The following is a 72,089-nucleotide window of genomic DNA, read 5'->3' on the forward strand; positions in this document are numbered from 1 at the left end:
CTCACCTGCTCACCCAGTAAGGTGCTTATAAACCCGGTGAAGAAATTCTGGTTGGGGAACTCCTGAATAATCTGAAGAGAGTGAACAAAAAACCAAAATCTAAGAGCAGAAGAGGTCTTATCTGATCAGCGCACCTTCAACACAAGGAAAGTAAGATGCATCACACCTACTGCACACGGGAGGTGTGATGCATCCAGATTCCCAAGAGGAGAAAGTGCGATGGTCCAGGGACGATGTTATAGACATTTTTGTGCCTTACAGCATTGAGCATGAAATGTCCATAATCCAAGGGATCCAAAGTCCCTAAATGAGTTGTTCCTACCCCTAAAGGACCAAGGTCAACCAAAGACAGCTTCTCCCAGAAGTTCTCCACCAAAAACCACTCAGAAACAGTCAATTCAGGATCAATTCAGAGGCTCCACTAGCTGTCTGCGCTGAAATGTAGAGATTACACTAGCTAGGTGCACTGCAATGTAGGTAGAAGCACTACCAGGGTGCGCTGAGCGGGAAATGACAAATGGCAAGTTCATTCAACGAGGTGGAAATACCATGGAAGCTTCCAGAATCTTCCTCAATGACACTTGCCTCAATGAATTCGACTAGTGATGAGTAAGAGGTTCTCAACCTCCAAGTGGAAGCAAGAACTGACAGAGAGAAGCCACAAGTCAAAACATGAGCTGACTCATCCTCTCTGCTCACATCTATATATGGATCTCTCACCCAAAGGTTAGAAGGCGGGAATTTTGTATTTGCAGAGAATTGCTGTTGGTTTGAGATTAAGATTAGTACATTGGGTGATTTATGCTTTGTTGGAGGAGAGGAAGGGATTCCATTGCTGGGAGGTAGATGCTGGATCAAACCTCACTTGGTTGTATCTCCTCTTGGACTTTATTACTCTATCAATAAACTATTTAAGTTTCTCCTACATGTTGTATACCAATGATGTTTTGTTATGCTTACATGTTTAGCTTAATCTGATCTTGAGCTTTTTATGAATGTATATCTGTATCTTCTTGTAGTTTCTCTCTCTTGTGATCTTGCAGGAATTCTGTGAAGCTGGGCCGGTGAGAGAGCTGGGAGCTGGGAGCTACTGAAGAGAGGAGCGATTGGATCAGCAAACTTGCGAAAGACACAGGTTAGTTAGATCCTGCTTCCTCATTTACATTCCATAAAGAAGAATACTCGAATAAGTTTCCTTGTTTGTTGCTAAGGCACTATCACCTCTTAGAGTGGGATAGGGGCATTCCGAATTGGATACTTTTCCCAACAACAAATTGGCGACTCCACTGGGGACCGTATCTTGTTTGTTTATTTGTGTTTCTATTCTTGTTCTTCTCATAAACTCAGGAGTGCCGAATCGAAATGCATTTGCCATTTTCAAATGCAAAGTAGAGATCTGCCACTCTAGTCCACTCACTGGGCCTGTTTTTATGATCTGAACAAATTGATCCACAAGTGCTCTAACAGCCCTTTGTGATAGATCTTAGTCCTCCTATAAATCATCCTCCTAATTGTACCTAATTGATAGCTTTTATCTGGCCAAAAACTGTAGATTTAACTGCAAACCGTAACCCAGAACCCAGAAACAACTCTCGTTTCTGCTTCAGTTCAGACTCTGTGAAGAGGTTCTGCATTTCAACGCAGGTCCCGTGAAGGCTACCTGTGCTGAATGTCAAAACCTCTGTGTTGGGAGTGCGCTGATCAGTCTTTGCCTTGTGCAGCTGTGGTTCCCTGATTCCTTTTGCTCAGTTTCATCTCTGTTTTTTGCAGCCTGTTATCAGTAAGTGTACCTATCTGAAACCCCTTTTCCTTGCCTCAATTCCGCCTCAGTTGTATAAAGAAACTGTAATTGTTCTTTGTGTATTTGTTACATCATTTGCAGTTTCCCATTACAAAAGTAAACTAGTCATACTATCGCCCTTAGATCTAGACCTGTCATAAGTGTCGTTTTGATCTTAGGAGTGAGTTTGTTTGCTGTTCACAGTTGATTGAGATTTTACTTTTGTCGTTTGGTTTGAATTTATGCATTTCTAGTGTCGAAACAAGTAAATAATAAAGTGTCGTAATCGTCTTTTTGATTTTGAAAAAGAAACTTGTTTATGTTTTCACTTGAAATCGAATTCAAATTTGTACAACAGCTTTCTTTTTAGGCATCAATATTAAGAAAGCGAAAAGAAATACATGCATATGTGCATTTGCATTTTGATAGTTTGCATGCTTTGATTTAGGGAAAAGTGCATTACAGTGTGCTCTATGCTCTTTGAGAAAAGTTTGTGTCTTCCTTTTCCCCTTGTAGCTAGGATTTTCATTGTTGAAAAGATATAAAAGCTTGCTTATCATCTTTAGACTGCATTTAGGAATTGTATCATACATCTCGTGGTGATCCAAAAAGGAAAACTTCTAAGAAAGATCAACCTAAAATAAATTGAATGAACTTAACAACGCTTTGTAACTTAACGCACAACATAGAGGTCTAGGCTAGAGACGTGTTCCGGCGTCGTAAAGCCTGGTGACTGTCGATCTCGCTGATGGTGGGTGATTCCTCCTGAGAGACGATAGCGCCAGTACGGATTGTGCTCCCACGTACCGTCAAGTATATATTGGGAGACCCCTATAGGCATAAAACCTTTATCCTTAAGAAGCTGTGTCGGCCGCCCTACTGATCGCAATGCACTGAACACAGCATTCAGGAAGATTGACCGCCCGTACCTTAAAAAGTATTCTGCGGTTTTGCGAAAAGTTTGGCACACCCTCTACCTAGAACTCCAAAGCAATTCCTTTTGGCCTTTTTCAGACTCTATAACGGAAAAAGTCCATCCGAGCATTTGTCACTTCGGGCTCGTTAAAACATCGAAGGAGACTAGAGTCATCTTTTGCTTTTTCTCGACTCTTTAAAATTGAAAAAGCAAGTTGTGTCCAAGCGTCGTTAAAATTTATTTTAAACGGAATAATCATCACCTTTTCCTCGTTGATCTTCGAAGTTAGTCTCCCTTCATCACAAGTTCTTGTAGAATCGCTAAGAAATCTTTTGGATAGACTAGATATGTCTGAACAACCGTCGACATCTAGGACTGTGTCATCCGACACAGCAGTGGCACAGCCTCCTACTGCTACTCCAACGATGTTCAATGGTATACCATCTGTCCCGGCAAGTTATCAACAACAAGCCGGGGTCCCATCAGGGACTGCTTCGACGACATGGTTAGTTCCTATTTCTTCATCCGGATTATCATCTAGTATTTCTTATGTTGAAACTCAACAAATTGATCCAATGTGTCTTCAAAGGCCAATCTACCCTTTAAGTACTGGATTGCCACCATATGGGGGGCAGTATGCCTTTTCATTGTTCCCTCCCAGAGAACAACCATATGAGAGTTTACAACAAAGTTCAGGTCAAACTGGAATTACATCCAGCGGTTGGGTACCAATACTACCTCAGCAACCAAGGGTTGTATATTCAACGCAACCAGTCCACCCTGTGTCGAATATTCCCACTATACCTGCTATGGTGACTGTGTCGCAAGTACAAGTGCTACCTGTTGTATGTCAACCCCAAGTTTCTCAGGTTGCAATACAATAGCCTCTTGTCTCAACGAATCAATCACAACCTCAAGTTAGTGACTCCTTATCTGGAGCGACTCAGGCTCAAACAAGTACTATGACTCCTCATCTTGGTCAATCATCCAGTATTGGACAACAGCAAATGGTCCAACAACCAGGGCTGGTTCAATCTTAACAACCGCCATTCCAGCAATCATATCAAGGACCTGAGCAACAAGTCTTTGTAAGTAATGGGCAACCATATTATAGTGGTTATGCCCATCAACCTTGTCAAAGTTACCAGCATTATGCTGGTATGCAAAGACCCACTGCTCAGGCGATTCCATCTTATCCTGGGTATGCTTCGCCTAACCTGAATCAGCAGTTGCCCTTTGTAGCAACTCTAGAATTACCAGATCTAAACCGGCTGACGAATGATCCAATTGCTTATGCCCCTTGGCGGCCAGCGATTCCGCATAAACTTCCGTCAGATATTCCTAAATTTAATGGAAATCTAGGTGAAGATCCATCGAATCACGTGATGACATTTCATCTATGGTGTTCATCAAACACCCTAAACGATGATTCGATAAGGCTTCGCCTTTTTCAGAGGACGTTAACGGGTCCAGCGGAAAAATGGTATATTGAATTGCCTAGAGCTTCGTTCGACAACTTCAGTACCTTAGCCACGACTTTCTTAACCCATTTTCAATTACCGATAAGGTATGAAACGGGAACGAAACTCCTAACCAACTTCAAACAGACAACGGCCACTCACATATCTGATCATATACATGAGTGGCGACATCGTCGTAGAATGGTAAAAACGTACGTCCCCGATCAGCTATTAGCTGAATGGTTTATCAAGTCGTTACTTCCGGCCATAACGAAAGATGTGGCAAAGGGGGGAGTCGTAACGGAAGAGCAAGTTATCGCTCGTGCGCAATATCTGGACTTGGTCTATACTCAGTCTAGCACGCTCTACGACAAAATACCTGACGCCCCTAGACCGGAATTTTCAATTCCTCCTCCTCCTAAATCAAACAATGACTCTCACGCCGGCGATGGCGTGATTGGCACGACAGACATGAAATCGACAAAGGCTACATCTAAAAAATCCCGTAAGATTTCCAGTCAAAATGCAAATGAGGAACTTCTTGCCTCGGAAGTAAATGCCATGTCAACCGACAAGGGCAAACAACTGAAGCAACCAGGGGGCAAGAAGAAAAAGAAAGGGAGAAAAAGGAAACCCCCTGTGGGGTGTCATATATGCGATGAGGATCATTGGACGAGAGATTGTCCACATATAGCTGAAGTTAAGAAACTCTTTAAGAGTTCAAAAACCTCAGCAGTATTGACTGATCCATTTCCAAGCCCGGGAACCAAACTGGTTGCTAATCAAAATGCTTCCCGATCCCAAGTGCTTATGTTGTCTATCTCAAAGCAGCAAAATGATGCTTTGGCAAGGAATAAAGGTTACGGGAATCCACAGGTGTCGAATAACAAGACTAATGAACAAGCTAGTAGTACGACAACAACTTTGACCAATGTTGTGCCACCCATCATTCCTGAACAAATGATAAAGTCGCCAAAGGGAGTAGTGCACAAATCGACAGTTAATCCTCGTGAAAAAATAGCACAGAATTATAATATAATAGAGGACCTGGCCCAATCGCCGTCCGCTATGTCGACACTTGAGGTACCGCAAAATTGCCTCTCCCAAGAGCAAGCTTTATTATCAGCAATAGGTGGGATTGACCCAATGGATTCCAATCTTGTGTCCTTTGACCACAAAGGGTACGATCCTCAGTTACCAGCTCAATTAGCTTTCCTTGTTCAAGTGAAAGCCCTCAACAAAACTGTTCACCGAACGATTATTGATGAGGGGGCATCTACATGTATTATGTCGATGAATTGCTGGAAAACTTTAGGATCTCCAACCTTGTCACGATCTGCGACAACATTAAAAGCATTCGACGGAAGGACATATACCCCGTACGATATCCTAAATAACTTGAAAGTTGAACTAGGGGGGAAAACAGTAGAAATAGATGCTGAAGTCATCGATGGTAATATTGATTACAATGTCCTACTGGGACGACCATGGATATATGCCATGGCAGCTGTTGTGTCAACCTATTTTAGAAAGTTTGCATTTCCCTTTCAAGGAGGAATTACAATCGTCGACCAACAAACATTTCTCCCCAATGGTTCTCAAGTTACTGGAAGCATTCCAATGATCCATGGAAGCAATCATTCGCTCCAAAATATCGGAGTAGGTCTCCTAAAAGACCCTGCCTTAATGGGTACTTTTGCCCTACCGCCTCCGAGTAATCTGGCGGAAGTGGCCACAGTGGAATATGAAACCTTCTATATCTAATGGATTTGGACTCCAAGGACGGTTCTTATCTCGTGTCAACCTCGTTAAAAAATGAAACAAGGAGTCATGAGGATAGTTCTTTTACTGTGTCAACCTCACTAAAAAATGAAACAAATCCCCTTTCCAAATCTCAAAGGTAAACCTTCATTCCAACCACTGAGTTGAATGCAATGAAGCTTGGGGGGCATGCACCTCGATTTGCGTTATTATGCTGGGGGAATGCAAACTTATCATCGAGCAGTTTTAGCACATAGTTCATGCTCATTAAAAAATAAACATAATACTGAGCAGTGTTTTTCCGCGTTTAAGCTCGTTAAAAAATGAACTACCCTCCGGTAAATAACCACTGTGAATGTAACATTATCAGCCATTAAAGCCTTGGTCGTGTTTGCACCTTCACCTCCACTTTTCCATTGGCCGATCATTCACCTCCATATTGATTGTTTACCCATTTTGAGGAACAACTGCGAAGAGTGATTTCACTAGCCATCCTTGTGACACTGCCGTGATTGGAAAATTCCAACCCTTACCTGGAATCAGCTGCTAACCCGTTTTATCACTCGTTCCTCAAAAGACGAGTCTTCTTTAAGCTCTTTTCATCTGACTCGTAAAATATGAAAAGATTGCCGAGTTTTGGCCTTCCAGCTCGTTAAAGCGACCGGAAGTGCTATCCCTCCTCTAGATTTTAATCTTTTTGGACCTGAGGGATTATTGCACAAAAAGATCGAGCGCTTGTTTTGTTCGGCTCGTTAAAACGATCGAAAACTCATCCCTTCTGTATTGTTTTATACTTTTTCGGACTTAAGGGATTAGATGACGAAAAAGGACTTTCGGAGTTGACTTTACGTACCTTTTCAGACTCTCTAAAAATGAAAAGGACCGAGTTGTCTTTGTCGTTAGACTCGTTAAAAACATAAATAGCGACAAACTTGTCTTTAGACGAGAACGAGTTTCACTATTGCTAGGCTCGTTAAAACATAGCGATGGGTTTGCCCGAAGGGCAAATTATAGAACAAGCATATGTTATCCTCCTCAAGCTTGACAAAAATAAAGAGGTACTGGTCAGCAATGACTGGGGAAAAATTGGGAAGAAACTCAAAGAACTTTATTGGTAGCAAGTTGCTCTTGAACATGACACTTCCACTCCGTGCCTGAGTCGGGTTGGGTTGTTTCATTCACCGGTCACATCGCCATGGTCTCCCCATACAATCCACCTTTGGGGTAAATGCTACCAATCCATCGCACAAGTGTCGCCGATATGTTCAAGAGAAGTCATCCAGAGAAGTCAACCGTGTCCCATCCACTACCATACATTATCCTTCATTCTTTCATGACTGCCACCCTGAACCATATATCATCAGATCGTTTTCACCTCCATCAAAATCATTTTCTCCATTCCGTGTCACTAATGTGGGATACATTAAGGCCCTCCTTTGATGGATCGCTTCTTGTCGACATCAGCTCATTATCCAAGAAGTTGATCTAGGAACAACCCCTTCAGTACTTTGAAGCTTGCATGCCTCAATGGCAAGTTTCTCACTTCCGGCGACAGGTATACATCAATGGCCTTCGACCGAAAGATTTTGCGTGGTGTTCGACGCCAAGTCCTTTATTCACACCACGTGAATTGTACTGCAGTACCTTGAGGGTCATTATCATTATCGGTGATTCCTCTTGCGCTTGTTAACGGTTTACCTCATTGACCGGTAATCAAGCAATGTCTTTCCATGTTCGACTTCAGAACATTTCTCACATGGATCGACTTGTACTTAGAGAGAAGATCGGACGAGATTGAAGACCCCGGATCTAGTTTCATCCATCCAGGCTGCGATATATATTCAGGAAAAATAAATACATTGACATGTACAGCATTACAGCAGATAATCATCCTACCAAAAGGATGATGATTTCATCAAAATCATCAGTCTACCATCAGACGATTGTCTGTTCTATGTACAGAAAAATGAATTTATAAAGCTGAGCATGGGAATGCCCACCTCAGCTAGATCGTGAAAGCAATATGAAAAATAATGTATTGTATTGTATCTTATTACAGGTCTCCTCCCAGCATTGGAAGAACTTCGGATCCTCCTAATAAAGCATTTCACCCGATAAACGGCCTCATACTTTAGGGGGCAGCTGTTATAGACATTGTTGTGCCTTACAGCATTGAGCAGGAAATGTCCATAATCCAAGGGATCCAAAGTCCCTAAATGAGTTGTTCCTACCCCTAAAGGAACAAGTTCAACCAAAGACAGCTTCTCCCAGAAGTTCTCCACCAAAAACCACTCAGAAACAGTCAATTCAGGATCAATTCAGAGGCTCCACTAGCTGTCTGCGCTGAAATGCAGAGATTACACTGGCTAGGTGCACTGCAACGCAGGTAGAAGCACTACCAGGGTGTGCTGAGTGGGAAATGACAAATGGCAAGTTCATTCAACGAGGTGGAAAGACCATGGAAGCTTCCAGAATCTTCCTCAATGACACTTGCCTCAATGAATTCGACTAGTGATGAGTAAGAGGTTCTCAACCTCCAAGTGGAAGCAAGAACTGACAGAGAGAAGCCACAAGTCAAAACATGAGCTGACTCATCCTCTCTGCTCACATCTATATATGGATCTCTCACCCAGAGGCTAGAAGGCGGGAATTTTGTATTTGCAGAGAATTGTTGTTGGTTTGAGATTAAGATTAGTACATTGGGTGATTTATGCTTTGTTGGAGGAGAGGAAGGGATTCCATTGCTGGGAGGTAGATGCTGGATCGGACCTCACTTGGTTGTATCTCCTCTTGGACTTTATTACTCTATCAACAAACTATTTGATTTTCTCCTACATGTTGTATACCAATGATGTTTTGTTATGCTTACATGTTTAGCTTAATCTGATCTTGAGCTTTTTATGAATGTATATCTGTATCTTCTTGTAGTTTCTCTCTCTTGTGATCTTGCAGGAATTCTATGAAGCTGGGCTGGTGAGAGAGCTAGGAGTTGGGAGCTACTGAAGAGAGGAGCGATTGGATCAGCAAACTTGCGAAAGACATAGGTTAGTTAGATCCTGTTTCCTCATTTACATTCCATAAATAAGAATACTCGAATAAGTTTCCTTGTTTGTTGCTAAGGCACTATCACCTCTTAGAGTGGGATAGGGGCATTCCGAATTGGATACTTTTCCCAACAACAGACGAGACTTCAACTTGGTTCTTGGTCACAGTTTACAGCTTAGTTCAGCGATTTAGGCCGAGCTAATGATAGTCAATAAATAGAAATCATAGGGGCTGATCTAATGAGGTTACTAGAGCCACCACTAGGGAAATTAGGATGTTTGCAGATCAATTGTTCGGTTTATAAACAAAACTCGGAGATAGACTGAAGCAGCATTGATCTACTTTGCACTTGCATAGAAAATGTAGTTCGAAGGCTAGCTGGCTTAACTTCAGGCTCCGTCTATAAGTTTATAAAGCAAAAAAATATAGACAAGCAAACAATCTATTCGCTCCCCAACGGAGTTGCCATTTTTTTATCGGGAAATCTAGTGTCTATGCATAGCTGCTAGTCCCACTAAGACGGGTAGCTATATTAGAAACAAACAGATTAAAGTTACTTTCGTTTTCCTTTATGAAAAGTAGATAGGGGAAGATCAAAGAATACCAACCTCAATCCTTCACTCGGTTCTTTGCTTGTTCCTTCTCCTCACCAACCGGTCTTTTCTGCTTCTCCCTTGACCACTCCGCTTCAAAGAGTACCTGTAAAGTTAAAGCAACATAATACCTTCAAAGTGCAGAGATCTACAATCATAAACAATATAGGACCAGATATATATTGACCACACAAATGCATATACTATCAGACATACAAGAATGTGGAGGAAAACTTGAATAGCTTCATTAATATGAAGATTAGAAGTGAGGATTACAACCCATTGTTCTGACCCAGCATCATCCTCCCAGCATGAAAGCCCTTCTTCACCTCATGAAAAGCTTAGATCACCCAACACTATGATATTCCACCAGGAAACCAATAGCACTTCCTTACAAGATACAAAATTCCATCCTCTGGATCTCTAGGATGAGGGATCCATATATAGATGATTGCAAGGAGGTGAGTCAGCTTCTGGGATTTTGATTAGTGTCTTCTCTCTGATAGTTCTTGGTTCCACTTGGAGATTTATGATCTCTTACTCATCCCTGGGTGAATTCAGAGAGGCAAGTGTCACAGGAGAAGTTTCTGGAAGATTTTATGATCATCCACCTCGCAAACTGTCTCTGCCATTTGTCCACTCTTGCCCATCGCACCCTACAGAAGGGCTTTTCAGTATGCATCGCACCTTTTACACTGGGCAGGTGAGATGCCTCGCACCCTTAGCACTGAGCAACTTGTATGGTCCAGTTTTGACCAGTTCTAAGCAGTTTCCTATGGAGAACTTCTGGGAGATGATGTAATCAGCTGACCTTGTTCCTTTAGGGCATGAAACAACACTTTTAGGGACTTAGGAGTCCTTGGTTTATAGACATATATGATTTGGGTTGTAGTGCCCAAAAATGTCTATAACATTATGAGCAGCTGCCCAATGCTTGCATTGCTAGATTTTATGCAGTCTTTTGTTTTGGAGTGTGATGCGTCGGGAGAGGGGATCGGCGCAGTATTGATGCATGGAGGTCACCCTATAGCATTTGAGAGCTGGAAGCTCCTTCCGCACGAGAGGTTGTATTCCATATACGACAAGGAGATGTTGGCCATCATGCATGCATTGGCTAAGTATCGTCAGTATTTGGTAGGCAACAGGTTCAGGGTGAGGACTAATCACAACAGCCTTAAGTTCTTTTTGGAGCAGAAGCAGCTACATGAGAGGCAGCAGAAGTGGATCAGCAAGATCCAAGCATATGATTTTGACATTGAGTATGTCAAGGGTAAGAACAACGTGGTAGTAGATACCCTTTCACATAGACCAGCCATGTTGTCTCTTATGAGCGTGGATACAAACTGGAGAGCTCGACTCTTAGTAGAGTACTCTAAGGACAGGTTTGTATGTGAGATTCTGGATGGAAAGGTGGTAGATGATAGGTACAGGATGATCGATGAGATCATCTATTATAGGGATCGGATCTTCTTGACTGAGGGGTCTTAGCTCAAGAAGAAGATACTCCAGGCATCACATGACTCACCATTGGAAAGCCATCTGGGGTTTACCAAAACCTACAGGGCCATCAGAGAGAGGTTCTCATGGAAGGGCCTCAAGGAGGACGTACTCCAGCATGTCAGGGAGTGCGATGTTTGCCAGAGGAATAAAGGGGAGATGAGCCATCCCGTGGGATTATTGGAGCCTCTTCCCATTCTGGAGGGGAAATGGGAGAGTATTTCGATGGACTTCATCACAGGGTTTCCCATGGTACAGAAGAAGGATTGTATCTTTGTCGTCATTGATTGGCTGATGAAGTACACACATTTCTTTGCCATATCCGCACATTATATAGCAGCACAGGTGGTCGAGCTGTTCTTCAGAGATATCTTCAGGCTACATGGTCTTCCTAAGACCATCGTCAGTGATAGAGACAGCCGTTTCATGGGCGGGTTTTGGCAGGAGCTTTTCCGGTTGGTGGGGATGGAGTTGACACCGAGTACCAGTTATCACCCACAAACGGATGGGCAGACAGAGATAGTAAACAAGTGGCTAGAGGGCTACTTGCATAACTATGTCAGTGGGCAGCAACGAGCATGGTTGAGGTGGCTAAATCGAGGGGAGTACTGCTACAATACTTCACATCACATGTCCATTGGTATGTCACCATTCTATGCCTTATATGGGTATCATCCTTTATCTTTTTCTTACGTGATGTTTGGTGATAGCAAGGCTCCCAGAGCCAAGATTTGGATCCAAGAGAGTCAGGATATTCTCCGAGCTCTCAAGGATAACATGGCTACAACACAGAATCAACAGAAGCTGTATGCCGACGGGGGTCGGGTGGAGAGGCAGTTCGAGGTAGGGGACATAGTCTACCTATGATTACATCCATACTGATAGTCATCACTAAAGCAGAAGGGGGCTGAGAAGCTCAAGCCCCGCTTTTATGGGCCATACAGGGTAATACGCAGGGTTGGACAGGTTGCATATGAGCTGGAGCTACCCCAAGGTAGCAAGATTCATAATGTTTTTCATGTATCATGCCTGAAAAAGGCATGGGGCAGCAGGTGACAGTGACAGATGAGCTACCACCCATGGATGACGAGGGGCATTTGGTATTGCAGCCGGAGGCTATCATTGATACCAGGGAGAGGCAGCTGCGGACCAGGATGGTTCGAGAATTCTTGGTGAGGTGGAAGAATTTGCTGGATGAGGATGCCACTTGGGAGAGTGAGAGGATCTTGCAACATCCATCACTTCATTTGCTTGAGGACAAGCAACATTTTACTAGGGGAGACTGTGATATTCCTAATTAGCTATGGCTAATTGGAATATTTGATTTTGTTCAATTTTTTCCTTCTATAGTTATTTGTAAATAAAAAAGTGAGGAAGGGGGACATAACTCACTTTAGAATAAAAAGTCACTTCCTAGGTAGCACAACATTGTGACTTAAAGGGGAGCCAAGGGGGCCAAAGGGGGACGCAGAAATGGAGCCCACGCAGACACATGGAGAGACTACGCAGGAGGGGAGAACACGTGGCAAGAGGAGAAGCGCACAGGAGGAGGTGAGCCTAGGGATTGTGAGAGGCAGAGGCTATAAAATAGAGAGGATCCCCCTCATTTTGTATCATTCAGTTATGTTCATTTTGAGCTAGTCGATTCGACTTCTGAGCACGCTGGCTATTTAGCTAGTCTGCAGCATTGTTTAGTGCATTGAGTGTTTCCGTTCGGAGATCTCACCCTTAGCCTTAGGGGACTTCGAGTGCCTGCGCGGGCAAGGTATTTCTATCGTCATTTCAGCAGTAGTTTTATCAGCATTTCAGTAGCAGTTTCATCAGCATTTTGGAGGACTGCGCAACACTTGGAGAGGGACGCAGTTCTTTTTGGTTGTAGTGCTAGATTGGGCTTTGCAGGTGGAGTTATGCTGGGAGATTGAGCAGAGGTCTAGCTCTTGTCTCATTGGAGGATTTTAGCAGGGTTTCAGGCAGTGTTTCAGGCAAATTTTAGAGGGGTTTCTTCAGTGGCAACGCAAGGCATTGAGGAACTGCGCAGAACCCCAAGAGGGTGTTTTTTAGGGGTCGACCATTCCACGAAAGCTTCCTGGGTTTTTCTGGGTTTCTTGAGTAGAGCCAGAATCTAGAGTTTCAGCTTTTTCTGAGGAGGGAAGCACCCCCAAATCATCATTTTTTTTATAGCAACGGCAGTAGCAGCATCCATGCAAAGAGGCCATTCTTGTCATTTTGAGAGTATTTCTTCACTTGCCTTGTGCAAGTCGAGGTGCCATCTATCTAAACACCTCTTGTACTCATTTTATTGGTTAGTATAATAAAATGGCTTAGCATTTCTTGCTGCATTTCTTGTATCTGCTTATATTTCCAGTTTACATTATTATATGTTGTTCCACTGTTATTTTATCACTTTTGGGTTATTATATCATTTGCACATATTTGGTTGGAGTTTTTGCTGGGGTTTGAGGAATATTCTGGGTTAGGAATATTACATTGATCTAGAATTATATGTAGGAGATCAACAGAATCTATGGTACATTGACAGCGGTTTCTCAAAGCATATGAAAGGTGACAAAAATAAGTTTGTTTCTTTTAATGAAATTAAGAAATAAAAGAATGTGACTTTTTGTAATAACTCACCCACTACTACTAAAGGAAAATGATTTTTAGTATTAAAAAAAAAAAAGTTCAAGGCTGAGAATGTATTATTTGTTGATGGGCTAAAACATAACTTATTAAGTGTTAGTAAAATGTACGATCAGGGGAATGAAGTTATTTTTAGATCAAATAATTATGTGGTAAGAAATTTGTATACAAGTAAGACCATAATCAAGGGAACCAAAACTCCAGGCAACGTCTATATCCTAGAAGGCAACAAGGAGCACTATTTTTTTAGCAAATCTAAAGAAAGTTGGCTTTCAAACAAAATATTGGGACACCTCATGTTTTCTCAACTATACAAATCAAGCAAGTTGGGAGACGTTCGTGACTTTCCAGACATTTCTCCAACTGAAAATAGTATTTGCAAATCATGTCAATTTGGTTCGAAATCAAGAGTTCAGTTTAAAGCTAAAGAATTCACTTCAGGTAAACCCCTTGAACTTGTTCACATTGATTTATGTGGACCAATGAGAAAGAAGTCTCCTTGTGGTGAACAATAATTCATCTTATTAATTGATGACTTTAAAATAATGTGTTGGGTTGGTTTACTAAAGCATAAAGATGAGGCATTTGGAAAGTTTAAAATATTCAAGGTTGTGGTGGAAAATTAATTAGAACTAAAAATAAAATGTCTTAGATCTTATAGAGGAGGAGATTTTATATCAGATTAATTTTTCAATTTTTTTCAGTAGCATGGCATCAAAATATAGTTTTCCATAGCTAAAACTCCTCAAAAAAATTGAGTGGTAGAAATAATGAACAAAACGGTTCAACAAATAGTGCGTGTCATGCTTGATTAGTCGGGAACACCTCACACCTGCTAGGGAGAAGCAATACATACAACCATGAATATACTCAACGAAGCCCATGTTCGAGTCAATAGTCAAACACTTTATAATATTTGGTAGCAATTTTTTCCTAAAGAAAAATGAAGATAAGCTTGGAAAGTTTGAATCCAAAGTTGATGAAGGAATCCTTCTTGGATATTCTTCCAAAAGTAAAGGATATAAATGTTATAATAAAAGGCTCCAAATATTGTTGAAAGTATAGATGTTGTGATTGATGAAGCATCCACAGGTACCAAAATGGAAGCACAATAAAATTATGAATCTCTCCCTACTAAAATCCAAGAAGTTGTAGGAGAAGAAGAAAGAGAAGTATCAGAAGAAGGAAATGAAAATACAGGTATGTCAAAAAAAACTCCATCAAGGTATGTTCAGAAAAATCATCCTGAATCTCAAATTCTAGGTGATAAAGAAGCAAGAATACAAACTATAAGAACTTTTTTTGGATCATCTAGTCACTTAGCTTTACTATCCACAATTGAACCTCAAAATGTAAATCAAGCAAGAAAAGAGGAATGTTGGCTTAAGGAAATGCATAAAGAACTTGATAAAAAAGATAAGAACCATACATGGGAACTTGTACCAAGGCCTCATAATAAAAATGTAATTGGGACAAAGTGGGTGTTTAAGAACAAACTAAATGAAAATGGAGAAGTAATTTGAAACAAAGCAATACTTGTATGCAAAGGCTATGCTCAACAGGAAGGGATAGACTTTGAAGAGACATTTGCACCTGTAGCTAGACTTGAAGCCATAACAATGCTTCTTTCATTTTATAGCTTTCGTAACTTTAAGGTTAATCAAATGGATGTTAAATATTACTTTTTAATGGGGACCTAGAAGAAGAATTTTATATTGAAGAACCTGAAGGATTCATACTTGGAAATGATAAAAACATTGTTTGCAAACTTAAGAATGCATTATATGGGTCAAAATAGGCTCCTCGTGCATCGTATTATCATCTTGACAAGTATCTTCAGCAACAAGGATTCAAGAAAGGACTTGGAGATAGAAATTTATATATAAAATATAAAAAAGACGAACATTTGGTAGTAGTGGTTTATATTGATGACATCATATTTGGAAGCATTAATGTTGAAGCTATGATTTAAGGATTTGCTTCAGCGATGCAGCAAGAATTTGGAATGTCTTTACTTGGTGAGCTAACATACTTTCTTGGTCTTCAAGTTCATTAAACTAAATATGGTATCTTTCTTTCTCAAACTAAGTATCGCAAGAAGATTATGAAGAAATATGGACTAGAAGACTCTAAAATTGTGTGCACACCAATGGTAACAGGATGAAATCTCAGCCAAAATCATGACTCTCCTGCAGTTAATAACTTGAATACAGATTTATGATTGGCAGCTTGGTTTATCTTACTCATATAAGATGAGACATTATGCATGCAATTGACATAGTTGGATTATTCCAATAAAATCGTAAGGAAACTCATCTCAGTGAAGTCAAGAGAATATTCAAGTATCTGCAAGGAACTCAAGGTTTTGGTCTATGGTATCCAAAAATCACATATTTTTCACTTTATCCTTACACATATGCAAACTAGGCAAGTAATGTTCATGACCTCAAAAGCACTAGTGGAGGATCATTCTATTTTGGACCTCATTTAGTATATTGGTTCAATAGGAAACAAAGTTCTATTGATTTATCAACTTCTAAAGTAGAATATGTTGTTGTTGCCTCTTGTTGTACTCAACTTCTATGGATGATCTAAATATTCTAGGTGATGAGTCTCATCATTGGGTAACTATATGGACCTTCATTCACCTCCTATATTAGTCAAATCAACTCTTCTCACAACTTATTACATGTTTTGATTATAGTTTGCTTAATGAGATGAGTTAAAGTGAGATATTATGCCTAGTGGACTAATGTGCATTGAATGCAGGTTTGTGAGAGAAAATCAGAGAATTTTGGCAAGATTAAGGGCTAAAACTCGAATGGGACAAGGAAGAGAGATTGTATGATGTAAATCCTCCTCATTTACTCCTCCCTCATTCGAATATCCCTCCATCAATCACACCAGCTCAGAGTACAAGCAACCAAGTCATGAAGATCAAAAGGCATCCGAGCAAGTGATAGTCAAAGAGTTAGTTCATCTCGATTTTGGGAGCCAAGACTCCCTAGATTTAAGGAAGACATTGGAGACTTCAGTTGTACAAATAAAGAGGCCTACGACCTCATTATGATTTGAATTTTTGTTGTAAAAACACTAGTTATTTTTTAGCTCCAAACTTGTGGAAGACATTGCTATGTAATTTTCTATTTTGATAATGAGAATGAGCTTTTTCATAATCCAGTACTGATTTAACTCAGAGGGTTGAAGCTCTTGGGTTAGGGTCCAACCCTAGTAGCAAAGTCTCTTCTTCTTGTATCTGTATTCTTAGCTTAATTTCATAGATTCATGGTTAAATTGCCATTGGAAGTATTTCATTGCAAGTAAGTGTAGATTTGATTAGTTTGGTTATTAGTTTGCTTCCATTTGTGCTTTACTTCAGCAGTAGGTTAGAAACGATAAAAGGAGAATCAAAAAGCTATTAGTAGGTGTCTTGGCCTCACTTCTTCCTTCAATGATCATGATTTTAGGAAAGGACCCCCATGCAATCCCAAAAAGATAGAATTCTACCTTCTCATATAATTTAGAGTTTCCTGTGCTTAAGCCAAAATTTCATCAGTTTGCAATTTTAGGAATTAGCCATCATTTCTTCCATATTCAGTCTTACAGCAGATCTCATCAATGAATTCATATTATTCTGCGAATTTTCCTCATGCATGAAGTAGACAGCTAGCTCATTAAACTCTGTTTTTCTAGCTCATTGAAATTCTTCTTGTTTACATGATTTTTGGGCAAATATCATTGTTTGATGCAGTGCAGGTGTTTCATAAGTAGAGAAAGATTTCATAGCAAGCAACCTCCTTCCAACTTCATCCATCCATGATCATTCCTCACTTTCACTAAAACCCTCACCAATTTCATCATTCTTCAAGGAAACTTCTTCAAGCTTGTTGAGCAAATCCAACCATCCCCCAAACTTGGTTTTGAGATCTGAGTGATCCTAGGCATTTTATCACTCCATTCCATCCACCAACCACTTTCCGTAAGCCTTCCATCACCTTCATCACCCATCATTTTTCTCTCAGCTGTATCCTGTAAAAATACAGGGAATCCTATAGGCTTTTAGGACATCCTGTAGGTTTTCCTGTAGTGGCCTGTTTTGAGGCTGAATTGAGGGAAAACCTCCAGGAAGCCACACAAGGTCACCTAAGGGTCTCCCAAACCTTCCAACTATCCACCAACATCCCTAAACCACCTGCCACACCACCAAAAGAGATTATCTTTGACACTTGTTTTTCCATAAAAAGAATAAAATGAAAAAAGCAGATTTATTTCAGTCCTTTATATGCACAATAGTGATGTTTGATGTTTTGAACTTCCATTCTTAGGAAAATAACATTTCATACATGATAGCTTGGAATTCTTGTAAAGCATAGTTTCTCATCAATTAGTTAGGAAATGGTGTGTTTTTAGCATTGGATTTTAGTCCTTTTCCTTATTGCAGTAGACAAGTTTTATAATAGAGTATATTTATCTTTCTTTCATCAGTAATCAAGCTCCTTCTGAATCCATAGAAGTCTGGCTTGAAAACCCTAGTGGTCTCTCGCCAGCTAAACAGTGACAAAAGATAAAACCATCACTTTTAATTGTGTATATAGCACTATCACCTCCAAGTTTTTATGAAACCTGTGGTGATAAAGTAAAGTTGGTAGCCCCAAGAGTTGCAGCATTCTTGCTGCAATACTGGTTCTCATCACTTTTTGGTGTCATTTCCAAGGAGGTGTCTAAGTAAAATGTGATTGCTGCTCTCTTTCTTCCATTTCTTGTTTCTGATATTCTACTATTAGTTTCATTTCTGCAAAAGTAATTTAGTTTTCTTCCTTTTCCATTCTACATTCTTTGCTTTCCTTTCCATTTTGCAAGTAAGCTTTCAATCAAGTATTTAATTTTTCATTCAGTCAGTAGTTTTCATTCAGTTTGCAATTTCAATTCTCCAATTACTTTCAAAGTTTGAAAAAAAAAAATACAAAACAAGACAAAAACATTTTTTTCATGCCTCGTAGGAATAAGGATAACTTAGGGAAATTTTTTCCAAATATCCCCACTACTTCAAACAGCCAACTGGTGAGCGCCAGTATTGCAGCAAGAATGCTACAACTCCTGGGCTGCCAACTTTACTTTTATCAACCCGGTAGTTCATAACAAACTTGGAAGTATCGGTGATGTATGCACAAGTACTAGTTCTCACTACAGGTTGTCACTTGGTCAGCCGGTGCGAGATCACTAGAAGCTCCAGCCAACTTCTATAGATTCTAGAAGAAGCTCTATATGTGATGAAAGGAAAGAAAAATTGCTCTACAGATGCTATTCTAATTGCAGAAAGGAGAAAGATTGAAATGTAAACAACCCTAGTAAACCCTAATTAACCAAGTAATTCTACTTTTGCAAGAAGCACTATGAAAACCATGAAAGGAATGTCATTACCTACTCAAGGAAGTAAACACCATCTAACTATGCTATTTCTGGAAGTAAATAAGCAAAAAACATATTTTTGGATTTTTATGTATTTTTATGTGAATTTGACATGCATGTAGTCTATTATGTGTGAGTGTGGAAACGAATAGGTGGCGTTGAAGGGTGGTTTTGGGACTTGAGAGGATGTAGGATGGTGTGGATGGGTCGTAAGAGGTCTCAGGTGGCCTTCTGGAGGCTTTTCCCACACTCGGCCTTCAAAAGAAAGCCTACAGGAAAATCTACAGGAAGACACAGGAAATCTACAAGAGGAAAACGGGGAAACTACAGGAGGCCTACAGGACAAGGCCGAGAGTAGTTTTCACTGTTTTGAGGGTGTGAGAGTGGGTGAAAAAGGTGGATGAAGGTTTGAATGAGGTGTTAGGGAACCTAAGGTCTACCATGAATTAGCAAGAGAGAGAAAGATGATTGGGTTTGCTCAAGGAGAGAGAGAAGTTCTATGGAAAAATGAAGGAAACTAGGGCAAAATTGAGGTGACATTCAGGAGACCTATAGGGAATGGTTCAGATGGAGGGTGTGATTGTTGATAAGCTAGCCTACTGCTGGAAGATATTTTTTGCATATAAATTGACAGTCAACCAAGGAAATGAAGCAACAAGTGAAATGAATGCATTTAGGAAAAACAAAGTTTTGCGTAAAAATGGTCTAAACTATGATCTATGAATGGAAATGCTGAGAAATGTTGTAGGAAAGGAAAGCATGAAAGAAGACTATTGCAAATCAGGAATTGAGCATGATGAATAATATCTAAAGCAAAGAAAAACTGGACTATCAACCTACTAAAAAATTGCAAACACTAGAAGTCCTATGAAAGAGGAAAATCTGTGTTTTTGGGGCAGCAACAGAGTCTTTGCCTCAAATCATGGTCCCAGAGGGAGGAAGAGAGGCCAAGGCACTGTTGCTAGCCTTTGAATCCTCTCTTTATCACTGCTTAACCTACTATAGAAAGCACAAATGGAATCAAACTACTAAATCATCAAAAGCAACCTATTCTTAACCATAAGAGAAATGCATCTAACAGCAAACTAATCTACAAACTGAAACAAGGCATAAAATACAAGTAAATCAAAGCTTGGATGCTTGGATTGGGCCCTAACCCAAGAGCTTTAGCCCTCTGAGGTAACTCAGTGCTAGCTCAAAAAGGATTCCATCTTTATTTTCAAAACAATAACAAGATTACATGAAACTGTCACAAAATAATAAGCTCGAAATTTGAGCAAAGTTTACATAAGCAAAAATCCGACCCTAGTGAGGCCCTAGGTCTCTCTACTTATACAAATGAAGCTACCAACAGCTTCCTTAAAATCAGGGAGGCTTGGCTCCCAGAACTTGAGATAATCATCAGCCATCCTCCACTTGCTCAGCTGCCTTTTAGTGCATGATTTGGTTGCTTGTACTCCGAGCTGATTGAAGGGGAATTCGAAGTGAGGAGTAATAAATGAGGGGGATTCCCTCCTATAAGTCCTCTCCTCTATCCACTTCAAGTTATTGTTGCCATTTTTCCACTGTATCCTTGACTTTGACCTCGAAATCCATCAATAATCTGCATTAAATACATATTAGACCACATGGCATAATAACTAACTCAAATCACTCTATAAACATAAATATAATTAAATCAACAATAAGCTAAGAGAATGGTTGATTTGACTAGGTTAGGAAGAAAATGAGCCCATATAATTACCCATTTATGAGGCTCATCATCACCCCCCTACTAAAGGTGTTGCTCATCCTCTTAGCAATCTAGTCAAGCTCCTCATCTTTTATGGCCCTGGTGGCCTCCCTAGCGTCCCAGGGTTTTGATGTGGTCTGCTCTTCTTTGCCATAGAATCCTGCCTTCCTGTCTATGTCCTTCGATTGCTCCTCCTCTTCTTCTTCTCTTCTACCTTCTAGTGTGCCTAATAGCAGTGGGGGACTCATTTTGAGGCTAATCCAGTTGACCTTCAGCCTCTTCATGGAGCGCTTTTACATTGGCACTCTTTTCAATGCCTCCTTCAACCTCATGGGGGAATGATATTCCCTGATCTACAAACTGTGTGGTAAGGTGTTCCATCTCCTCATGCATGCATGCACATAGTCATCCCCAAGTATCCTTTGCATATCCTCAAAGTGTGCAATGGCTTGTTCCTGATTGGTCAGATATCTAGGGGCAATCTAAGGGTCATTGGCAAGCAGGTTATGTGTGCTGATGAGTGCCATAGGATCTGATGGCTTAGCTCTTATCATTAATGGCTCATTCTGCTCCTTTGTCATCAAAATTTTTATTTCTGCTGCCCTCAATTCTTCATGGTTCATCCATGAGGCCATGGCCATTAATTTCAGGTCCCCTAACTTGACATTGGGATCCCACACATTCGTGTCTGTGAGTGCCATGTTGTGTAAGTAGAATTCTGCCATCTTTTCTTTATCCTCTAAGGTGCTTTGGTCAAACAAATCCATGAACTGCCTGTAGTCTTGGAAAGGCATTGTGCCTCTTTGTGCCAAAGTCTTTATTTGGAATTGTAACCATTGGTCCTTTAGATAGAGGCCATAGGATTTGGCTGGTGTTCTACATTGCAATGCCTCCATGGATAAGTTGGCCATGTATGCCAGTTGGGTCTCTTTCTCTTGCAGTTGCTTCCTTAGCAATTCATTTTCAGTGTCAAGGTGGCTTCTTGTGATTGCTTCCCTGTCTCTGAGAGCACTCAACTCTCTGCCCATTTCCATGAGTTTGTTTTCCATATGGCCAACATCCTCAACTCCTTTGGATTTGGCTATCTGCATCCACCTATGTGTTCTCACTCTTCCTTTCTCCAATTCAAAAAATAGTGGAATTTCAAATTTCTATGGGATTATCCTTCCTCCCTCAAGTATATTGTAATAAGAGGCAAGACTAGGCTAGGGATCAAGTTCTTGTATCTCTTGTGCTTCCTCCTTCACCTGTGGCTGTCCTTCTATCCTTTTCTCAAGTTTTTAGGTCTCCTGTAGTTTTGACAGTGTCTCCTGTATAACTGTCTGAGCCTCTTGTAGAACTGTTTTTGGGTCTTGTAGTACTGCCTTTTCCTTCCATGTGGAAGATCTAGGAGTCCCCCTTTCATATGTTATAGGTGTCTTGGAAGGAGATTCTTTCCCCTTGGCAAAGGGTGAATCTTCAATGGTAATTGGCACTTTTGAAGAGGGCTGAGGTTTGCCTGTTTTAATTCTTGTGCTCTTCCTAGCCCTGAAATACATGGAGGTCTGTCTTTTCCTCTTTTTCTTTGGCTTGATTGGTGTACTGAGGGCAGTGAGGGCAGCTGCTGCCTCCCTTTCCAAAGTCTCAGGGGACTCTTCTCCTTGTTCTTCCTTCTCTGCCTCTTTTTCTCCTTCTTCTATCTTTTTCTGTCTCTTCTTGCTCTATTTTTTCATCTCTCTCCTCCTCTATTTCAGTTTCTTCCTCCTTCCTTTCTTGTTCTACTATGTCACCCTTGGCTCCACCTTTGCCCCCTTGTTTTTCTTCCTCCTCACTGCCAGTATGGATGATATCATAGGTTAAGGCCTTTATGTCATCCTCAGCTGTCATGTTTCGGAAAACTTCCCATGCTATAGGGAGTGTAAAGGTATGGAGGGCTTCCTCTACTAGGATTTTGATTAATCCATGGTGAGCTAACTGCTCTAAATTTCCTGCTTATACCTTGGTGCTAGAGTCAATGAGGGACTGCATGAGGAAGCAAGGGATACTGAGCTTCTAAGGTGTTGAAGTGTCCACGCCATACCTTAATTCTTGGAGGATTCTAAAGTGATAACCATAAGCAATGTTGTACCTCCCCTCACAGGAAATGTATTTGATTATTTGATAGCTAACCTCATCCCATGGATATGGTATGCTAGCCCTTCTAATGCCATTTTTATCTTCAACAGGGGTTTCATTATTTTGCAAAAAGTTCTTCTTGGCAGCCTGGCCAATTGGTTTCTCATCTTTACTCCAAGGCAGCCCAAGAGGAAGGGTAGTGACCCTGCTGATAAATTCAGGGGTTATCTCCATGGAAAGACCTATAATGGTGACAATGGCATGAGTTCTTGTGTGAGGGACCAGAGAGAGAAAACTCTTGGGCAATTTCCTCATCAAACCCTTGAAATTTCTCAAAGAAATTCATCCAGTTTGCCCTTGTGAAGATGTCCACCACTTGAGGATGTGCATGGAGCCTAGTGGAGTTAGTGGGCTCCTTTCTCATAAACCCTCCTGACATATTATCTATACTCTTTTAGAAAACCAAATATGGAGGTGGAGACAAATAATTTTGAGAAAAACAGAGAAACAGAGGAGACTGTTTTTTTTCTTTTTTTTAATAAGAAAAAAAAAATATGTATTTTCTCCTCTCCTAAAGAATTATTTCAACCTCAAATTGAGACCACTTCTTTCATGTATTGATATTCAATAGGGGGCATGCATGAACCCTACCTCTTCAAACCAAAAATCGTGCTAAAAATCATGTTTTCTCCCTTCAAAATGACTCACTGCCCCTCCTGTAGAACCTTGATGTCCCTCCTGTAGATTTCCTATAGGTGCTCCTGTAGAAAACACCGAGAGCAAGAATATGGGAGAGATCAATGGAGGATAGTGGTTACGAGGCTATGGGGGCACAAGGAGACTATTGTAGCTGAGTTACAAGGAGAGAATGAAGGAAAAGGTGGTGAGAATGCTCTGGGAGGAGTACTTATTACCCTTTATGGATATTTTCAGTGATGAGTGCTGAGCTGGCAAGGTACAAGTTGGCCACATTCGGACTGTTGGTCCCCACCTACTTGGTCATCATGGCCCCTCCTCGTAATCATCCCTCATTATTGCATCGGATTTCACACTTCCTCCACTACCTGTCCTTGGCATCTTGTGCTGGAGTTGATTGTGCGTACGTGTGGGTGACATCTCGAATGAGTGGAGTCAACTAGATGAAGGTGGCCAAGTTAACTGGCCACCTTTCCCTCGTTCAACCTCAACCATATCATTGCTTTTGCATGACTTCTAATTACACAAATTCAAACAGAGGAGTGACTTAGTTACTTACCTGTGATCCGAGTGTATTTGTTGTGAGGTGTTGTGGCTTTCTCTGCTACATGCCTTTATTTCCCTTTTTGCATGTTGTCTCTGCTTTCTGATGTGTGGTTGTGTGCTTGTGTAGGTTCTTCTCTAGCTAGATCTGAGCTTCAGGTGCCTTCTCAACCGTCATGTTTGCACTCTATTGCTATTGGTGCTTGATTTCTATGGGATCAACTGCTACAGGAATTCCTACAGGAGATCCTGTAGCTGCTTCTCCCCTTGAAACTTCAGCTTCTTCTTATGCTTTGAGCTCGAGGATGATGCCAGAGGTGTAGATAAAGATGGATATTAGTAGGTAGGCTTTAGGTGAGGTTGATGGTGATTTTTCCTCTCATTTTTATTTTTTTTAAACTGAAAAACTCTTTTTCTGTGTTTTTCTTGGACAGGAAGAAAAATGATGCTTGGGGTGTAATGCAGGTTTAGAAATGATGGAAAGGAGGTTTGAATATTGTAGAAGGGATTATAGGTTCTTCATGAAGCTTCTTTGTCCCTCAAACTGCCTTCTGTAGCCACTTCTGGCTCTTTGTAATTCCTACAGGAGCCTCTTGTAGAAAACACAGAGCCTCCTGTAGAAAACACAGTTTTTGAAAAAGAGGTACAGTGGGGTGAAAGGAATGCCAAAAATGATGGAGGAAGGTGTGGAGAAGATGAGATGGGTGCTGGTATGAATGTCAGGGTCTCCTTAGCACCTTCTTCTGCTCCCTGTAGTGCTCCTGCAAACCTGTAATGCAACAAAAAAGTTCATTTTCTTTCTCCTTTTTCTCTTTTTTCTCTCCGTTTTTTTTTTGGAAACAACTAGGGCGCCTCAGAGAGGTTTTCACCCTCAGTGCCTACCCTGGGTGCCTCCAAGGGAGTTTTTCACCCAGGGATTTTTTTTTTTTGACATCACTAGGCCACCTCAGAAGAGGTTTTCAACCTAATAATGGGACTCAAGCACCTCATGGAGGTTTTCACTTGAGTCCTTATTTTTTCTTCTTTTCTTCAGTGAGTGGGTGAAGTGGAAGCTAAGACATGCTCCACTACCATCACTGTTTTATTCAAATCTTCAATGAACTCTCACTTGGAGAGGGGTTTCTTGTAGATTTTCAACCAATGTCCATTGACAAGGATGGGGATGGCTTCATCATCAATGGTTCTGATCAAAACTGAACCATTGTCATTGCATTTCTCCACAGTGTAGGGTCCCAGCGATCTTTTCCTCAGCTTTCCTTTGAAATCCTTGTATCTTGAATCATAGAGTAGTGCCCAATCTCCCTCTTTGAATTTCTTCTCCTTGATATTTTTGTCATGCCATATCTTTCTCTGAAGCTAAACTACCTCTGTATGGAGAAGGGCTTGCAACCTATATTCATCCAATCCATTGAGCTAAAGTAATCTCTCCTTCTGTGCATGGCTAAGGTCTAGGTCCAACTAAGCTGCCATCCTTAGTGTATTGAACTCAAATTCTATTGACAGCAAAGCCTTCTTCCCATAGACCAGTTCATAGGGTGTTAACCTGGTGGTGGTCTTCCATGTGGTGTTGTAGGCCCAAGTGGCCTCAACTAATATGTCCGCCTAGTCTTTCCTACTGCTGCTTAATACCTTGGTTAGGATCCCTTCCAATGCTCTGTTAGTGACCTCCACTTGCCCATTGGCTTGTGGATGGTAAGGGGTGGAAGTCCTGTGCTTGATCTTATGATGTGTGAGCCGGTCTTCAATCAAGTTGGAAGTCAACTGACTACCATGATCTGTGACCAACTCGCTCAGATACCTGAACTTGTAGAATATTTTTTCTCTCAAAAACTCAGCTACGTTTTCCTCTGGCTGCTTTGATTGCTTTGTCTCTACCCACTTTTTCAGGTAGTTGGTGCACACAATGATGCATTATTTCTGCTTTGAAGGAGGGCTAATAGGCCCCATAAAGTCCATGCCCCACTTCTCAAATGGCTCAAAGGTCACTTGAGGTTACATGGGCATCTCATTCTTTTTGAAGTAGGTTTCTCCATCCTCTGACACCGATCACACTAGCTTGTATATCTCCTCACATCCTAATGAAGAGTGGGCCAGTAGTAGCCTGCTTGCAATATCTTGAAGGCAATGTTTTTTGCTACAAAATGACCTCCACAAGGCCCGTCATGACAGGTCAGGAGGATGTCAAAGACTTCCTCCTACCTGACACATCTTCTCAAGATCTGATCTAGGCCAAGTTTGAAGAGATTTCCTCCAATCCAGGTGAAAGGGGCTCTTTTCCTTACTATCTTGCTCTTCTCTTTTGAGGATAGGTGTGGTGGGAACTATGCTGAAACCAAGTAGTTTGCTATATCAGCAAACCATGGAGATAGTACTGACATAGAAAATAGGTGTTCATCTGGCATTTTTTCATCCACCATTCCTTCTTCACCTACAGGCAAATTCACTCTAGACAAAAAGTCAGCAACAACATTCTCTTTACCATGCTTATCAATAATTGTCAAATCAGACTACTGCAGTAAAATCAACCATCTAATAATGTGAGCATTTACATCTGTTTTGTTCATTAAATATCTAATTGTAGCATGATCAGTGTGCACAAAGGTTTGATAGCCTGTGATATAATGTCTGAATTTGTTTAAGGAATGCACGACAGCTAGGAGTTCCTTCTCGGTCACTGTATAACTCTGTCTTTGACAAATTTTTTCTTATAAAGTATATGGCATAAGGTAACTTTTCATAAATTTGTCCTAAGGATGCTCCTGGTGCTTTGTTCGAAGCATCTGTGTGAATTTGAAATGGTAGGGCCCAGTTTGGGCCTCTCAGAATTGGGGCAGTCACGAGCTTGCTCTTCAAGGTATCTAGTGCTTCTTGACAATTTTCTGACCATATAAACTCAACATCTTTACCTAGGAGGCTAAACAAAGGAGAGGCTATCTTGCTAAAGTCTTTAATGAATCTTTTGTAATATCCAGCTAAGCCTAGGAAACTTCTGACATCTCTCACCTTTTGAGGAGGTGGGACCCTTTGGATGATGGCAATTTTGTTGGGGTCTTCTTGCAGTCCTTGTTGAGATATTGCATGACCTAGCACGGTCCCTTCAGTCATCAGAAATTCACATTTTCCCAAACCGAAGGACAGATTCATCTCAATACACTTATCTAGAACTTTTCCTAGGTTAGATAAAGCTTCCTGAAAGTCATAGCCATAAGGAGTAAAATCATCCATGTATATTTCTACTGCATCATGAACCAATTCAGAAAATATACTCAATATCGCTCTTTGGAAAGTGGGTGGAGCGTTGCACAAACCAAAAGGAAGGACCCTATATGCAAAAGTACCCCAAGGACAAGTGAAAGTGGTCTTATCTTGGTCTTCTAGGCTGATTTGAATATGATTGTACCCGCTAAACCCATCTAGGAAGGAGAAAAACTTTTTCCCTGCCAGACCGTCTAACACTTGATCTATGAAAGGTAAAGGAAAATGGTCCTTTTTAGTGGCTTTTTTCAATTCCCGATAGTCAAAAAATATTCTCCACTTACCATTTTTCTTTGGCACTAACACCAAAGGAGAGACCCATTCACTGTCAGAGATGGGATAGATGAATCCTGCATCAAGCAATTTCTGTAGTTCTTCCTTAACAATATCTTTAAGTGCTAAATTCATCCTCCTTTGAGGCTGCCTGACTGGTTTGCAATCTTCCTTGATGTATATATGATGAGTACATACTGAAGTTTGCATTCCCTTCATCTCCTTATAACTCCAGGCGAAGGCATCTAGATTTTTTCTCAGTAGGCTGCACATTTCCTTCTCCTGAGTAGTGGATAAGGATGGATTGATTTCCAATGTTATTTCTAGGCCGAACTCTATATTCTTAACACGAAGAGAAGTGTATTCAGCTGCACAGAGATCAGTTGGGGGTTGTTTTGGGTTTCTCTTACTATGTCCTCTAATGGTGATACACTGGGAGGTGGATTCTGAATCAAATTTTGAATCATATCATCCTCATCTTGTTGTTTCCCCCCCATGGAAATTTCTAATGCACAAAGTGGTGCATAATAAACTTTATCCTCATCTTCCTCCTCCAACCAAAGTGGTAGATCATGTTCTAGCAAGGGTTTGGCAGGAGGATATAGGATTAACTGCTTGGACATGTGCCCATTCTTTATGGTCATGTTTCCAGCTCGACAACTGATGTAGGCATTGGTTGTAGCCAACTAGGGTCTTCCCTAAATGAGAGGATACCCAGTGAGCTTTGCCTTTGGCTGGAGAACTAAGAAATCAGAGGGTACTCCCAAGAATCAATGGAGACCATCACATCTTCCACAATCCCCTCAAGGGTCACTGTGGAGCGGTCTGCTAGCTGTAGCACTGTCATGGTCTTCCTCAAGAAGCCCTGAAGGTTAAGTTTGAGCATTATGTCCTTGGTCATCACATTAATGGCAACTCCCAGATCAATCAAGGTATGCAGGATCATTGTGCCATTGGTGTGGACATCAACTACTGGGCTTCCAGGGTCCAGATATTTTGGACAGATTACCTGCCCCAACATCAGGTTGGACAGTTGTCGCATGACATTGATGGTTGGGGCATCTCTCTTGCGCCTTCCTAGATGCCTAAAGCACTTCTCTTTGATCAACCTATTGTAGATAGGCACATATTTTATGGCTTGGAGAAGTGGTATCTTTACAAATAAATGTTTCAATTCTCCCAGGAGCTCAATCTCTTCTGGGGTAGGTTGGACTGTCACAGATAGTCTCTCAAGGAAGGGTGGATTTGCTTTAGGTTCACTTTCCTCTTTCTCTTCCTCAACCTCCCTGGCTAGAGGCTGGCTATCTGGGAGGACTTTCCTAGATCTCAAGATAATTTCTTGAATCTCCACAACATAAGTTTGGCATGATGGTTCCCCACTATACACTTGTTCAGCCCGACTATTGTTCGGGTTCGGATTTGGCTGGACAGGCATTTGGGGTTGCTTTGGTGGAGCAGAAGGTAACGGTTCTGGTTTGGCAAGTGGTGGAGGCAAAAGAGTGGGAAGAGGGTTGTAGTGGGGCCTCCACCCCTGATGAGATGCATTCCACTGAGGTTGTGGTTGAGCATAGGATTGAAATGAATGGGTGGCTGGTTGGGCATGATATTGAGATGTGAAGGACCAAGGAGGAGGTGTGGACCAAGAAGGATGAGGAGGAGGGCCCCAAGAAGGTATGGAGGTGACTTGGTTGGGGTTGTAGTATGCCTGAGATGTCCCTTGCATCCCTTGCTAGTATGGTCTAGGTCCATGCGGCCTTCTTTGGTTTATGTAATATAGCTGCTCAGTGACTCCCTCAACCCCTTGATATACAGCTTTAAGTATGGGAAAGGAAGGGCACTTATCTGTAGAATGATTTTCCTCACAGACTGAACAAACCTCTATAGAGTTCAATGGGCATTCATTTCTAGGATGCCTTCTGGTGCATCTAGGGAAAAAAAATGGCCAAAGCCCTCTCTGCTTCCTCTTTTTTTCGTTTGATATGTAAGGTATCCATTTGCATGGCGAGAGTCTGCAAAATCTCACTATTGAAGTCTTCCAACATGTTTCCAATTTCTCCTTTAATGGATGAGTTGGAGGAAGAGTTATTGGCTACGAGTTGACTCCCCCTACCTTTCTTTCTAGCTGCTCTAGAATGGTTTCTAAAAAGAGTCTTTATGTCCTCATAGGATAGTTGGTAGATGTCTCCCCCAGCCAGTAGATGGAGGGTGTCTAAAATATCTTCCTGAATTCCCCTGAGCAGGACCAACTTCAGAGACTTAGGGTCAAGTGTACACCCGGCCCTTTTGTAACTAAGCTGGGACCTCTCTTCATAGTCTTCCAAGGACTCATCACTTCCTATGGTTATTCGGAAGATTTCTTCTTTAGTATCTTTTGACCTACAATAGTCTCGATACTTGTTGTTAAAGGCTTGTTGCATCTAAGCCCATGTTGTGATTCTATTGCCAGGTAATCCCATGAACCAGCGTAGTGCTGCATCCTTGAGAGTAGAAGGTAATAGTTTCAACTTTTTCTCATCTTCTGCATAGTCATAAGTTCGACAGATGACAACAAACTCGAACAAGAAGGTGACAGGATCTTCTATAGTCAGACCATGGAAATGAAGAGGGCAGAAGGGCTTATATTCTTGATTTTGGTGTCCCCATTGGTCTCCCGAATGGGAAAGGTACCCTTTATTCTCTCTCCATTCCCTTTAGCATTTCTATTTTCAGCCATTGGCTCCAAAGGAATGTTTTCTTCTTCTTCTTCCCCTATAGGTTCTTCAAATATGTCTGGCTGTTCACCTAAGGGTTCTTCTTGATCGCAGCCACCGAAGAAGAGAGAAGGTTGGTTGTGTGAAGCAGTGGGGGTGTTGGGAAAAAAAAATTCCTGAGTTATCTCTATTCCTACGAGGCATGAAAGGAAATCTTTTTGGTTGGTTTTTGTTTCTTTTTCCCCACACTGACGGTAACTGTAAAAACTGAAATTGATTGAACAAAAAAAATTGCAACTAGCTGAAATGAACTTGCTGAATGAAATTTGCAGAATTGAAAAGGAAAGAGAGGAAATGCAGAACGAAAAGAAAGGAAATGACTAGTCTACTTTTGCTAAAATGAAATTTGAAAAATTGAAAAGGAAAGCAAAGAAATGCATAATTGAAAGAAAAGAACTGACTAGTCTACTTTTATTGAAATAAACTATTAGTATAATGTTACAATAGGAAAAAGAAGAAAGCAGTAATCATAGAATACTCTGACGCTTCCCTGGCAATAACACCAAAAAGTGGTGAGCGCGAGTATTTAAGCAAGAATGCTACAACTCTTGGGCTACCAACTTTAATTTTATCAACTCGGTAGTTCGCAACAAAATTGGAAGCGTCGGTGTTATATGCACAAGTACTTGTTCTCACTGCAGGTTGTCACTTGGTCAGCCGACGCGAGATCACTAGGAGCTCAAGCCAACTTCTATAGATTCTAGAAAAAGCTCTATATGTGATGAAAGGAAAGAAATATTTCTCTAGAGATGCTATTCTAACCGCAGAAAGGAGAAAGACTGAAATGTAAAACAACCCTAGTAAACCCTAATTAATCAACTAATTCTACTTTTGTAGGAAGCACTATGAAAACCATGAAAGGAATTCCATTACCTACTCAATAAAGTAAACACCATCTAACTATGCTATTTTTGGAAGTAAATAAGTAGGAAACATATTTTTGGATTTTTATGTATTTTTATGTGAATTTGACATGCATGTAGTTTATTGTGTGTGAGTGTGGCAGTGAATAGGTGGCGTTGAAGGGCGGTTTTTGGACTTGAGAGGATGTAGGATGGTGTGGATGGGTCCTAGGAGGTTTTAGGCGGCCTTCTGGAGGCTTTTCCCACACTCAACCTTCAATAGAAAGCCTACAGGAAAATCTATAGGAGGACACAAGAAATCTACAGGAGGAAAACAGGGAAACTACAAGAGGCCTACAGGAGGAGGCCGAGAGCAGTTTTCATTGTTTTGAGGGTGTGAGAGTGGGTGAAAAAGTGGATGAAGGTTGGAATGAGGTTTTAGGTCGCCTAAAGTCTACCATGAATCACTAGGAGAGAGAAAGATGATTAGATTTGCTCAAGGAGAGAGAGAAGTTCTATGGAAAAATGCAGGAAACTAAGGCAGAATTGAGGTGAGATTCAGGATACCTATAGGGCATGGTTCAGATGGAGGGTGTGATTGATGATAAGCTGGTCTACTACTAGAAGAGATTTGCTGCATAGAAACTAACAGTCAACCAAGGAAATCAAGCAACAAGTGAAATGAATGTGTTTAGGAAAAAGAGAGTTTTGCATAAAAATGGTCTAAACTATGATCTATGAAAGGAAATGCTGAGAAATGCTACAGGAAAGGAAAGCATGAAAGAATACTATTGCAAATCAGGAAGTGATCATGATGAAGAAGATCTTAAGCAAAGCAAAACTGGACTAATAACCTACTAAAAAGCTGCAAACACTAGAAGTCCTATGAAAGAGGAAAATCTGTGTTTTTGGGGCAGCAACAGAGTCTTTGCCTCAAATCATGGTCCCAAAGGAAGGAAGAGAGGCCAAGGCACTGTTTCTAGCCTTTTAATCTTCTCTTTATCACTGCTTAACTTGCTACAAAAAGCACAAATGGAAGCAAACTACTAAATCATCAAAAGAAACCTATTCTTGACCATAAGAGAAATACATCTAATAGCAAAATAATCTACAAACTGAAACAAGGCATACAAATACAAGTAAAGAAGAGCTTGGCTACTTGGATTGGGCCCTAACCCAAGAGCTTCAGCCCTCTGAGGTAACTCAATGCTAGCTCAAAAAGGATTCCATCTTTATTTTCAAAACAATAGCAAGATTACATGAAATTGTCACAAAATAATAAGCTTGAAATTTGAGCAGAGTTTACATAAACAAAAATCCGACCCTAGTGAGGCCCTAGGCCTATCTACTTATAAAAATGAAGCTACCAATAACTTCCTTAAAATCAAGGAGGCTTGGCTCCCAGAACTCGAGATAATCATTAGTCATCCTCCACTTGCTCGGTTGCCTTCTAGTGCATGATTCGGCTGCTTGTACTCCGAGCTGAATGAAGTGAGGAGTAATAAATGAGGGGGATTCCATCCTATAATTCCTCTCCTTTGTCCACTTCGGGTTATTGCAGCCATCTGTCCACTGGATCCTTGACTTTGACCTTGAAATCCATCAATAATCTGCATTAAATACATGTTAGACCACATGGCACAATAACTAACTCAACTCACTCTATAAGCATAAATATAATCATAAAATAGTACAATAAGCTAAGAGAATGGTTGATTTGACTAGGTTAGGAGGTAAAATGAGTCCATATAATTAACCATTTATGAGTCTCATCACCAACCTTCCCTCTTCTTCGATGGTTGTGAACTGGAGAAACCCTTAGGTGAGAAACCAAAAATATTTGAAGAACCTACAGGGGAATAAAAAGAAGAAGAACCCATTCCTACTGAACCAATGGTTGAAAATAGAAATGACAAAGGAAATAGAGAAAGATTGAGGGTAACTAAACAAATCTGCTACATAAACCAAAGGATACCTCATGGGGCTAGGCCATACTAGCAGGGCATGCAAGGGTCATCCCATGCATATTACAACCCCAACCAGACCACATCCATACCTTCTTGGTGGGTCCCTACTCATCCTTCCTAGTCTACACCTCCTCCTTGGTCCTTTGCACCTCAATATCATTCCCAGCCAGCCAGCTAGTCATTTCAACCATATGCTCTGCGACAACCTTAGTGGAATGCACCGCCCTAGGGGTGGAGGCCCCCATACAACAATGCTCCAGCTTTATTGCCTTCACCAGCTGCTCAACCACAAATTTTATAGTCTGCTCCACCTAAACATCCCCAGATGCCTGCCCAGCCAAATCTGAACCCGGACAATAGACAAGCACAACAAGTATACAGTGGAGAGACATCCTATCCTTCTTATGCTATGGAGATTCGGGAAATCAACCTGAGATCTAGGAGAGTACTCCCGAAAAACCAACCTCTACCTCCACATAGGGAGGTTGAGGAGGAAAGAGAGGAAAGCATGCCTAAAGTAAATCCACCACCCTTTCCTTAGAGATTAACCCAACCACTCCAGCCTACCCAAGAAGAGACTGAACTTCTAGGAGAATTGAAAAACCTATGCGTCAAAATTCCACTTCTCCAAGCTATTAAAGATGTACCTATTTACAACAAGTTGATTAAGGAGAAGCGCTTCAAGCATCCAGGGAGGCGAAGAACAGAAGCCCCTACCATTAGTGTCATTGGACAATTGTCCGACTTAATGCTGGCTCAGGTAATTTGTAGTAGATGTGCACATCAATGGCACCATTGTCCCACATGCTTTGATCGATCTTGGGGCTGCCATTAATGTGATGACCAAGGACACCATGCTCAAGATCAACCTCCAAGGTTCATTGAGAAAGACTAAGGCTAAGCTTACTGGTTACCCTCTCATCCTTGGGAGGTCCTAGTTAGCCACTGCCAATGCCTACATTAGTTGTCGGGCTGGAAATATGACCATCAAAATGGGCATATGTCCAAGCAGTTAGTCCTATAACCTCTTGCTCAGCCATCTCTAGAACATGACTTACCTTTGTGGCTGGAAGAGGAGGAAGAATATGAATTTTATTCTGCCCAACTCTATACCTTAGAAACAACCATGGGAGGGGGACAGTAGGATGAAGATGATTTGATTGAACACATAATCCAAAGTCCAACTCCTAGTACATTTTCCTTAGAAGAAGTAGTAAAGGAAACCCAAAACAACCATAAAATTGATCTATTCTTAGCTAATTCCAACCCTATCCATGTCAAAACCATAGAATTCAACCCCGAGAGAGCTTTGAAAATCAACCCACCTGTTTATGTTCACCAAGAAGAAAAGTTTTGCAGCCTGCTAAAGGAACATTTGGATGCCTCTGCTTGGAATTATAAAGAAATGAAGGGATTACACCCCTCGGTGTGTAATCATCACATTTATATCAAAGAAGGTTGCAAGCCAGTCTAGAAACCCCAAAGGATAATGAATCCAACTCTTAAAGATATAGTCAAAGAAGAACTGCAAAAGCTGCTAGATGCAGGATTCATTTACCCTATCTCAGATAGTGAGTGGGTCTCTCCTTTGGTGTTGGTTCCAAATAAAAATGGTAAGTGGAGGATTTATGTTGAGTACATGGAGTTAAACAAAGCCACAAAGAAGGACCATTTCCCTCTACCTTTCATCGACCAAGTGCTAGATGGCTTGGCAGGGAATTTGTTTTTCTCTTTCCTAGATGGATTCAGCAGGTACAATCAAATCCAGATCAGCCTAGAAGACTAGGATAAAACCACCTTCACTTGTCCTTGGGGTACTTTCACCTATATTTTCCTTCCTTTTGGCCTATGCAATGTTCTTGCCACTTTCTAGAGAGCAATCTTGAGTATCTTTTCCGAATTAGTCCATGATGCGGTAGAGATTTATATGGATGCTTTTACACCTTATGGATGTGATTTCCAGGAGGCTCTGTCCAACTTAGGTAAGGTGCTGCACAAATGCATTGAAATGAACCTGTCTCTCAGCCCTAAAAAATGTGAATTCTTGATGACTGAAGGGACTGTCTTAGGTCATTCAATATCCCAGCGAGGACTGCAGGTGGACGTAAACAAAATAGCTATTATTCAAAGGATCCCACCTCCAAAAAGGCATAGAGATGTCAGAATTTTCCTAGGGTTAACTGGATACTACCGAAGTTTTATAAAAGACTTCAGCAAGTTGGCTTCTCCTTTATTTGGGGTGTTGGCCAAAGACTATGAGTTTGTAAGGTCAAAATGTTGTCAAGAGGCCCTAGACACCCTGAAGGACAAGTTAACCATTGCACCGATTCTCCGAGACCCAAATTGGGCCCTTCCTTTTCATATAAATGTCGATGCCTCAAAAATCCATAGGAGCAGTCCTAGGCCAGATAGATGGAAAATTTCCATATGCCATTTACTTTATCAATGAGAATTTGTCAAAGGCCAAGCTAAACTACACAGTGACCGAAAAGGAGCTCCTATCTGTTGTGCATTCATTGAACAAATTTAGGCATTATGTTATAGGCTATCAAACATTTGTGCATACAGACCATGCTAAAGTCAAATATTTAATGAATAAACTTGATGTAAATGCCCGGATTATTAGATGGTTACTTTTATTATAGCAGTTTGATCTAACTATTGTTGATAAGCCTGGCAAGGAAAATGTTGTTGCAAATTTTTTGTCTAGATTAGCTTTGCCTACAGGTGAGGAGGGAATGGTTGATGATCAATTACCATATGAGAACTTATTCTTCATTTTAGTTCTCTCTCCATGGTTTGCTGACATAGCAAACTATTTGGTATCTACACAGTTCCCACCAAATTTGTCCTCCAAAGAGAAAAGCAATATTGTGAGGAAGAGCGCCCCCTTCACTTGGATTGGGGGAATCCTCTTCAAACTAGGCTCAAATCCAATTCTGAGAAGGTGTGTCAAGGAGGAGGAAGTATTTGACATCCTTCTAACCTGTCATGATGGGCCTTGTGGAGGTCACTTTGCAACAAAGAGGATAGCATTTAAAGTGTTACAAGCTAGTTATTATTGGCCCACTCTTCATCAAGATGTGAAAAGATATACTAGTCAGTGTGATCAGTGCCAAAGGATGGGAAAGCCTACTCGAAGAGATGAAACGCCTCTGCAACCTTAAGTGACTTTCAAGCCATTTGACAAGTGGGGCATGGACTTCATTGGACCTATTGACCCTCCTTCCAAAAAAAAGAAGTATATCATTTTATGCACTGACTATCTGAATAATTGGGCTGAAACCAAGGCAATCAAGGCATCAACAGAGGAGAAGGTGGCTGAGTTCTTACGGGAGAATGTATTTTACAAGTTTGGGTACCCTAGAGAACTGATCAATGATCAAGGCATCCAGTTTACCTCCAACGTGATTAAAGACTTGCTAAGCCAGCACAAGATCAAGCATAGAACCTCCACTCCCTATCACCCACAAGATAATGGTCAAGTGGAGGTGACCAACAAAGCATTGGAGGGCATCCTGACCAAAGTGGTTAGCAGCAGTAGGAAAGATTGGGCAAATAAATTAGTTGAGGCCACCTAGGCCTATAATACCACCTGGAAGACCACCACTGGATTCGCACCCTATGAGCTAGTCTATGGGAAAAAGGCCTTGCTATCCATTGAGTTTGAGTATAATACATTAAGGATGGTAGCCCTACTAGATCTAGATCTCAGCAGTGTATAAAAGGAGAGATTTCTCTAGTTGAATGGTTTAGATGAGTTCAGAATGCAGGCCGTCCTACACATAGAGGTAACTCAAATTTAGAGGAAGATCTGGAATGATAAGAACATCGAGGATAAGAAATTTCAAGAAGGTGATTGGGCTTTGTTATATGACTCAAGATATAAATACTTTAAGGGAAAGTTAAAGATAAGATGGTTAGGGCCTTATGTTATAGAGAGATTTCATGATAATGGTTCAGTGCAAATCAGAACCATAGATGCAGAGGCCATTCCTTTACTTGTTAATTGGCATAGATTTGAAAGTTTACAAAAGGCCATTGTCAAAGAAAGAGTTCATTGATGATATCAATAAAACAATGATGGTGTTTGAGCAAGCCTCAGCTCCTGCCTCATTAATTCACTGATAAAAAGAAAATAAATAAGGAGACTCAGGTGAAAACCTCCATGAGGCGTCGCAGTCCCACTATTGGGTTGAAAACCTCTGGGGGCAGCCCAATGGTGTCAAAAAAAAAATATCTATGGGTGAAAACCTCTCTTGAGGTGCCCAGGGCAAGCAGCTAGGATGAAAACCTCTTGGAGGCAGATTAGTTGTTTTCAAAAAAAAAAAAAATTATGAAAATTTGTTTGCAGGTCAGCAGGAGGAGGATCAAAGAGAAAAGGGGAATCAAAAGGGACCTATTCCACTCATATTTTTATAACTCCATTCATTATCCTTCATCATTCCACCATTCCTTTCATTTTTTTCACTCATTTTCCTCAGTTTGCAAGGGTACTGTGTTTTCTATAGGATTCCTTGTAAACCTATAGGATCCCCTGAAAACCTACTTGATGATCCTATGGGAATTACGGTGGCTTGGGAATCCTAAAGGAAGTAACCCTAGGGCAAGGAAATTGCCTACACATGTCAAACAAATAAACTTTCTACATCACCACTTCATTACCATACCTCTCTCCACCTTGATCACCCCTGCATTCATCATTAAAAAAAAATAGTTTTCAAAAAATTTACAGTCTTCAAGAAAAAAACACAAAGAAAAAATGAGACAGAGAGCAAAGGGGAACAACACCTGAAGGTTATTTTTCATTATTCACACACCCCTAGACCTCCTCTCTATCCATGTTCATCATCCTCAGGTCCCAACAGTAGAAATGATTAAAAATTCTGAGGGAGAAGCAGCTACAGGACATCCTGTAGGAAATCATGTAGTAGCCTATCCCACAGAATAAAAATCATAAGTTGCAGCAAGTTTCCAACATGGAGATCCAAGGGTAGAAGAAGCTCCAGAGTAGCAGCAGCATGATCATCTTCAACTCCAGGTACCTGCACATCAAGGAAATCATCAAAGGACAATAAAATCAAAAAATAAGGAGAGATCACATGCAGCCAACACACAACAAAAACCTCATTTCTTCAACAAACTGCAACAAGGTGTTGTTACCACAGGTAAGTATCTCGCTTCACTCTCGCATTTTCATAATATAAACAAAATATTTAAAGGTTGTGAATGAGTTGGTTTATAAGGTAAAGGTAACCAGTTAACTTGGCTACCTTCTTCAGTGAATAAGGACAAAACAATTGGTCCTCCCACACGTGGTAGCTCTCAAGTCAAAGAAAAGGAGGATGAGGTCAAATGTAGTTAAGACTATGGATTCCCAAAGTAGGAGTTGATTACGAGGTGAGGGGAATGATGATGTGGTAGTGGGGACCAATGGTCCAAAAATAGAAATTCGTACCTTGGCTGCCAGCACACCACCTCACTCAACTCGACCATAAGAGGAAATAAACATTAATCCCCATGCACTCATGCATTCACCTTCTCGAGGCTCACTCTAGAAAATTCGCTCTCGTCCCCAAGAAACCTAGAGGAGAGAAAAACTTAATTTTTTCCTGCACGGGAAATCCTACAAGATCACACAAGAATCCTATAGGATAAAGTCAAGTAGTCTACAGGACTGGCAGTGAGAAATTTCAGAGGGGGAAACATAGGGGTTGGCTACAACAAGCACTATGCGGAGGTAGGCTCTACATTTCCTTCCATTTTTCCAAGTAAAATGAATAGAAAAATCTCCTAGTTTGATTGAAATTGATATTGTATAAGGGAATTGTATTCATATAAATTTCAGTCCCATTCCCTCCTTCACTAAAATTTTGTATCATACATCTCTGCTCCTCAAATTCACCAAACAAAATGACAGGGGGTTTTAATAGAAGGGAGCCCATTAACAGTATAAGGATTCACCAACACCCTCTTGTGCTAGAAATATTCACAAGGCATAATTGGATGGGGTAGTTTGAGAAATTGATGGGGTACGATGATGAAGTAGCCAGAGATTTTTCTCTCTCCCTCATTCCACTGACCAGGACGCATGCCACTATTGTGGTGAGAGGCCTCGCCATAGATCTCACCCTTGAAATCACAAGTAGAATTACCACACTTCCCTTAGGATTGCCTTGGAGAAAGGAAGACAAGGGAAATAACCAAATGACCAAGAAGAAATTCTTTCTAAAGGGACAGGAGCCCATTGAAGACAAATATGGAGTGAGGAGAGCAATCCTACCATACCCTTGGAATGAGGTAAGCTACTATCTTATAAAATACATATTATGTGAAGGTAGGTATAGTGTGGTACATGGATATCACCTTAGGCTTATTGAAGAATTAGGGTTTGGAGCATAAACACCTCCTCACCACAGGCTCAACATACCATACTTCCTTTTGCAATCACTGATAGATATGAGCATAAATGTGCAGGAAGGAAACTACTAACAGTTAGCTCACCATGGGTTAATTAGAATCATCATAGAAGATTCCCTCTAAAACCTCAAAATTCCTATCCAATGGGAAATTTTCGGAGACATGTAGACAAAGGAGGATATCAAAGCCCTCACATATGATATTAGCCCTACTGTCAGTGAAAAGGATCAAGAAGAGACTGAAACAGACAGAGAGGGATGAAGAGGAAATAGATGAGGAGGAAGAGGAAGAGAATGAGAAGGAAGGTGATGAAGAAGGAAAAGAAGATGTCAAGGAGGAAAATGATAAACAAGATGAGGATCTAGAGGGAGAAGAACAGGGGAAAGACAAAGGTGAAAAGGGAAATGGAAAAGAGGAGGCAGAGGACAAGGAGTCACCCAGGGTGTCCCCATAAACCACTGAGAAAGATGCAGCAGCTTCCCTCACTGCCCTTAGCACCCCTATCAAACAAAAATGAAAGAGACAGAGGAAAACCCCATTATACCTTAGAACAAGGAAAAGTACAAGGATAAGGCAAGGAAAACCTCAAACTCCAACCAAGATTCCCATTTTTATTGAGGACTCACCTAAACAGTAGGAGAAGATGGCTCCTCTTATAAAAACTCAAGGAGAAGGATCCTCAGCACAAACCTCCTCTAAGTCTCCTATCAGTTATGAGAGAAGGCTTGTGACTAGATCTACCTCATCCAAAGGAAAAGACAACCTACATCCTACAAGATACACAGCAAGACCTACAGGAAGTAGAGGCAGTCCTACAGGAAACTCATAAATTGGATAAGGAAGGAAGTATGCAGCAAGAAACAAAGAGAGAGGACCCATAGCTAAGGGAACCTAGTCCTCAACCTAACCTTAACTCCTACTACAGATTTATTGAAGGGGGCAGGGTCATTCCACAAAAATTTCCCATCCCATTATTCTTTGAGCTTGAGAAAGAAAGAGCCAGAACACATAGATGGATGTAGATTTCCAAGTCCAAGGGAGTGTAGGACATTGGTCAAATGGAGGAGAAGCTCAAAGAGATGGGCAGAGAACTAAGTAGCCTGAGGGATAGAGAGGCCATAATGAAAACTCAGTTGGAGGCAAAAAATGCATGATTGAAAGGACAGCTGCAAGAAAAATAAATCAATTGGCATCCATGGCCAGTCTATCTTTGGAAGCAATCCAATGCAGGATGCCAGCTAAGTCCTATGCATTATACCTTAAGGAATAGTGGTTGTAGTTCCAAATCAAGACCCTAGCACAGAGAGGCACAATGCCATTCCAATATTATAGACAATTCATTGATCTTTGTGATCAAATCACATTGGAAGATAGGGCTAAGATGTCTGATTTCTACTTGCATAACATGGCCTTGATAGATATGAATGTATGGGACCCTAATGCAAAGCTAGGGGATTTACAGTTGATGGATTTGGCTTCATGGATGAACCATGAGGAAGAAAGGGCTGAAGAAATGAAGAATATATTGGCAAGGGAACAAACATAGACTCTCAGGATAAGCATTGAGCAGTCAAATACAATGGTTGTCATAAAAATACATAATTTAATTGAAAATTATCCTCAACTTGCACCTAGGTATCTTGCTGCCTAAGAGAAATCAATTACACATTTTGAGGATATGTTCAGACTGTTAGGGGATGACAGCATGCAAGGTTTCCAAAGGAGATGGAATACTTTTCCACACAGTTTGAAAATCAGAGAGTACCATTCTCCTCAAAGGATGGGAGAAGCATTGAACAGGACACACATGTACAAGCAAACCATCCAAAGGCTCAAAGTCAATTGGATTGACTTGAGACTCAGTCCACCACTGCTCTCGGGGATGTTATAAGGAAGGAAGGAAGAGGAAGAAAGAAAGCAGTGGGAGGAGGTAAAAAGGAAGGAAGGATTCTATGCACAAGAAGAGGAAACCACAGCAGAAGCATGGGATGTCAGGGAGGCCACTAGAGCTATGAAAGACATGGATATTGATTGAGTTGCTCAGAGGATGAGCAACAATTTCAGTAGGGGGTGATGATGAGCCTCATCATTGGGTAACGATATGGACCTTCATTCACCTCCTAGATTAGTCAAATAAACTCTTCTCACAACTTATTACATGTTTTGATTATATTTTTCTTAATGAGATGAGTTAAAGTGAGATATTATGCCTAGTGGATTAAGGTGCATTGAATGAAGGTTTGTGAGAGAAAATCAAGGAATTTTGGCAAGATTAAGGGATGAAACTCGAACTGGACAAGGAATAGATATTGTAGGAGGTAAATCCTCCTCATTTACTCCTCCCTCATTCGAATATTCATCCATCAATCACACCAGCTCAAAGTACAAGCAGCCAAGTCATGAAGATCAAAAGGCAGCTGAGCAAGTGATAGTCAAAGAGTTATTTCATCTCGAGTTTAGGATCTGAGCCTCCCTAGATTTAAGGAATTCATTGGAGACTTTAGTTGTATAAATAAAGAGGCCTAGAGCCTCATTAGGATTCGAATTTTTGCTGTAAAAACACAAGTTATTTTTGAGCTCCAAACATGTGGAAGACATTGCTATTTTTCTGTTTGATAATGAGAATGAGCTTTTTCATGATCTAGTACTAAATTAACTCAGAGGGCTAAAGTTATTGGGTTAGGGCCCAACCCTAGTAGCAAAGGCTCCTCTTCTTGTATCTATATGCTTAGATTAATTTCATAGATTCATGGTTACATTTCCCTTCAAAGTGTTTCATTGCAAGTAAGTGTAGATATGATTAGTTTGGTTATTAGTTTGCTTCCATTTGTGCTTTACTTCAGTAGTAGGTTAGAAGGGATAAAAGGAGCATCAAAAAGATTTTTCAGTAGGTGTATTGGCCTCACTTCTTCCTTCAAGGATCATGATTTGAGGAAAGGACGCCCATGCAGCCCCAAAAAGACAGAATTCTACTTTCTCATAGAATTTAGAGTTTCTTGTGCTTAAGCCAGCATTTGATCAGTTTGCAAGTGTAGGAATTAGCCATCATTTCTTCCATATTCAATCTTACATTAGATCTCATCAATGACTTCATCTTATTCTGCAAATTTTCCTCATGCATGAAGTAGACAACTAGCTCATTAAACTTTGTTTTTCTAGCTCATTGAAATTCTTCTTGTTTACATGATTTTTGGGCAAATATCATTGTTTGATGCAGTGCAGGTGTTTCAGAAGTAGAGAAAGATTTCATAGCAAGCAACCTCCTTCCAACTTCATCCATCCATGATCATTCCTCACTTTCACTAAGACCCTCACCAATTTCATCATTCTTCAAGGAAACTTCTTCAAGCATGTTGAGCAAATCCAACCATCTCCCAACCTTTGTTTTGAGTTCTGAGTGATCCTAGGCATTTTATCACTCCATTCCATCCACCAACTAACTTCCCAAATCCTTCCATCACCTTCAGCACCCATATTTTTGCTCTCGGCTGTATCCTGTAGAAATACAGGGAATCCTATAGGTTTTTAGGACATCTTGTAGGTTTTCCTATAGTGGCATGTTTTAAGGTGGAATTGAGGGAAAACCTCTAGGAAGCCACACAAGGTCACCTAAGGGTCTTCCAAACCTTCGAACCATCCACCGGCATCCCTAAGCCACCTACCACACCACCAAAAGAGATTAGCTTTCACACTTGTTTTTCCATAAAAAGAATAAAACGAAAAAAGCATATTTATTTCAATCCTTTACATGCAAAGTAGTGATGTTTGATGTTTTGAACTTCCATGCTTAGGACAATAGAATTTCATGCATGTTAGCTTGGCATTCTTGTAAAGCATATTTTCTCAATAGTTAGTTAGGAAGTGGTGTGTTTTTAGCATTGTATTTCATTCCTTTTCCTTATTTCAGTAGACAAGCTTTCCCCTGGAGTAGATTTCTCTTTCTTTCATTAGTAATCAAGCTTCTTCTGAACCCATAGAAGTCTGGCTTGAAAACCCTAGTGGTCTCTTGCCAGCTGAACAGTGAAAAAAAGGCAAAACCATCACTTTTACTTGTGTATACAACACTGTCACCTCCAAGTTTGTACGAACCCCGAGTTGATAAAGTAAAGTTGGTAGCCCCAGGATTTGCAGCATTCTTGCTACAATACTAGCGCTCATCAGTAGGATATTCAAGTTACTTGTCCTCAACTCATCTCTATTCTCTGTGACAACACTAGTTCCATAAGTATCTCTAAAAATCCTATCATGCACTCAAAAACTAAGCACATCCCAATCAAATACCACTTTCTTAGAGAGAAAGTTCTTGAGCAGAAGTTCAAATTGGAATATGTTCCTTCAAAGGAACAAGTTGCATATTTATTCACCAAGTCTCTTTCATGTGATTCCTTTGAATATCTCAAACATAAGTTAGGAATGATCCCTACCTCTTCACTCTGTTAATTTTTCTAACATAAAAGGAACATGCATGTCATGTTTAGGGGGATTTGTGGCTATAAAGAATCAGCAATTCATACAATCACATGAATACATAGTTTTTGATCTAGATAGTTGAGTATGCTTCTCAGTGATGAAAAAGCAATGGCACAGATCTAGGGGGAGCTTCTCATATGCTTCCATCAATTCATTATTAACATCCTAGTTCTAGCATTGATTTGTTATAGTCTGATGATAATTCCTATATGTTTCTTAGAATAATATTGGTTCATGAGTTGTTGCAAAATGTTATTATTGCTGATTGAAATGGTTCTTTGGTGCATTTGTTGATTGATGAGATGGATATAATGTGATCATAATTGATGATGAAAATTTGGCATATGTTCAGGGGTAGCATCGTCTATGCTTCTAATGTTTCATTGTTGGCATTATGGTTTCTTTAGCACTCCTTGTTGCATTATGATGACTATGATTGCTAGTGACCTTGTTATGCGGTTATTGTTGTTGTCAATTACATTGTTGCTTTCAGATGATTATATTGTAGGTTCATATATGATGCCTAGTGATTGTTGATTATTATCATGGTATGAGCTATTGGAATCAATCCATGCTATATTGGGACATTGATGTAAAATTTGGGTCCAATATGTAAACCCAATATGTTGAAGTGACTAACGTAATCATGGGAAAATAGAGTCAATTGTGATATGCAAGGTCATATTTGATTGAGTCATAAAGCCTTCTCTTTTTTATTCTATATCTTTAAAAGGCCCAGCATATGCTCAAGGGGAGCATTATCAGTATGTTGATTTCATGATCAGACTTAGAGAAATAAGCATTTCATTCAGCCTGATTCAGCCATTTGCACTTGATGTAAAAGGGGGAGAGAAGACTTGGTGTTTATGGAGGTGTTTGGAGAGAAGAATTGGTGTTTACAGAGGTGTTTGGAGAGAAGACTTGGTTTTTGTAGGTGTTTGCAGGTAGTTTCCAAACACCATAGTGGCTTCCATCAAGTCCAAAGGGGGAGATTGTTGGCTTTATGGATCATGTGTTTTCCTTGATGGAAACTTGCTTGATAATATGTCCTTAATTTCAACACAGTTATAATATGACGATTGTGGAACTAATGCAAATATCAAGAATATTGGTACAAATGTTATAGAGGATACAGACATAGAAATGGCAGTTTAGTTATAGACGGATGATAAATGTGAAGTTTGAAAACGTATATGTGACCTCTGTGAAGAAGAGTCACGTACATATGGAGATTATGTGAACAAAATTCGTGTACATAATCCGAACCATGGAAAATTGGATACGGGGGGGAATTACCATGGCTTTTTCCCATAGTAATTGGGGCAAAAATGTTTATTTGATCCTATTAGCAAATACTAACAACAATCCCAAGGGATTTACCTAATTTATTGGTTAAGAAAAAAGCTATATAAGGAGATGGAGATCAAGGTGATATGTGTGCAAGTGAATAATTGTTCATGTGTGACCTGATCTAAAACAAGTGTGCACCAGGGAAGAAGGAGATGACTCAGATATGGAATATCTGAGAGTGAATTGAGTATGTTAGCCTCCTGCTGCAGCAGGTTAATCATCTTTCATGATCGACATTTTTACATGCCAAATATGTCGTACTATGCATGCTGCAATGCTCCATATTTGCTACAGATGGCCAAAGAAGTGTCCATGAGAGTGTGCTAGTCTCACTGCCACTGCTGTGTTCCAATTTTGATAAGCAATCCATTTTTTGGTTTGAGGCAGTTTTTCAGTTGGAGGACTTCAAGCGAGGCATGTCTAACTCCTCCCTTCTTCCTTTTTCCCCAAGTCACTCACTAACTTCCCCTAAAGGGGTCAAGATCTGCTTGATACCTCTTAGTTCTATCATTCTCCATATCATTTGCCTTGGTGAAGATCTGCTTCACTCAAGGAATGTTCACACTTCTTCTATCAGTCATTTTCCCCCATTTGATAGCCTAAGACATCATACTTAGCGCTTTTTCTCATCATTGTCATATTAACTATTAACTTTACTATGTAGCTCCCTATCTATTTCCCCTTCCCCTACTAAAGCTATGTATATTACTCCCCTATATACTTATCCCCTCCCCCTGGTTTAAAGATAACCATATACATCCTCGGGAATTGCTAAGTTTATCTGAAACTTAGCAAGAGCCCTCAATACCCCCTCTAACCATCTCCCAAATGCATAAGGACTCATTCCTTTGCATAGTTTCCCTTCATATGTATAAAAATCATCCTTTTGGCCTTGTTTTACCTTTTTAAGGCATAAACCCCTTTTTTGGCCATTAAACCCCTCTCAAAACACATAGAAATCCTCCCAAGTTCCTTTGGAATCCTTCCAAGGCATGAATCCTCCCTTTTTGGCCATCGGACCCCTTCCGATGCCCTAGAAGTCCATTCCAAGCACTTACCTCACCCCTCCGAATTCATTTGCCTTGCCTTTTTTTTTTATAATAAATTGCTCTGATATAAAAAAGAGTCTTTTTGACCCCCTCCGATGCAATATCGCAGTCGGGAGGGAGGTCTTGTGTTGAAACAACAACATTTTTTGCATGTCCGATCAACAATGGCCGATGCGATATCGCTTATCGGCATATCGCAAATATTCGGGGTTATAAGGCATGGGTTATAATGGGCCGCTGATCGTCGATACAACGACCAAATCTCAGCCGTCCATCACCCCTGCCGATCCAATGGCCTGGATCATTTCGACGATCGCCCGTTTCGGCGATCGCAATATGTAAAGGCTGTGCCCTCCACCCCGCCGATTGCCGAATCCCCGAATTAATCACAGCCATCCATTTTTGGGCCCTAGATCAACGGCCCATATTATATCGGCGATCACCCCATGTATATGGCTCTGACCAGCGGAGCCGAAATATTATAAAGGCGCAGCTTATAATGTTTTCGGGTCCGTAAGGGCCCCTAGTGCAGTGAAAAGAAGGCTCCCGACGGGCCGGAGCCGAAATGGTATATAAATGCAGTTTGAATGGGTTTCGGGTCCGCTTATCATTTTTATTAAAATCCGCCGAGTTGGGCTCGCCGATGGGCTGGACCCGATCTCCATAAAGAAAGAGCCTATAAGCATTTCGGGTCCGCAAAGATTGGTACTGTGCGCCCCATATCCGGATCCGATAAATTATAAAGAGCAGTTGAAAGGGATTTCGGGTCCGATGACCCATTTTCATTCAAATCCACCGATAAGAATTCGCCGATGGGCCAGACCCGATATAAATCAAAAGGGAGCCTATAATGCATTTCGGGTCTGCGGGGTTCATCGCTCATCGGAGGCATTATGGTTTGGGATCCGCCGATCCGCCGATCGCCGATTTAGCGCCAGTCATTGGATCTGCCTTCTCACGATCCAACGGCCATGATTTAGTAGAATGCACAGTGTTGCGGCAGTGCCAATTTTCAATGAAAATTCATGTTTTTTAAGCATTCGCGCGTTATAAGGAAAGGGGCATTTGTTAAAGTTTTGTTTATACAACGCTCCCGCCCACCACAACTGCAAAGGAACGATGCTTTCCTTGGCTATTTTGAAATCGCTTCATGCCCATAATACATCCAAACGCATGGTTTTGCCTTAGCAATCTATTAGCATGCATTTCTCCTCCGTTTCACAGCATTTTTTGAAGATTTAAGCATCATTTTTGATCGGCCAAGCGTCGATAGCATCCCAAAGGCCACGGAAGCATTTGTAGCAGTTATTCTTGCATTAAATTGGCAGATAAAGGGGCGATTAGACAGTTAAAGAGTATCAGAGAGAGAAAGTGGTCTGATTCAGTGTCAAAGTGTATCAGAGGAAGCGGCAAAGAGTATCAAATCAAAATATCAGCAGCCCAAAGCAGCAGAACATTAAAGAGGCCCCCATCAAAGGCAATAAAGTAGCTCAGAGCTATCAAAGCCCACCAGATCACAGTTATGAACATTAAAGCCACTCTACAGCAGCAGAACTGCCTAGAGGGGCAATTCAAGTGTTTAAAGCCCAGATTTTGCAGAGACAGTGTACAAAGACACATATGAGCAGTGCAGCAAGTCCCAAGGCGCAGTTATTGCAGAAGTGCCAGCGCATTGCTCAAAAGACCAATAATTTATTCATTCTTATGGCTGCAATCCCTATGCAGCTGGTAGATAGGCATTCTTTCATTTATTTGCAATAAATGTTAGGTTAGAAGCATTCATTTCTCCAGATCTGCTGTTGTAGATATTTTGTAGATATTTTCTATATTTATACCACCCTCTAGATGGTGTAAAGGGTTGGTTGGTCGATAACTTCCTCTAGACTTGAATTGTATTTTCTGAGAGTCTCTATAATCAAAGATCGCTGGAATGTTTGGGAGATGAATTGACTGTTGTGTTTTAATGTCTGAAGAGTGACTATGGAATCCTAACGCTTCTACATAGCCCAATAAGTGTTTCTTATCTCTGTTTACAGTTTATATGTGTTTATGCCATCATTGTTTCACTATCTAAATAGCAGAAAGAAAGAATAGTTCAGATCTCACTTAGTTGTATTATGTTCTCAATTTCTGTGATTTATCTATGTTTTCCTCTGAACTAGTCCTAAATATGAATACTAATTTGCTCATATTTACACTAGTTCCTTCATATATGAATGTTGTTTAGGAATCCTTGATTTCTCCTATATAATGTTCATTCACCTTCCCTCTGTTAGCATAATGAGAGCTACTTAGTTTCCTTTCATTCACTGACCTTCATTCCATCCTTATTCCAGCTTGATATTGTTTTATGTGTAGCTATCCTGCTCTGTATTCCTCTTGTGACCAAGAAAACGCAACAGCAAGCCTAATCCACAACTCCACGCCCAATGGTTTTAACTTCTCACACTATGCATCCCAACTCTGTTTGAAAGAATCCTCCATCCCACCAAGATCAAAACAAAACCCAAGAAAATCATAACTAGCCTAAAATCAACCCAAAACAAAGCTAAATTATAAAGAGAGAGCCCTCTCTGATTGCACGTAGGCTAGGACCTGTAGTCCAAAGATTGGTTTGTGGTTACCTCGGCCGTATCCTTTAAGGAGCTTTAAGGACAACCTGAGTGATAACATAATGGCGACTCCACTGGGGACCTGAATCATTGGTTTATTACTGTAAACCCCCAATTTTGACCAGTTTGCCTTGTTTTCTGGAGAAAGTGTTCCTTTTCTTCAGAGCTTCTCATGTTTAGCTCTGATCTGTGATGGTGGATAGAGATCAGGCACTTCAAGGTTAATTCATCCACCTGGCGACTCCACATCATCCTCATAATAAAGACTCCACTGGAGAAATGAACCCAAAAGAGATATATGAGCAGATCAGGCTTTTGACCTGGATTACTATCCAAGAGGTCATGTTTTTTCTCCATAAAGTTTTGTTGTGTATATTGTATTTTAAAGACGATTCTATATCAGATTTTTATGTTTTTCCTTTGGAAAATCTTGTTGAAAAGCCTCCTTGCACATTAGAGCAGCAGTCTTCAAATGTTGTTGAAGATCATCATATAGCCAAGGAGGAACCAAAAATAGAGCCCAGTCTTACAGTTCTTGTATATACTCCTGTGTCTCGTAAAGTTCCTGATAGATATAAGCCTCTCATTTTGCCTCCTGTGCTTAATCCTCTGCCTGCAAATCATCCTGAGTATCTCCCTAGATTTGATGGAGAGAATGGTATTACTGCCCAGAAACATATCCAGGATTTTCAAGACTATCTTAATATCTTTGAAGTGGAAGAGGAAGATGTTAGTCTTAGACTATTTGCCCTTTCTTTGCAAGGCGAAGTTAGGACTTGGTTTAAAGCATTGCCTGAGGCCAGCATCTCTAATCTTCAGCAGTGTTCCAAGCTCTTCCTCGATAGATGGATGATTAAAATCAATTTCCTCTCACTCATCGAAGAATATAATCAGTTAGAAAGGCGTCCAAATGAATCTGTTCAGCAATTTTCTGATCGATTCAATCAAGTTTATCTTTCTATGCCTTTGAATATAAGACCTCCCCCTGATTTAGCTCTATTGCACTATCCTAGAGCTTTTGACCCAGAGATGGAATTCCATTTGAAAGAAAGATGCCTGTCCACTTTGAAACAAATGCAGGACATAGCAGTGGACGTGGAGGCAAATCTGAAGATGAGGGAAAAACAGCGCAAGGCAGAGCAAGAAGAAAGACTTCATAGTGTGTTACAAAAGTCATAAGAAATGATGCAGTTGATCACAATGAAAGTAGAAACTTTAAAGCACCATGACACATCTGTTGTGCAAGAGGAAAGTAGTGACATTCACGAACAAACCTACCACAAATCAGATGACATATTTATAGAGCCATATGTGAAGGAGGAGTCTCCTGATATACTGTGTGAATATAATAGCTTCTCTTCTTTCAACTGTCTGCCCAAATATGATCTGTATGATGATGATTATGAGCCTAACGACCAAATCAGCTTTGCAGAGGAATCAGATCCTATTTTGGCAGGAAGCGAAGTTCAGGCTCAGCAGCTTGAATGTAATGATCATCTTGCCCAGTTCAGCTATGAAGTAAAGGAGGAAAGCACAGAAAATTTTGATTTCAGCGAAGGAACTTTACCATTTTGTTTTGAGTCTTTTCAATTTATCAGGGATAATTATCATGCTGTGTATGATCAAGTGTCACCTTGTGTTGCTATTGACCGCCTGGAGGTTAATCAAAATATTGTTCCAAAGGTATTGCCTCTAGTTTTGCAGCCCCAAAGAGCCATCGAATATCAGATTGAGGAAGACTTAGAAGCAGCAGCATATGATCAAATGATCCAAGTGGATCCCCTGCCTCTTTGTTTTCAGCCATCTGAGTTATTCGAAGAAGAAGAAGAGGAGCAGCCTGCGCAGATCAGTCAAGTCCTATTCGAGCCAGATTGTAATAAATTGCAAGCACCTCTGCAAGTTTTGAATGACCTATCTGCTGGTAGGCAGAATGATGAAAGAGATCAACGCTTTTCTCCATTAGTAGGCTGCAAGGCTCAGTATCGAGTTGTTGATGATCTCCCGACTCCAAGGCATGGTAGCAATCCTGAACCTTTGTACAGTTCTTTATTTCAGCCTAGCAATTGTATATATATGTTGCAGGATAGTTTTGTACAGTGTTTAAACACAGCAAAGGAGGTCAGTAGCTTCCTGATCTTCTCAAAGATTAACAAAGCCACATCAGATTGCAAGATCTCAGTTTTTCTCACCGGAAAGCACAAGCAGCAAAGCTCACTGATGTCTATTTTACTTAAATGGCTACATTGGTTATTTCACTTCACCTAACAGCAAAGTAAGTGCTGGTTAGGGTAGGTAGGTAGGTAGGATCAATAAGGCAGCCAGCCAAGGGAATTTTGTGGAACACAGCAACAATTGAATACAAGGCAGTCTGACCTGTTGTTCTTGGCTTTTCACAAGGAAAAACCATCCCCAAGTGGAGCCATTGTTAGCCTCCTGCTGCAGTAGGTTAATCATCTTTCATGATCGACATTTTTACATGCCAAATATGTCGTACTATGCATGCTGCAATGCTCCATATTTGCTACAGATGGCCAAAGAAGTGTCCATGAGAGTGTGCTAGTCTCACTGCCACTGCTGTGTTCCAATTTTGATAAGCAATCCATTTTTTGGTTTGAGGCAGTTTTTCAGTTGGAGGACTTCAAGCGAGGCATGTCTAACTCCTCCCTTCTTCCTTTTTCCCCAAGTCACTGACTAACTTCCCCTAAAGGGGTCAAGATTTGCTTGATATCTCTTAGTTTCATCATTCTCCATATCATTTGCCTTGGTGAAGATCTGCTTCACTCAAGGAATGTTCACACTTCTTCTATCAGTCATTTTCCCCCATTTGATAGCCTAAGACATCATACTTAGCGCTTTTTCTCATCATTGTCATATTAACTATTAACTTTACTATGTAGCTCCCTATCTATTTCCCCTTCCCCTACTAAAGCTATGTATATTACTCCCCTATATACTTATCCCCTCCCCCTGGTTGAAAGATAACCATATACATCCTCGGGAATTGCTAAGTTTATCTGAAACTTAGCAAGAGCCCTCAATACCCCCTCTAACCATCTCCCAAATGCATAAGGACTCATTCCTTTGGATAGTTTCCCTTCATATGTATAAAAATCATCCTTTTGGCCTTGTTTTACCTTTTTAAGGCATAAACCCCTTTTTTGGCCATTAAACCCCTCTCAAAACACATAGAAATCCTCCCAAGTGCCTTTGGAATCCTTCCAAGGCATGAATCCTCCCTTTTTGGCCATTGGACCCCTTCCGATGCCCTAGAAGTCCATTCCAAGCACTTACCTCACCCCTCCGAATTCATTTGCCTTGCCTTTTTTTTATAATAAATTGCTCCGATATAAAAAAGAGTCTTTTTGACCCCCTTCGATGCAATATCGCAGTCGGGAGGGAGGTCTTGTGTTGAAACAACAACATTTTTTGCATGTCCGATCAACAATGGCCGATGCGATATCGCTTATCGGCATATCGCAAATATTCGGGGTTATAAGGCATGGGTTATAATGGGCCGCCGATCGCCGATACAGCGACCAAATCTCAGCCGTCCATCACCCCCGTCGATCCAATGGCCCGGATCATTTCGGCGATCGCCCGTTTCGGCGATCGCAATATGTAAAGGCTGTGCCCTCCACCCCGCCGATTGCCGAATCCCCGAATTAATCACAACCATCCATTTTTGGGCCCCAGATCAACGGCCCATATTATATCGGCGATCACCCCATGTATATGGCTCCGACCAGCGGAGCCGAAATATTATAAAGGCACGGCTTATAAAGTTTTCGGGTCCGTAAGGGCCGCTAGTGCAGTGAAAAGAAGGCTCCCGACGGGACAGAGCCGAAATGGTATATAAATGCAGTTTGAATGGGTTTCGGGTCCGCTTATCATTTTTATTAAAATCCATCGAGTTGGGCTCGCCGATGGGCCAGACCCGATCTGCATAAAGAAAGAGCCTATAAGCATTTCGGGTCCGCAAATATTAGTACTGTGCGCCCCATATCCGGATCCGATAAATTATAAAGAGCAGTTGAAAGGGATTTCGGGTCCGATGACCCATTTTCATTCAAATCCACCGATAAGAGTTCGTCGATGGGCCAGACCCGATATAAATCAAAAGGGAGCCTATAATGCATTTCGGGTCCGCGGGGTTCATCGCTCATCGGAGGCATTATGGTTTGGGATCCGCCGATCACCGATTTAGCGCCAGTCGTTGGATCTGCCTTCTCGCGATCCAACGGCCATGATTTAATAGAATGCACAGTGTTGCGGCAGTGCCAATTTTCAATGAAAATTCATGTTTTTTAAGCATTCGCGCGTTATAAGGAAAGGGGCATTTGTTAAAGTTTTGTTTATACAGCGCTCCCGCCCGCCACAACTGCAAAGGAACAATGCTTTCCTTGGCTATTTTGAAATCGCTTCATGCCCATAATACATCCAAATGCATGGTTTTGCCTTAGCAATCTATTAGCATGCATTTCTCCTCCGTTTCGCAGCATTTTTTGAAGATTTAAGCATCATTTTTGATCGACCAAGCGTCGATAGCATCCCAAAGGCCACGGAAGCATTTGCAGCAGTTATTCTTGCATTAAATTGGCAGATAAAGGGGTGATTAGACAGTTAAAGAGTATCAGAGAGAGAAAGTGGCCTGATTCAGTGTCAAAGTGTATCAGAGGAAGCGGCAAAGAGTATCAGATCAAAATATCAGCAGCCCGAAGCAGCAGAACATTAAAGAGGCCCCCATCAAAGGCAATAAAGCAGCTCAGAGCCATCAAAGCCCACCAGATCACAGTTATGAGCATTAAAGCCACTCTACAGTAGTAGAACCGCCTAGAGGGGCAATTCAATTGTTTAAAGCCCAGATTTTGCAGAGACAGTGTACAAAGACACATATGAGCAGCGCAGCAAGTCCCAAGGCACAGTTATTGCAGAAGTGCCAGCGCATTGCTCAAAAGAACAATAATTTTTTCATTCTTATGATTGCAGTCCCTGCGCAGCTGGTAGATAGGCATTCTTTCATTTATTTGCAATAAATGTTAGGTTAGAAGCATTCATTTCTCCAGATCTACTATCAGATCTACTGTTGTAGATATTTTGTAGATATTTTCTCTATTTATACCACCCTCTGGATAGTGTAAAGGGTTGGTTGGTCGATAACTTCCTCTAGACTTGCATTGTATTTTCTGAGAGTCTCTATAATCAAAGATCGCTGGAATGTTTGGGAGATGAACTGACTGTTGTGTTTTAATGTCTGAAGAGTGACTATGGAATCCTAACGCTTCTACATAGCCCAATAAGTGTTTCTTATCTCTGTTTACAGTTTATATGTGTTTATGCCATCATTGTTTCACTATCTAAATAGCAGAAAGAAAGAATAGTTCAGAGCTCACTTAGTTGTATTCTGTTCTCAATTTCTGTGATTTATCTATGTTTTCCTCTGAATTAGTCCTAAATATGAATACTGATTTGCTCATATTTACACTAGTTCCTTCATATATGAATGTTGTTTAGGAATCCCTGATTGCTCCTATATAATGTTCATTCACCTTCCCTCTGTTAGCATAATGAGAGATACTTAGTTGCCTTTCATTCACTGACCTTCATTCCATCCTTATTCCAGCTTGATATTGTTTTATGTGTAGCTATCCTGCTCTGTATTCCTCTTGTGACCAAGAAAACGCAACAGCAAGCCTAATCCACGACTCCACGCCCAATGGTTTGAACTTCTCACACTATGCATCCCAACTCTATTTGAAAGAATCCTCCATCCCACCAAGATCAAAACAAAACCCAAGAAAATCATAACTAGCCTAAAATCAACCCAAAACAAAGCTAAATTATAAAGAGAGAGCCCTCTCTGATTGCAGGTAGGCTAGGAACTGCAGTCCAAATATTGGTTTGTGGTTACCTCGGTCGTATCCTTTAAGGAGCTTTAAGGACAACCTGAGTGATAACAGAGTAATAATGGTTATACTTGATATATTTGTTTATTTTTGAATATCTAATGATGCAAGATTGTTTTAATGTGTTTGAAATGATCTATGATTTTATAGTAATATTTGCATAAAGTATGTTATGATTTGCAACGAAGATCTGATTCAGTAGTTCAAGATCTATACACAGGATTTCTTCAGTAAAGTCGCGTACATATGCGTATCTAGTTCAGCATAGTCACGTATACATTATGTGATATTTTATTTAGTATGTTGATATATATACAAGTGTTATGCATAGTAATCATGTACACACACAAATCTGTTTTATGGAGGTCATGTATATGTACTAGGGTTTGAATTGTTGCTTGATGATGATAGTTGATGATGTTTGTTCTATTTGTTGTTGTCTATCAATGATGTCTTAATAAGCATGGTCTGTATCTAGTAGTGTTGACTAGGTTGATTTGATTGTGGATTGGAATATTTGTTAGTGATGATGCTACAGGATGTTGATCTGTGATTAAGTTGCTACTGTGAATTAGTATGCCAGTAACTTAGTGAGTGAAGGAGTGATTCAGTTTTAGAATTCAATGATTTTAGATCTAAATCTAGCTTGTATGCAGAGGAAGTGTCTATATATGTGAGTATGTTTTAGAAAAATCATGTATATATTCTGAAGTTAACATTGATCAGGCTTTTGAGTGTGTTGTCATTCTTTATTTTTGAGGTTGAGGGAGTAAACACATAAGACAACATCAAAACAACTTTGGAAGCTAGGATCTAACCCTTGCCAGCTTCAGAGAGGGATCTCTCTATAAAATTTAGCTTTGTTTTATGTGAATTTTAGGCTAGTTATGATTGCACTGATTGTTTTGATTGAATTGTTTGGTTGATTTAATTGCTATAATTCCATTGCGATATGGAGTCTAAAGATTAAACTAGATTTGCATCAAATTTTAGAGGAGTTTCACGGGGCAAGCTAGGTTGCACTAGTTGGATATTTCATAATATTAAATGGATTATGGAATAGAAGAAACGTAATATTCAGTAGAAAATAAGGAGAAACGAAGAATTCCTTAATTTGACTTCAGCAGAAAACATGTAAATTACTAACAGCCAAAATAGGGTGCTCTATGAAACATATCCTATTCATCACAGTTTCTATTATGTAACTAAGATTTCAAAAATAACAAGAAATAAAACAATGATCAAACACATAAACTGAAGAAAACACATCACCATTTGGTACACCACATGAATCCTATGAAAATGTCCTTGTATTATTGATGCGTCCAGCAATTGAGAAATTACAATTTTGCAGAGGAAAATTATATTCAAAAATCAACCCTTAATACTTCAAACAGTGAAGTATTTATACAAATCATTACAAAATCGTTGTCTCAATGGACGGTGTATTATTAGCCTTATTCTAAGCAATAAAATTTATCTTTGGCAGAAAAATAAGCAATGGTAGACAACTGTAAGGAAAGGTGGCTCTGTTTTGGTGGATTCGGTTGTTGAATCAACCTGAAACTTTGTTGCATTGATGTGCTGGCTATTGTGCTAGTTGTTGTGCTCGTTGATGTGTTAATTGCATCCGAATTACTTTTATTCTAGTATTTCACATAATTCATCCCACCTTTTCTCATCTGGAATGGTTAATTTAATTACCCTTTGGTAAATCTCATCAACCTTAGTATACTTTGCAAAAGTTGGCTTTACTGTGAAAATATGTTTTACTTCATTCTCGATATAGAATTCATTTGCCATAGTCTCTAAGAATTCTCTTGCTATCATACTACCTTTTATGCCACTGAACTTGGCACTACTTCTAGCCACTTCCTTCATCTTCAGAACATAATCTTCTTGAGTGATCAATTTATCATTAATCACATATATGTTGGGCAACCCTTTCTGGATTAATGCTTCAATTCTGTTGCAAAAATTGTTCACTCCTAGCTCTAGTGTCTCACACCTTTCTTCCAATTGACCAATGCAGTTTCTTTTAGTCAAAACTTTCTTGACTTCCAAGATGGTAGAACTCCTATCACTAATTCCTAATTCTTCAAGTTCATATTTAGTCTTTGAATTCAAGAATCTCATGATATTGGAGGCTTCTGTGGGAATATCTCCCATATTTTCCCTTACCTAGATAATGGGTTCTATGGCCTTTTCTATCAATTCTTTATGTTTGAAAATGATTTGGATACATGGAAAAATCTTATTCATAGAGTCCATAATACCCATCCAAATGGTTTCCTTGAATTGGCCAAGTTCTGGCCAATTGATGTATCATTTTCCACCTTCTTCAATCTCTCCAACAGTCGCTATGATTTTTGCACTGCATCCATATGAGAGGCTTCAGTTCTAGCTTTCTGTTCTTGCAGAGCTTTGAGATGCCCCTGCAATGTCTTGATCTCTTATAACTGGATTGACATATTCTCTAGTGTTTTTTTCACTTGTTCAACACTTGTAGTATGAGTGGAAGAAGTAGCTGCAGTTGTTGTTCCTGTTGTTGGGAGCTGAGTGATGGGTATGGCATCCAAGGGGACTATGGCCACCTTATGACTTTGTTCCTTCTCTTTGATAATTTTTTCCATTTCTGCCTCCATCTGTCTAATCTGTATATTCTACTATATGATTAGCTTCATCATGTCAGCCTTCTGTGTCTCATTTTCTTCAATGTCTTTAGTCAAGGAATCCTCTATGGCTGGTAGCTTCAGCTACTTTATCAATGTTGTAACATCCAGATTTTTCTTCTTGATGATCTCCTCTACAGCATTTATATCTTTAGGATCATATCCTATCTTGACTACCAAATCTTCCAAAGATTTGATCCTATTATCCTTTGCTAAGGAGGATACCTTTTCCATTTTCAACTAAGATTGAATGTTGGCATATGAAACCTGCAACTTAGACAATCACATGGCAGTATTTGTTAATGTAGAAGAAATCATCTCACCAATCTATTAATGCATCTCCATTTGATCAATGGGATGGAAATATTTGGTACTGAACTCAAATGTAGTTCTCATGTAATGTGCTAATGTTTTTGGATGTGGAATTTGGGCCTCAAGGAAGGCCATCTACATCTTTCCCTGCTCTGTATCAAAAACTGATAGTAATCTGCTTTGTGAGCTGGAATTCTGCTTCCAAAACTCATTATAGGTATTGTTCATAAGAATATCATTATTAAGTTTGATTTCTTGTTACCTGTCAAAAACACTCTTTTCCTTTTCTCATTGGACATCTTGAGAAGATAGCCTTTTTTCCTTTGGACCATGTGAAATTAAAGGTCTAGTAGAAGATGTAACAAACTTGTTGCTTGAAGGTGGTGAGTCTCCAATTATGATGGCAGCATGCTCTTCTATCTCCTTTTCTACATTTGTCCTAGGTGTCACTTTTTCCCTTTTCCTGTAACTGATCCTGAATTACTTGGCCTCACTACATGTTGTTGATGATGATCCCTCCTCTTTATGTCTTTTACTTGTTTTCTCCTAAGGAGTGGGAGTCTGTAATTTTGAAGCAGAAAATAGTTGTTCTTCATCTTCCTGCAAAGTATTCTTTGCCCACTCTAACTAATTTGTATACTTTTCTATCTCAAGCCTTGAGGTATGGATATAGGGAGTAGTTTTGTTTTCTATTATTAGCTTTGAAATAATACCCCAAGGATCATAAAACCATGTAAAACTCAGGTTGAATTCCATTTCTTTAAGAAGTTTGTATGTCTTCACCTTCTGACCTGGTATTGCATATCAATGGATCCACCTATGTCTTTATGTGAAACTGAGACTTCTTCTTTGCCACCACAAAGTGAATATCATCTGAATTTAACATTTGTCTCATGTATTCTAGGGAAAAAATCCTCATGGGGAGATATTTTGGGAGTTTATATGGTGCTAATTCACATCCATAAACTTTGATTTCTGTATGGTTTTGGTATAAATACCAATCTCCAGTCTTGGCTTGATCTGTCAAATGTAAAACCCTTTTGATGTCTTCATTGATTCTGGGCTGTGTATAACTTTTTAAAACATTCATAGCTGGGTGGAAAAACTCTTTAATGAAATATTTGTATGAGAATTCTTGATGCTCTTTCATGACCAATGAAATCCAAGATATCATAGGCTATTGATTTCCCTCATCATCTAGCTTCTGTATAGAAAAACTAAACATGTCTGCTTAATAATAAAGAGTGACTCGCCCTCTACTTTGTGGTGGAGCTCACTAAAATCTTGATTCAATGCTTCCAGCTTCACGATGCCTTGTACTACAGCCTGCTTCACCTCTTTGACCAAATTTTTTGTAGTTGGTCCCTCTACCACAAGCTGCATGGTCTTATTAGTCTACTGTAGAGCTTTCAGTTTCTCCTGAATGGTCTGGGAAATATGGCTAGCCCCTTTTGTCCAAGGTTGAATCTGAGCCTTTAACACTGATTCTTTTTTCTACAAGTCTTGTACTTGTGCATGTATCATCTTCCCTTCCTGTAGGCACACAAAGCGCTAGATTGGCACCAATGTGCATGAAGTTGCCCTGATCTCATCATATTTATGTTGGGCCTCTCTCATTTATGTACTCAATCTATGCAAGTTTTGTTCCTCCTACAAAGTGTCCCATAACTCCATGGAATTCTTAAAAATGAAGTCACAGCCTTTGACTGCTTTCTCCAGAGTAGTCATGTGCTCCTTGATGGGTGTGCCACGTTGCTCCCTGACCTCTGGTAGAGTAGTTGGTTGTAGCTTCAGCTGTAGTTCTGATATCTCCATCTAGAAGTCAAACGTGACTCTGCCTATCTCATATTTTGATTCTCAAACTGCAGTAGCCATTTTCTTAATTTTTTCTATAGCTACGGTGTCTTTCAGAATATGTAACTCAAGGATGGAATTACACAACTGTGTAATTGTTGCTTCCAAGCTCTAACTTCATGCTTCTATCTATTCCTTTTCTTTCAAGGCCTGAGCCTTCTCAGTGAATATTTGTTCATTGTTTACCTTAACCTCGCTGATTACTACAAGTGCACGCTTCTCTCTGATTCAAAGCTCATCTGAGACCCCCTGATGAAGCAAATGGAGGGTTTGAAGTGGCAATGTAGCTAAGTTCACCCCTATGTCTTTGATCATGCCCAGTAGAGCGCGGTCTTCCTCTATTTCCGCATCGACTAATCCTTTTGGTAAGGAGATGACTCTCAGATCCAGAGTCCTTTCTATCTCCAATATTCTCTTACTCCCTTATGCCAGGCTCACTTGAACCCCACTCACTTGCCCTATGCTTTCTTGAATCCTACCTGTTTGGATCTGCAACTCGCACAGATCCTTCTGGTTGCTCCCTAGTGTCTACATGTATTGTTGCTCAAATTGTTGCCACAGCTCCGTTGTGGTGTCTTTGAATTTATCCCCAATTTCATCGAGGTCCCCTTCTGTGAGGACCATTGGGTCAATGCATGCTTGCTTGTATGATTTGTGCTTCTTCCTTGGCTTGGTAGTTGTCTCCATACTCCGCTTCTTCAATGTGAATGGAGTACTCTACTCCTCCCCTCCGTCTTCGCCCTAATGAGACAATCCCTATTCCTCAGTATGCTGGGAAGTCGATGCTTTGACTTCCACTTTGTTGGTGCGCTCTGTCTCAACACGCTCTTTCTCAATGCACTCTTTTTCAGCAGCAGCTTCCTTCTTCTTCTGCTCGGCCAATTCCCGTGCTGCTACCTGTGCTGCTTCTTTTCATTTCTATGTAGTTGTTGTCTAGGCAGCAGAGATTTCTCAGCCCTAACTGATACCTGCACCAACATTCGTGGGTTTTCACCACTCCACTGGCCAACTTCCCACAATTTCTTGCACATATGTTTCCAAAACTAAGTATGGAAATTTGTGCCTGATCTACTTAGGGTCTCACCTCGCTCGGATCGATATATTATGGAAGTCGGCCTTAAACTTCGTGAAGGCCCTCAATTGCTAACAAGGTTGGAGACAACCTTGGCCGCTAAATTATGAATGTGTGTAGGTCCATCTCAACCAGTATCCAAAAACCCTTTGATTCCATGATCCACTTTGGATCCTTCGTCGCCCACAGAGAAGCAAACTTCGTTGCCTCTAGTAAATATTCCTCCTGTGAAGGAAACTGACTATCCTCCGGCAATCTCCATGCTACTAATAAAATTAGCAACATGATCCAGGAATAGTGAAATTCCTTGCTCTCCTCCTGGGCTTCGCGGTAGTTCACTAGGAATTCTTTACATAGGTACTGCACCCAGTTGTATTGCACTCCCTTCACGCATTGTGCATCTAACAAAACTATTGTCACCAGAACTTTTTCTGCGTGACATTTCCTCATTATCTTCCCGGCTAGAATTTGTGCAGCAAACTACACTGTGTGGTCTTGAATAGAGTGGATAGAATATTTGCGCGACTTTTTTATCAGCCCAAACTTAGTCTTCATTTTATCTGTCAACTCCTTTTCTTTTCCTTTTCCTCCAAACTCCTTGGTGGGGTCCACCCCTTTGTAGGGAAGCTTCGTAATTCTATGAATGAGAATATCGTTTATAGGGATGAGTTCATCGAGCCATAAACACCCATCATGCACTAGCGTGAGTAGCTGGCACACACAAATAGTGTTGATGATCGACCGGTGGAAGTGTGGCACACAAAGCATATGTAGTAATCCGACCTGCTCGACGCCTTTGACCCATTTCATGGGTTCCAGCCTTGTGACCCCAGTTTCTTCATAGTAAATCTTCGTCATGTACTTATTGGTAGCTAGGTGAGGGAATTTCTCGTGGTTGGTGAGATCCCAATCCTCCATCTTTAGTACCGGGATGTGCACTAAGAGCACGCCTTCAAAAACTACCTCCTCTGGCAACAACATTGTAGAGATTGCCAATTTACCTGAATCTGGGTCTCTAGCAACAGTGGTGTAGAGATCGTCAATTTACCTGAATCCGAGTCCTTGGGTACCTTGGCTTTCCCTTTCCGCGAAGGTATATATGCTAGGAGTTGCAACATCTAACTCGTGTAATCCATCATGGAGTTCCTCTTGTTATCACTCAGGTTGTTCCCTACCTCCTGAAGGGAGTACGGCCGAGGTAACCACTAACCAATCTTTCAGCTGCAGGTCCTAGCCTACCTACAACTAGAGAGGGCTCTCTCTTAATAATTTAGCTTTGTTTTGGAGTAATTTTAGGCTAGTTATGATGTACAAGGTTTTGTTTTAAATTTGGTTGGATGATGATTTCAGGCAGAACTGGTATGCAGTCTCAGAATAGTCTAGACTATTGGGCAATGGAGTCAATGATGGTGTACTGCTGAAAGTATTTCTTGGGGAAAAGGTAATGCTACAGAGTCAGACAGGCATCTATGAAACAATTCTTCAAATCTGGGAATCGATGGCATGAAATCAGGGAATGAAAGGCAGTCAAGGATCTTTCACTATGCTGATAGAGGGAAAGTGTAAGAATATTATCTAGGAGCAATTAAGAATTCCTAAATAACATTCATAATGAAATAACCAGTGAAAACATGAGCAATTAAGAATTCATATTTATGACCAATTCTAAAGAAAACACAATTAGAAACAGAGATTGAGTAGAGGGTGCATTCAAACAAGTCCTGAGCTATTCTTCTTCTCTATTGCTAAGATCATGAAACATATATGTGAATTTTGCAAACACAGAAAAGACAAAACACGGTTTAGGAAAACTTATTGTTCCATTAAACGACACAGGAATTCTGTAGCAGAACACAGTCATTACTTTCACATCCAGACAGTGCAGAGACCATGAACTTCACCAGCCATTTGTATTATAAAGTCTGAAAATTTACAGCGCAGCTCTTAGAGAGAAAATCACCAACCCCAAATATGTTCTATGGGGAGGTATATATACAAAAATGAGATACAAAATATCTAGATGATGAGTCTTCATGTAATAAATTACATCACCAACTCTTCCAAGGAAGTAAATGAAGAATTAAATGCTGCAGTCAGTATTGGTGCACTAGCTGTCTTTTATGTCAGAGAAATTTTGACTTTTTTGGACCAACAAAGTCGGTTGTGGCTGCGTCTTTAATATGCGTTTGTTGGGTTTTTCTGTCCTGCTGTCTTTGCTGTGCCATCACTTTGCTCTCCTGCTCTTGGCATGCATACTTGGCCTTTCATAAAAATTGTCGTATTCACGCTTTGACTCCTTCTGCTTGCTGTCTTCGTGCTTTAACCGGTGGCCTATGTACCTGATTTTCTGACCTGTAGATGACCAAAATATGAAGCTGATTAAAAGAGAGAAAGGACCGAGATTACTTTGGAAAAATCTCTAACATTGCTTGCCACCAATCTTCTTTAGGCAGTTGATGTCTTTGTATCTTTATTAATTTCTCATCTGCCTTGGTATATCTGTAAAAATTGGGCGGGACCTCAAACAAGTGATTGATCTCATGCTCAATATAAAATAAGTTTTCCAGCTTGTCATAAAGGCTCTGTCCAGATGGAGGCCCTATTTCCTCTGAGGTACTTGTGGATGCTGTAATCTGATTTGAAATAAAATTATTCATCCTGGTGGCATACTGTTCCCGGGTCAGCAGTCTTCCAGTGCTGGTTAACAAGCTGGGTAATCCCCTGTTTTGTAATGCTGCAAGCTTTAGCTTGAAATCATCTACTTCTGCATGCATTTAATGACACTTTCTTTCTAGACGTTGCACAAAATTTCTTAGGGTCAGCACCTTTTTTGCTATCAGAACAGTATCTGTCCTATTACTGATATCTAATGCCACCAACTCCTCTTTAGTATGAGTGTTCAGGAAATGAATCATTTTACTAGCCTGCTCAGGCATATTCCCTAATGCTGCTCTAGCCCTTTGATTCTCAAATTGAGCCAAGCCTATCAATTATATCTGTTCATGCATGGTTTGGATCGATTTCGATTGGTGAGTGATTGATTGGCCAATTTTGGTCCACAAAATCTTCTTTATTTCAGCTAGAGTCTTGTCCAAAGTCAGCTCCTTCTCCAAGGCTTTTATTTTATCATTCAAGGCCTTAATCTCCCTTTTTTTCAGCTACTGTCATTTTGGATTTATCATAGCTTGCTTCCAGCTTGGCCAACTTTTCCTTGGCCTCTTTTATCTCTGTTGCTTGACCTTCTAGCTCTTTGACATCTTTCATCATCTCATCCATGCTCATGCTAGATTCAGGTGTTGTTGTTGTTGTTGTTGTTGTTGTTGTTGTTGTAGCATCTTTAATTGTTGTAGTTGCTGGGATAATAGGAGGGGTCACCGCTGCTTGTGTAGGAGGAATAGTAGCAACAGTTGGAGTTGTTTGAGGTGGCTGGGAGATCAGCTCTCCCTGCTTGCCTTGGAGTGCTCTCTCCAACTCTCCCTCCATCTGAATTATTCTCTGGTTCATTCTCATCAGTATATCCATTGTATCCTCAGCATCTTTTTCTTGTACCAGCTCTGCAGTTTGAGGGTGCATAGTAGAAGGCAACCCCAATTGTTTTCTAAGGGCAGCAATAGCATCTTCTTTTTTCTTCATAAGGGCTCTGACACCCTTAGGATCCTTAGAATCATGTCCTAGGTCCACAATAATGTCCTCCAATGTTTTTATTCTGTTATCTTTGGCTGAGGAGGACATTCTTTCCAAATCTAGTTGAGTATTTTTATTCTTCAAAGATTCCTTCAATTCATGGGCCAGCATGGCCTTATCTGCTAGAGTGGAATAGACCATCTCACATGTTTGCTTGTGCAATTCTATTTGGTCCATGGGATGAATGTCCTTGGAAAGGACCTCTAAATTTGTCTTCACATAATCTGCAGCTGACTATGGCTGCTGTATCTTCGGCTTGAAATGGCTAAGAATCATTTTTTCTTCTTTGAAGTCATAGGTTGCCATCAATCTTTGTTGTTTGGCAGGTGTTGCCTTGAGGAACTGATCATATAATTGTACTCTTAACAGTTCATTTTGAGCCTTGATTTCCATGAAAGAAGTTTTGATACCAAGCGGCCGCTTGCTTTATTGTGTTGAGGAGGATACCTCCATGCCATGCTGCCTCTCTTGCTCTTGCTGGAAAGAGCTAGTAGGTGTCTTCTGGCTTGCTTCCCTTTCTCTCCTTGGACTTTCTAGGACCTCTTCACTAATTTCCTCCTCAATTGGAGGATCAACTCTTTGCCTCTTGGCTTCAGGCTGCTGTGTAGACCCACTAGCAGGTGTGGAGTCTTCTCGGTCTCGCTTCTTACCTCTTTCCTCATTAGCAGGAGTTTGTAAAGCTGGCACTTGCAGTGCCTCTGTTTGCTGTGGAGGAGGTTTTTCTTTAGTTTTCTCCTTTGAGGTGGTAGGTTGTTCTGTAACCATTTCTTGCTTTGCATCCATTGGCTCCTTGCCTTTTGTTGTACTTGTTGCTGGTGTAGACTGTTGTTGGGCAGCTTGCGAAGCTACAGCTGTAGATGGGCCTTCTTCGACTTGTGGCAGTTTGAAAGTTACCTGGTCAAAAGAATCCAATTCAAGAGTTTTTTCTAAATCTTTGACATTTTGCTCCATAATTTCTTCTTGGGTAAATTCCTCAGCTAGTGTCCCTGCCACCCACTCATCTTCGTTGGCATATTGTTCAATTTGTGGGAATTTACAGTGCTCATAGGCCGTCGGCCTATATTTTACTTTTTTGGCATTGATAAAGCCCTCTGGGTCATAAGGAACCCACCAGAAACTCCTTTTCAGCTTGAGCTTCTCCTTCAATATTCGGTCAGCATCTTGCCAACCTTCTTTCTTGTTCATAGTAAAGGGGCCTAGATGGTCTTTAAATTTCAGGCGAGCTTTCTTCTTGGCACTATGAAAACGAGTGAGATCTGAATTGATGAGTTGCCTGTAATATTCTAAGGCAAAAAGTCTCATTGGTACATATCTTGGGAGCCTGTAAGGACAAAGCTCACAGCCATAGATTCTAATGACAGTGTGATTTTGGTAGAGATTCCAATCACCTATTTTGTAATTCTTGGACAGCTGCAAGATCTTCTGCATGTCATATGATAATCTAGGAGGAGGAGTTCTCATTAGGAGACAAGAGACTGGGTAGACAAAATGGTCAATGAACTCACAGTAGGAATATGGAGATTTTTGTACCTCATGAAAAACTGATGACCAAAAGATAACTGACCTTCTTTCACCCTTTGAATCCAACTTCTTGATGGGACATTGGAAACATTCAGACTAGTAATACATGAATAAATGATAGATATATGATGAATATTTAAAGACTCCCTCCCTATCCAGTTTTACTAGTTGGTCATGTATTTTGTTGGAGATAAATTTGGCATAGTTATACTTGACAGCAGGGGGTTGTCCTGGGCTATAGGCAGACAACAGAACCAACATTGTTTCATCAATGTGCTCACTTGTTTTAGAACCTAGCATAGAGGAAATCATATCTACAAGCAGCGTGCCCACCTCATTGAAGTTGACATATAGGAATGGAGGTGGTTCAGTAGGTTGGCGGTCTTCCCTCATGAATGTCTTGGCAATTCTTGCAATCTCAGAGCTGGAGAGCTTGGAGCCTTCATCCAACAAGTATTTCATAGAGAAAGGAAACAATAGCTGAGTTTGTTTGAAGTTTAGCATCTCGTTGATAGAGTCAGGAGTAATATGAAAAATTATGCTCCCAGATGGAGACTTGACAGCTCTCTGAGTTGGCTCATAGTTCTCAGCACATAGATGGATAATCTCAGGAAAAATATTAACAGAGGGGAGGAATTAAAAAGTAAAATTAGACTCCCATATGCCATACATGTCACAGTTGTTTAAAAAACTGTTTCTCAACTGGCATAAGGTCTGCAAGTGATTCCTGTCCCCAACCAAATCTTGAATGAGGTAATCTTTATCAGCTAGGGGCATTGCTTCAAGCTCTTTGTTGGGTGGGTTCATAGGAGTGATGTTTAGAGCTGTTGGAGTGGCCATTTTTAAAGTCTTTCTGAGCTTGAGCTTGGAACAAAGTTTAGATCAGTAACAGACTGAGGATAACTGCTTCTGAGGATTTGCAAATGAGTTGCACAATGAGTTCAAATGAGGCAATAGTCTTCAATATCTATAACTATAATGGAAAAGGCAAACTTTGCAAAGTTTGGATAAGGCCTTTTTTTTCTCTTTGATAAATTCTCTGGGTTGAAAGACTGTAAGGGCAAATTGCAGAAGGAATGGGGATTATTTCAACCCAATTATTGAAGTCTTTTGCAGCGGAATGTGGCAAAAGGGGATAATGCTGAGCTTTTATGAAGTTCTTGCCGGGAATACAAGCTTAAAAACGGCTTTCAATGGTGAAATTGTAAGTGGGCGCAGGTTTACACAGTTTCTTTTGAGCTGGAGATTTATCAGTGAATTTAGGTAGCATTTGGGTACATGAGTGACTTTAATTTGGGGATTTGCAGGTATTTAAGCAAGTGAAAAGGAGAAAATGCCAAGAACAAGGGTAAACAGATGAAAATTAGGCAAATACCTGGTTTTTAGTCACTGAGGGTGGTCGAGTTGGCACAATGGCAAGCAATGGAGGCGAAATCGTAGGCGGCAGCGGCTCAATTGGTTGAATTTGAACTTTGGAGGCAAAATGACATAAAATAGCATGCGCAGCACACCCAACTCGACCAATAAAAATGAACTAAAATGGTCGAATTCGCGTGTTTTTTATAAAAATTTGGGACTTTGGCGCTTTCGGCGCTTTTTTGGGATGACGTCAGCATGATGTCATCCGACGGGTAGGGGTACGACAGGGTGACGTGGCTGCTGACGAGGATGGTGACGCAGCAGAGGACACAGTGGCAGGACGGGAATGCAAGCAGATGAGGTGGCGGTGACACGGGGCAGCGGCGGGTCGACGCGGAGGTGACATCATGGCGACGTGGTGCTGACGTCACTAGCGGATGGCGGTTTCTGGTTTCATCCCGCACCACCTTTGGGCATAAGCGGTATCGGGGAGGGGGCCTCCGAACACGCCGGGAGGATGACGCGTGGCGAGGGTACGGCAGGGAAACCGCCCATCCCCCGGACGCTAACCTCCGGCGGATCGGCATATGAAATCGACCGCCCACCGTTGATCTGCGGCTTGGAAGATCGGACGGAGGACGGGGTGAGCGAAGCGACAGTTGGTTAGGCGCGGGACCCACCCGAATATAAAATGAAAATGCACCATGGGGGGGGGGGGCGTTGAAAACTTAGGTTTATGAGGGTTTATGGGTTTATGTGCGGGGGCAGCATAGTTTGATGTTTTAAAAAAGCATTTAACCATTAAAATTTAACAATGAACGCGAAGAGGAGAAGGGTCAGGTTTATAAATAAAGGGGGGGACCATGGTTATTAATTTAACCAGAGGTTAAACTAACTCCAGATTTAGGACGCGGAAGGGTTCATAATAGTCTCAAATGGACTATTATTTCCCAAAACTATGTTACATAGCTATAGAGCTATAGGGTAGGATATTTAGTATTTTTTGGGGTTTTTTATATGATTTTTTGTAAAAATAGGGATGGGAACATAGGTTAGGGAGCTACATAAATAAATTAGAAGTTAATATGATTTTGTGGAGTGAAAGTGCAGGGGCATGAAGCTAAGTTTATGAAAGAAAACTTAGATATAAGAAGTGAATGGAATGTGGAGAAATGTTTTTTACACAAGAAATGTAGCTTCTTTTTATTGAAGAAAGTCAATGCTTGACTTAGTATTTTACAAAAATGAAGTGAAAGCAGGACTTGTTGGGGGAGATCCCAAGGTCCTTCAGGGGATGTTAGTGAGTGATTTATGGGGGACTGAAAGGGGAATTAGACATGCTTCCATAGTTATGCCATCAAACAACTGCTTTGAGATTTCTGTCATTGATGAGATGGACCTTGTTTGACAATACAAAGGTGATCCAAACCTTGCTGCTGCAACCTCAAACTACCTACCCAGCCTAATACACCTAGTATTTTTTCTTCCTTTTGAATGGGTGCACTTAGACTTGCAAACCCTGATTGTTCTCTTTTCTTTTGACTGCCCTCCTATCTAAATGTACCCTTATCTCTTCCAAGGGCCCAGATTAACAGTTGGGCTCCTTAACTTCTCTATCTAGCTACTCATCTGCCAAGCTTAAGATATTTGGACAGACATTCTTTCACTATTCTACAACAACAATTTAAACATGGCATGGTCCAGATTGAACTGTTGGGCCACCCATCAAGTGTGATAACAACAATACTTGCACATTGTGGACTTGCAAATAAGATAGTAGTGGCATTTTGACTGGCCACTTTCCTGGTCTTTCTTTGGGGTTCATTTTTATTTTTCTTTCTGACCAATTTACTCTTTTTTCCCTTTGATAATTCTTTTAGGGCATACCCTCTTCACATTTTTTAATTCTGTCTATCTGTATAGAAAATATGGAACCTTTGCAGCATCAAAGATGAACATATTTGGCACTTCCACTGTCAATCATGAAAAATGAAACCTATTGGTATAGGAACCTAATAGTGGCTCCACTTGGGGATGGCTTTTCCAGATGAAAAGCCAAGAACAGCAGGTCAGATTGCCTTATTTTTCAATTCTTGCTGCAGTCTGAAACTTCCTTGTCTTGGAGACCATTGATCTGAATCCTTGTAACTTGTATGCAGTACCTTTTTGAGCTGTTCTGTCTGAAATTACAGCTCTGCTTCTTGCTGGTTTCTGTGAGTGCTTATCATCATCTTTATACTTCCCAAGTCCTTTTCTTGATTTCTTATGGGGGACTCAAAATACACATCCAAAGTGGTGTAATCTCCTGATTTCTCTTCAAAATTTGCTGCACTTGATTCCTTATCAAACTGCTGTAAATAAAACTGCTAGAAATACAAATATTTATGTACAATATACAGTTATGTTGTGTCAATTAAAGGGGATCAAGATAATGTTTGAGCATTCTCCCATTGACTGGGCCTTCTTCAATATCTGTGCCATCCAAACTCCTCAGAAAATAAGTGTTATTACCTTGTACAGCTTGAATAACATATGGTCCCTTCCATAGGAAATCAAACTTGCCATGTTTCCCTTTATCCTCTCTTCTAGAATCCCATCTCAGCACTTTGTTTCCTATGAAGAAATCTTCAGCCTTTGTTCTTTTGTCAAAGATCTTCTTGAGTTTATCTTGTAGAACCTGGGTTCTCTGATATACTTCTTCTCTTGTTTGCTGCAAGTGAATAGTTTGATTGATCCTTCTTTGAATATCATTAGGCTCTGCTTGTATTTCTTGTAGTAACTTGATCACAGGGATTCCCAAAGATGAAGGAAATCTTGCTTCCATTCCATAAACTAGTTCATATGGACTTGTACCAATGGATCTTTTAGTGGTCAATCTGTCTGCCCATAGTGCATTCACCAGTTTTTTATGCCAATTCTTTTTATTCTCCTCTAAGACCTTTTTGATGATGTTGATGAGGCTTTTGTTGGATGATTCAGCTAGGCCATTACCTTGAGGGTAATAGGCTGTGGAATGGCCCAAGGTCATGTGGTATTTGTGGCAAAAGTTGATCATTCTTTTGGATTTGAAAGCAGCAGCGTTATCTGTAATAATTCTTTCTGGACAGCCAAACCTTGACAAGATGTTGGTTTCTAAGAATTGCATGATAACAGAGTCATTTCCTTGCCTACAAGGGATGGCTTCTATCCATTTGGTAAAGTAGTCTGTGGCATTCAAAATCCACCTATGTTGGCCAGAAGATAAAGGGTGGATTTCACCAATGAAGTCTAAACCCCATTGTTGGAATGGTCTTTTAGTTGAAATAGGTTTGAGGGGTAAAGGTAACAGCTTTCTTTTGCCTTCAAAGATTTCACACTTGTGGCATGAGACAACAATTTTTTTCACATCAGCAAACAGGGAGGGCCAATAGAACCCAGCCCTTAGGATTTTATCAGCTGTGGATTTCCAGTATAAGTGTCCTCCACAGTCCCCTGCATGAAATTCCTTGAGTACATTGTCAGTTTCATCCAATGTTAAGCAATTAAGCAAAATACCTTCATGATTTCTCCAAAACAATACATTATCCATAATACAAAACTTTGATGCCTTCATTTTTAAGAACCTCTTTTTTGTCCTGGACAACCCTGGAGGAGCTTGCAGGTTTAACAATACAAAACATATGTCAGCATACCAGGGTGATTGTAAAAAGGCTTGATTGATCTGTGGAGTCGCCATCTCCTCTTCGTTGTCCAGTTCATTGATGTCAAGGGCTTGGAAATTGGTTTCAGTCATTAATTTGGCTAGTCCTTGTCCTTTTATCAGTTTTGTAGGCTTGATTTCAATGTCATATTCTAAGATATTGGCAATCCATTTGCCCCTTTTGCCTTCAATTCCTTCTTGAGTTAAAATGTCCTTGACCACTGCATTTGGAACATAGGCTATCACATGTGAGTATAAAATGTAAACTCTGAAATCCTTGATGGCTTTTACAAGGGCATATGCTTGTTTTTCCATGATTTGATATTTTAAGGGAGCATCTCTAAGAGCTTTGCTGAAAAAGGCAATGGGCTTCTCACACCCTTGGTCATCTTTTTGCAATAGGACAGCAGCAATTGTATGTTCAGAGGCAAAGGAAAAAATGATGAAATCTCTATCAAACTTGGGGCTGGTGAGGACTGGTGTTTTTGTTAGGGCTATTTTGATGTCCTCAAAGGCTTTTTTGGCTTCCATGGTCCATTTTACTTTAGAATATTTCTTCAGCATATTGTTTAACAGTCTTATGAGCTCGGCCAAATTAGGAATGAATCTTCTCAAGAAGTTAATCTTCCCTAGAAAAGCTTGTAGTTCTTTGATGTTTCTTGGATGAGGCACTTGAAGGATAGCTTGAATTCTGTCCAGGTCGATCCTAATGCCATCTTTTGAAATAATGTGACCTAGGAGCTTGCCTTCTTCTAGGCCAAACAGTGATTTCTTTGGATTCAAAGATATGCCATATTTTCTACAAGTTAAGAACACTTGCCTCAAATGCTTTAAATGTTCTTGGTCTGATTTTGAGAATGGAGTGAGATCATCGAGGTA

This window comes from Pinus tabuliformis, chromosome 6, assembly GCF_031772625.1.
Source record: "Pinus tabuliformis cultivar Carrire ecotype Pingquan chromosome 6, CPIR1, whole genome shotgun sequence".
Taxonomy (NCBI): domain Eukaryota; kingdom Viridiplantae; phylum Streptophyta; class Pinopsida; order Pinales; family Pinaceae; genus Pinus; species Pinus tabuliformis.